This window comes from Electrona antarctica (genome assembly GCF_951216825.1).
Source record: "Electrona antarctica genome assembly, chromosome: 1".
NCBI lineage: Eukaryota > Metazoa > Chordata > Actinopteri > Myctophiformes > Myctophidae > Electrona > Electrona antarctica.
In genome coordinates this window covers 46322565-46393042 of record NC_136806.1, presented here as the reverse complement: position 1 = coordinate 46393042, position 70478 = coordinate 46322565, and the positions used below count along the sequence as shown (strand labels likewise).

General features: G+C 42.1%; 3 protein-coding genes across 3 annotated transcripts in view; 1 reads left to right on the top strand and 2 right to left on the bottom strand.

The window, feature by feature from the left end:
* Positions 1-19665: 19665 nt before the first annotated feature.
* Positions 19666-23441, bottom strand: atox1 (antioxidant 1 copper chaperone). Its single transcript, XM_079511656.1, has 4 exons — positions 23301-23441; positions 23012-23090; positions 20155-20299; positions 19666-19960 (listed from the first exon to the last, which is right to left on the bottom strand). The coding sequence occupies exons 1-3, from the start codon at positions 23304-23306 to the stop codon at positions 20175-20177; spliced, it is 210 nt and encodes a 69-aa protein (XP_079367782.1). The 5' UTR covers positions 23307-23441; the 3' UTR covers positions 19666-19960; positions 20155-20174.
* A 286-nt stretch (positions 23442-23727) lies between these two features.
* Positions 23728-61309, top strand: slc36a1 (solute carrier family 36 member 1). Its single transcript, XM_079502459.1, has 12 exons — positions 23728-24158; positions 27047-27177; positions 29793-29919; positions 30355-30445; positions 30835-30923; positions 33147-33236; positions 34420-34504; positions 35142-35369; positions 37816-37914; positions 38435-38601; positions 40105-40274; positions 57870-61309. Exons 2-12 carry the CDS (start codon positions 27135-27137, stop codon positions 58139-58141), a joined length of 1461 nt encoding a protein of 486 aa, XP_079358585.1. The 5' UTR covers positions 23728-24158; positions 27047-27134; the 3' UTR covers positions 58142-61309.
* An 8995-nt stretch (positions 61310-70304) lies between these two features.
* The window catches only part of mtnr1al (melatonin receptor type 1A like), a 16496-nt gene continuing 16322 nt past the window's right edge, over positions 70305-70478 (bottom strand). The window contains exon 2 of the mRNA XM_079504885.1: positions 70305-70478. This exon is cut by the window's right edge and continues 2185 nt beyond it. The gene's annotated coding sequence lies outside the window, so the exon portion shown is untranslated.

The window sequence follows — 70478 nt, the reverse complement described above, 5'->3', positions numbered from 1 at the left end:
GTCCACTGTCCAATACTGTATATTTCTCTGTGTGTCTAATGTATATTAAACTACAGAATCATCACTCACCAACCCTTGTGTCAACCAAAATCATAACAATGTAGATGAGACAAGCAGTGGAAGATGGTTCCAGACGTCCTAAAGGTACCAAGGATCATGGGAAAACATTTTTTGTTTTTGGAGAATTCTCACAGGCTCAATCAAATACATTAATAATACAATTATCTCGACTGGCTGACAATTTTGTAACTTTGTTACAAATGTACAATTTTGCAAAACCAATATTGTTAGAATCTGTTATTGTTATATAACAAACTGGACTACCATGGTTTAGGATAAAATGTACTCAATATAAGACAGCTCCTTTATTATGCAATATGCACATGTATGCAGGTGTAATTTGCTGTCTGTGAGCTCAGGACGGCTACAGCTCGTTGACTAGTAGTCTGACCTTGCCGTTGCTACAAACACAATGTGCATCTGTGTCACTGTCCGCTGCTCTGATACAGAGCTATATTACCTGTCATAGGCATGCAGGACCTACCAAGACAAGGTAGATGTAACTCAGAGGGTAGGATAGATCATCTCTGAGTTATCTTGGTTTGAATTCTGGATAAAAGTGAAAAGAAAAGACAAGCTGGATGCAGAGTCAGATAATACACAAAAAGGAAAAAAGGTTTTAGGAGTCTTTAGGGCGCTAGCCCCTCCAACATCTGGCTTTCGGAAATTAAGTCATATGGCAGTCTATGGACTTTTAATAACGTTTTTTTTAAAACGGGATCAACTTGTAATTCCGACGGCGCGACAATGTGGCATTGCGTGCGGTCAGGGTTATTGTTAGGGACAGGGTTAATAATGGGGTGAGTCGATGACAAAAACAGAACCCCATGTGACGTCATGTGTCAGCCAAGTCTATGGACTTTTAATGTTTGTTAAGAGCACTAAACAAATAAGAGTACAATGTTTGTTTAAAGAATTGAGGCACCCCTCACTTCACACAAGTGTGATTTTTAATAATGTTTATGGTCCGCAGCAGCATCAAACAGGCCTTCGTCAGTGTTAGTGATTTTGGTAGGCCCCACGAAACAGGGTGTTCAAATTGTGATTATATTGGATTCAAGGAATTATAAGTAAATAAGTACAAATTATAAAGGTCTTGGTGAAATGTCACTTCCACTTAAAGTGTGAAGATTAAATGAAAACCACAATTCTGATAATTAACAATAATCTAGTGCTGATTGAAGTTATAATTTCAATTTGCTTCCACATGGTTTACATTACAGGATTCTAGTGCTAGAGGAGAACAGTTTGTTCCATGCAGGGAGGTACAGTTGCGGAACCTACAGAAAAATGGCAGGGAGGAAAGGAACATCTACCTCGTCACTAATGTCATTTTTTTGTGACACACACATGCTGTACACACGCACAACCAACAGCACAAAAACAGACACACCTGCAACACCGACACGCAGTAGCAATCAAACTCAGATTGAGGGCTGCAAATCAGCCCGTGATTGGATGCCAGTCATCACAATCATTGTTTTCGGTGGTCGATTGCTCCTGTCTGTTCCCACAGTGCAGAACAGTGCTGACGAGAAGAACATCTGGATGAGACAAGGGAGGGGAGGAAAAATAAATGCAATGCAACGTGGCGTTTTCCATTCTGTCCAGGCTGGAAGGGTGCTGCTAATAGTCACAGACTGAAACCATGCAGCATGCAGGAAGTGATGGAGAGGAGAGGGAGGTGTAATTAGACTGGGAGACTCTTTCTGCCTGCCTGGCTGCCTGCCTCTCCCTCCCTTCCCCTCTTCTTCTGTTAGTCTCTCTCCCTCTCTTACTTCCCTCACCCTGTGTCTCATCTCTCACTGTTGCTTTCAGTTGCTCTCTTTCTCTGACTTCCCACTTTATCTCTCATCTCTCTCGCTTGACTCTGATTCATCATTCATTCATGCTTTCCTCTCTCTACTGCTCTCTCTGACTCCCTCTCTCCCCCCCTCATCTCTCGCCTTAATTCTGTCTCAGCTGGCTTTGTAGACGTGGCAGCTAGGGCCCAACAAGTCCGCACAAAGACACAGACAGGGGCAGCTGGGACAAACTGTATAAGGGCAATTATGGATGCTGCCAGCTCCTGCTAAATTGCCCGTCTGTTGGGTACAGCTTACTGAACGAAAGTGGCAGGGCGTGTTGCCGTGTTCAGTATCATCATAACATCAACCCCCAGCCTCTTCACATCTAATGTGTAACATTTAGAATGGCAGAAAATGCTAAATATGGCTATAAATAGCTGAAATATGGAACTTACTTTAGCCGCCAGGCTATTGCACACGTCACAGGGGGAAAAGAAAATCAAAGTTATATAACTCAAACTATTTTTAAGTGCTTTTTTTCTATTCCAACTCTTTCCCCCTCCTCCACAGCCTTCTAGGCACACCTGCGTGTGAAAAGTACACTTCATCCTTCACTGTGGGTTTAAAAGTCTGAAAAAGGGAGAAGGGAGAGGAAAGCAAACGACTGCTGGAGTTAAATCCGTCAGTAAACATCAAAGATTTTTTTCTTCTTCGCTCATTTCCTCCATAAAGTCACACTGCCTCTTAAAGTGAATAGTGTACATGGAGGGACAGGGAGCCTTTTCAGACTGATAGATGGTTTGCTCTGAGGTAAACTCCCCCCCCCCCCCCCCCCCCCACACCCCCCTCCATTAAACATAATCAACAACGGTCCCATTCCCAAACTTGTTTTTCTTGGGGTTTTGTTTGTTCGAAAATATCCCAGGTGTAAATGACATGTTTGCGCTGTTTTTTATTGGAGGTCTATTATAGCCAAAAGGAGTCGAATGTCCCTAACAAAAAAATAAAACTGGACTGCGTAAAAGCTATCATTGCCATGCCTGTCCAACTGATGTGAAGCATCGTACATTGCAATACTTTAAATCACATTAGGAAGTGCTCTTTTCTCTTCAGGACAACACATCTATGAGGTCTTTCGGGAGAGAGACTATCATTTAGCCGTTCCTCAAATGTTAGTCTGTGTTACCGGCCACACACAGACACACCGGTGGCTGTCCTGGTTGCTAGTCGAAGCCTATAATTAGCTATACACAATAGACAGATGCCCTCTCACCAACATGAGATGTTACAATATGAATAAGCTTCGGCCAATGTTCGCCATTTGCAAAAGGGACATACATATAGGCCTACTGCAGCCAGCTATATGCAAGCAAGATCACCGGCCGGAAACTTCTGTATGCAATTATTGGGCAAGGAGAGACTACTGACAAATCCTGTGGTCAGGCTAAATCTGTTGAGGTGACAGAAGCAGCCTGTCATTGTTGGTGGCTCCTCTTGTGTACACTTAGTAAAGCCAGCCAAGACAAGGCGGATAACAAGCATGTTGAGATGTTGAAGTTGTTTAGTGTGTGTAAAGCATATTGAGTCTCAAGTATACATCAAGTACATAATCCACTATTCCATTATATTGCCATTTTCTAAACATAGGCTAATATACTGGAATAAGACTATTGTACTGCACAGTAAAAATCCAGATTAACCACACTATTTTCAAAGTGTTTTGACAATTTTGAACACATAATAAACTAGATAAAGTGCCCCTCGGGGCACAGGTCTCCACCAGGGCAGATCTTGTGGCCTCCTGGTGGCGCTATAATAGGCCAATGTGAAAAGGGTGTCATTTCTTCTTATGCCTTGGATGGCTATTAGCCCTTCACTAAATCCCACCCCAAAAAGCGATTGTCCAATGCCAATCCAAATAGATTAGCAATGGTTGCTATTCAGGTCAAGCTTTCTTCACTGCTAACGTGCCTATTGGACAAGGATGGGTTGGGGAGGGACTTAGTGAAGGGCTAATTGGATGATTTGAGGCATTTTGTTCCAATTTTATCCACCTGTTGGTGGCACTATAACAGGCCAATGTGAAACGGGTGGGATATAATCCTCAGCCAAGTAGGAAAGTCTGTGAAAGATTTCACGTAAATTGCACGCTGCGTTCATGATTTGAGGCTTTTTGTTCAAAACGGGCCAATCCTTCAAACTTTGAAAGCCAATGTTAGCCAATTAGGATGAAATATGAAATATCGGACCGATCCGTCTTGAACACATGACTATTAGAGATAGTGTGTAACGATGTGTGGGATTTTTGGACAGAATCTGGAGGAGTAAGATCCAAAATTGTGTTTTTCAAAAGTCGGCCTCCTGGTAGAGCTGGCATCGTTGGCATCCAGGGAGTGTGCGTGCAAAATGTGGCACCGACGAACAGACGCACACACTCATTCACGGACTCACGGACGGAGTGCAAAACATACTCTCTACCCATGCCTTCGGCCTGGTGGAGACAAAAATAGCCGATATACAAGATCACAATGTGGCGCGATGCAAATACCTAAAACATAATTTGAAGTTATGTAGCCAAAGTTTCAAAGCCATCTTTCTAATAGAGGGTATGCGCATGCTTAAAGTGAATGGCACATCGAGTGGCAAAGCGAGTGGCAAAGCAACATGCAAAGTGAGTTTAACATTGTTTAACGTTGTTTAATGCAATCAGATAGGACTTTTCTGTTTGGATATATGGGCTATCAAGGCCAGAAAGTAGTTTTTTGCCACTCGGTAGGCATTCCTGCATAACTTCCGGGTTTGATGATGATGTCACGTGCATACTCTCTATAGCCTGGATAGAGGCTGTTAGGATTTATGTTTGACTCATTGGTGAAACACTCATCCATGTAAGATATTGATATCCATGATATGATGACCATCCACTACTGTATCAGAGAGACTGACTGTATGTGCTCAATGATATGAGATGCATGCTCTGTTAGATGGAGACTCATTGAGGGACCACTCAGGGGTGGTCAACTAAAATCACAACAGAGGATATGCCAGGATATATACACTTTCAAATACAACCACCGCAGTTGTGTTAGTAATATTAACATACTCTACCACACCGATTGGTCAAAATAAAAATGTAATAAAAAAAAACTAAAGTTATATAGTGCCGCTTTAAGGCCAATATTATAAAATGGTACTATTGGGTTTGTAGTAGCCTCAGGCTCAGACATAGGCTGTACCTCAGTGTTCTGGTGACGTGCAGTGGTGGAAAATGTACTCACATTTTTACTTACTTTAAGTAAAAGTATCAATACTACAATGTATAAATACTCTCTTACAAGTAAAAGTCCGGAGTAAAGGTACTAAAAGTACAATTTGTATAAATATTTACCAAAAGTTGAAAGTCATTGTGTAGTTTTCAAAATGTATTATAAGAATTTATATATGGCTAAAGTGGTTAATGTATATATTTTTTGTTATAATAATCAAAATATACAAAATAAGTAGTAAGTAAAGGTTTCAAATAATTGTAGTGGAGTAAAAGACTAAAGGTATAATGCGTAGTGGAGTGGAGTAGAAGTAACGGTACAGAAATTGGAAATACTTCAGTAAAGCAAAGTAAGTACTTGAGTAAATGTACTTTGTTACTTCACACCACTGGTGACGTGTAAGTCTGAGCATGCGGGCTCAGACTTGTACAGACTGTACTCTGGCAGATCAGCCCAAAGCCAACACACATTCTCTCCGTTTTCTGCTCCTGTTCACTGCCTTTGGCAGTCATTGTGGGACTTTAGGCAGTGCACAAACACGCACACACACACACATGCCCAAGCAATAAAGCATGCGTGCACAAACTCAACCATGCAATGCTAAGCACGCACATACAGTAGGCCCTATGCATGCAATGGGGCGCCTAACCCAAGTGAACACACGCGCACACACACACACACAACCAGTAAGACGCCCTGAGGATGAGAAGAAGGGTGAGGTCACGTGCACGCATCTGCCTGGGTGACATACACATGCCGGTACTGGCCTACCGGCATGTGCACTTAAGCCCCTCCAACTGATCCAAAATGCCGCAGCTCGCTTTGTCTTCAACCAGCCAAAATTCTTACACGTCTCCCCCCTTCTCCGCTCCCTCCATTGGCTCCCGGTCGCTGCCCGCACAGAATACAAAACTCTGATGCTGGCATTCAAAGCAACCAAAGGCATGGCTCCCCCATATCTCACAAGTATGATCGTACCATACAAACCCTCCCGCGCACTCAGATCAGCCAACGCAGGGAAGCTGGAGGTACCTTCACTAAAACGCCGGGACAACGCTCCACACGTCCTAAACCTTTCTCCCTTCTGGCTCCAAAACTATGGAATGCACTTCCCATCACAGAACTGCAGCCTCACTCCCAATCTTCCGCCGTAGTCTGAAAACCCACCTCTTCAGACTCCACCATGGCCCGTAGCACTTGCCCTAGCCTAGCTCCTTAGATAGCACTTTATGTAGACTTAGGTAGTATTTTAAACAGACTTATAACTTGTTACGTAGACAGCACTAGAATTGCCTTTTTATGTAGTCATAGCACTTTATAGTACACATGTATAATATATAATATAGTATAGTACAGTATGTATAGTTTACATAGATACTCCACTGTTACGTTCTTAGTTTACGCTTGAGTCATGATAACTACTTTTTATATATGTGATGTATGCCATGCTTTTGTTATTTGTTTTTGTTATTTGTTTGTAAATTGTGACGGCAGACTGCTGGGCGGGGGGGTGTCAGATCAACATATGGAATGTCAGAACAGGTCAGCTCCATATATGGAGATCTAAGGGTTTGAGGTCAGATGTAGAGTTGCTGGCCGGCTCCATATATGCAGATCTAGGTGATGATCCAGTCTTCTCCATGTATGGTTGATGGACTGACAACCATATATATGGAGTTCTAAGTCATGATGTCACGAGATGTCACAAGGTCAGATCCAAATATGGAGATCTAAGTGTCTCCATGATGTCACGAGGCGCGATACCATATAGGGAGACGTGGATGACTAACTAGATGCAGGTTTTCATAGTAAAGTAAGTGCACACATCAAAAGGGTGAAATTCCATGCAGAGCAGTGAAACATTTAAAGAGATTTCAGCACATAAAACAGTTTTCTAAATTCAAACCCGCCACCGGTGAATTATTCTGCATTTCTGTGCAGCTTTATGTCATTATTGTGTGTGTGTGCATGTCTGTGTGTGTCTGTGTGTGTCTGTGTGTGCGTGCGTGCGTGCGTGCGTGCGTGCGTGCGTGCGTGCGTGCGTGCGTGCGTGCGTGCGTGCGTGCGTGCGAAACACAAACATAATGTTTGCTTTTAACATGAATTCCAAGAGAAATTCCAAGAGAAATCTAAGTTATCAAAGATTTGTTATACAGATTAGAAATTATAGGTCATGCATTCATCAATCATAGGTAACATTCTTAGGAATGCCTCTACTGAGCCTTATCTCATTTTGTAGAATGTTGTCACAACATCAGCAGATATGAAATCTCCTGCAAGCACATGCATGACTCTGCATGTTCAGCGAACTTGAGTTTTCAATGCTTTTAATCCCTTTCAGTAGAGGGGTGAAGACTAAAGGTGGCCTTACACTAGCCGATAATCGGGCATTTTTTGACGCTCGGGGGGTGCCCGACGCAATCGATCTGCTCGGGGCGCGATCGGGATCGACCCGATCAACATCAAGCATGTTTGATATTTGCTCTGCCCCGCTCCGATTATCCTGTAGTGTGTGGTGCTATCAGATTTCAGATTGAAAAGAATCGGCTAGTGTAAGGCCACTTTTAATACAGGTAAATACATGAATCTGTCAGGACGAAGATTACTACAGCTAAATGTCAGACGGCTGCTAAATGTCAATTTCTGGGTTTGGCATATTTGGAACAAAATTTGCATTAAATGAACGCAATAACAAAAGGTAACCATATTTCACAGTAGACTGTGAACTGTGAAATATGGCCTGAGTCGCCTGGCCAGGAGCAGGGTAACACATCATACCCCACCGGCCTGAGTCGCCTGGCCAGGAGCAGGGTAACACATCATACCCCACTATGGCCTGAGTGGCCTGGCCAGGAGCAGGGTAACACATCATACCCCACCGGCCTGAGTGGCCTGGCCAGGAGCAGGGTAACACATCATACCCCACCTGAGTCGCCTGGCCAGGAGCAGGGTAACACATCATACCCCACCGGCCTGAGTGGCCTGGCCAGGAGCAGGGTACCACATCATACCCCACCTGGCCAGGAGCAGGGTAACACATCATACCCCACCGGCCTGAGTGGCCTGGCCAGGAGCAGGGTAACACATCATACCCCACCTGGCCAGGAGCAGGGTAACACATCATACCCCACCGGCATTAATGCCCAGACAGGGCATATCAAAATCAGAGGCATGGATTTTCCCCTTCATCACTCCCAGCAAATCGAACCCTGACCCTGTTATTAATGTCATCATTAATTCTGAATGAGAACCTTTGAGTCATGCAGAAGGAAACTGGAATGGCAATCACTCATTGTTAGGCCTGGTGGAATGCATTCTGTATTGTTGCAAGGAAATCACACAACTACACCCTGCACCTTCAACTAACATCCAAATCATGCGCGCACGCATGCTTCCAAAAGTCTATCGCCACTGTTGTGCAGAAACCCTACGTCTAAAACCGTTACTTTACAGAAAATAGAAAAATAACTTGTGTTCCATGGATCCAATGTGGTTATAGTCACAAATATTTTTAAAAGCCACACAGACTTTCAACTTTCAATCTGGCGTCCGCCTGGGTAATGTCATTAAAAGGTGGACATTCTCAAAATCTTTCAAATATAGCTTATAGTAGCTTGTAGTCTATTTTCACTACTTTTACGTGACACTGTCATACTACATTCATTTATGAAAAAAGAAACATAAAAAGATGAAATATGGACAATTGGACATACAAGGTTTCTGCCCGACAGCAACTATAAGAGTCATATCACCATTTCAGAATAGAAGACGTCACGCTAACAGTGCATTCATCATGTAGATTCACAAAAATTTGCACCTTGGGATACAACTGAAGTATATCATGCCAAATCCTTGTGCTTGTCTTTAAAGAGCATGGACATCAAACCACCCATGGATGTTTTTTTCCTTTGTGATTCATAAAAACATAGTTAGATATTTTTTTCCAGGAATGTGTTTGTCTCTCTCAAGCAACTTTGCTGATGGGTTGAAACACTTGCTCAACGTATGTAGATCCACTAACTCTCCCCACATTGATAACCGATGTCATACTGGCAACCACGTACTATGATAACAGGTACTGCACTAGTTTAGCTACTTAAACCTTATAAACATTACAGGTATCCCCCAGGGGTCCATAGCTCATACTTAGTCCCTTTCCCGCTCTACACCAACTCTTTGCCAAACGTTTGTGGGGCCAGTTTGAGGGGAGATCTCCTTTCTAATGTCTCAGAACATGTGAGCAACATTCTTGGGGGAAAGATGTATATAAACGTGTTGCTCACATGTTTATGGCCCCTCATCATTTTGTGCCTGAACCAGACACGCTGAGAGTTTTGTGTTCTGGCCTGAAGCTAGGCTTATTTTCACATGGTTGCCTGATAGGGGCCATGTGTTTCTTAGCCCCCCGACTGTGTGAGCATATGCTCAAACTGTGTCTGTTTACGTGTATATGTGTGTGTGATTGTGTGTGTTGATTGTTGAATGCATCTGCTGTGAGTGAGCCTACAACACTGATTGCACACATGTCAGCTTTAAGTGTTTGTGTGTCCACTATTTACCTTTGTTTGATCTTTCCCATCTCTGTGTCTCAGTGTATGTGCGACGTGAGTATGTGGGTGTGCATGGAAGTGGAAGCAAGGCTGGAAGTCAAAACAAGCCATGTACTATAGTCTTTCTATACTGGGATGTTTTACAAGCACTGGCAATCTGATCTTCGCCAGTCTCCTTGTTCCTCCTTATCTGAACTGAATCAGCTCTCATATCAAGGTATTCATTCCACACTGGAATGCAAGGAAAATCAGGACCACGGAAGGTAAGGATGCCAAAACAAGACGGGAAAAATGAGACACAGCATATGGCTTTTATTTAATTCATTCCACCAGTGTGAAACCAAAGCCAAATTTGCACACCTGTTTTTTTCAACCCTATTCTATTGAGGATGCACATCCATGCACGTTCATAAGAAAATATTGCATTTAGCAAACAAAGAAGTTTATTAATATTTGTTCATAATCATTACCATACCGTATTATTTTCATAATAGCATTCGGTCAGCAGAGCAGACGGCCAACTCAATTCACCCAAATAAGATAATGATGTTGAACCGAGGGGAGAAGCTGTGGTGTCCATTTTTGCTTTCATCACTCAATCTGCGCATTGACTGGCTAGCTGACCCCCCCTGCTGAGCTGTGTTTTATTTGGCACACTGTACAGGATCTAACAGCAGCACCCCCCACACACACACACACACACACACACACACACACACACACACACACACACACACACACACACACACACACACACACACACACACACACACACACACACACACACACACACACACACACACAAATTGCTGTTGGTCAGCCCAGAACTAACTGATCCCCGCTCTGTGTGTTCGCTCTGAGAGACATAGTAGAAATAGACAGGTAGAGGCATAGGCATGAAGAGAGTACTGTCGAAGCAGACAACCCACAACACTCAAGGTTAGAGAAGCAATGCTTCTAGTAGGCAAGGCTTCTAGTAGGCAAGGCTCGATGATACATGATCAAATGAAGCAATGCTTCTAGTAGGCAAGGCTCGATGATACATGATCAAATGAAGCAATGCTTCTAGTAGGCAAGGCTCGATGATACATGATCAAACTAGAAAAAGTGCCCTTCTGGGCACAGGTCTCCACCAGGAGGATAGGACTGTGTGAGATGTTTGGCAAAATGTTTAGGAGTAATATAAACATGTTTGCCTTTGATGGCAATTGGATGATTTGAGGCATTTTGTTCCAAAAATGTGTTTTGCAAAAATCAACCTGTTGGTGGCGCTATAACAGGCCAATGTGAAAAGGGTGGGATATATTCCTCAGCCCAGTAAGAAAATGTGTGAAAGATTTCACGTAAATTGCATGCTGCGTTCATGATTTGAGGCTTTTGTTCAAAACGGGGCAATCTTGCAAACTGTGAAAGCCAATTATAGCCAATTAGGATGGAATATGAAATATCGGACAGATCCGACTTGAGCACATGACCATAGAGATACTGTGTAACGATTTGTGAGATTTTTGGACAGAATCTGGAGGAGTAATATCAAAAAATGTGTTTGACAAAAGTCGGCCTCCTGGTGGCGCTATAAAAGGCAGATGCGGAAAATGCAGGTCAAAGGTTTGTCCTTGGCCTCTAGGGAGTGTGCATGCAACGTTTCACGCAGATCGGTGCAGTTTTAGGTAAAACATGTGAAAAGCTGCCTCATGGTGGCGCTATAACAGGCCGTTCTGGAAAATGCGGGGTTCATCGTTGGCATCCAGGGAGTGTGTGTGCAAAGTTTGGCATCGACCGGGTTAACGGTGCCGGAGATTAGCTGGTAACAGACGGACGGAAGGAAGGACGCACACACGCACACACACACGGACGGAGTGCAAAACATACTCTCTCCCCATGCCTTCGGCCTGGTGGAGACAATGAAGCAATGCTTCTAGTAGGCAAGGCTCGATGATACATGATCAAATGAAGCAATGCTTCTAGTAGGCAAGGCTCGATGATACATGATCAAATGAAGCAATGCTTCTAGTAGGCAAGGCTCGATGATACATGATCAAATAAAGAAATGCCTGCACTCAATATACTGTATGTCCTTTTCACATGATTGATTTACCTCTGACGAGCAGACGACGACAGAGAGGTAGAGAAACAGACAGAAACAGTAAGAACACCACTCCATCACACACCACACAGATGAGCACTTTGTTTGGATTAGGGATGCAACGATATACAGTACAGTATACATCAGATGTAATGCATTAAAAATCATTATAACTAACAGGTAACACTTTATTCAGAGGTCTGGTCTATGTTGCATTATAATCACATTTATAAAGCATTATAATGCACTTATAATGCCTCATAACACTTGTTATAAATGTTTATAATAATGCATAATCACTTTACTCCACTGAGCTTAGCCTTATAATAATGCATGACCAGCACTTAACATTGTTAGAAGTTGACTTGTCATACATTATACAGTATACATGTATAACGAGTGTTATAATGCATTATAAATCCGATTATAATGCATTACAAACCTGCTGTTTGATTGCAACATACAGTAGATAGAATACAATTACAACCAGAACGTTTGTTGGTGAAATTACAGTCTCAGGTCATTATCACAAGAAACCATTTTTCAGCCCTCCGAGTCACCATTCTGTCTCATTTACAAACCATCTCAGATGAACGTAACCCATCATTAATCTGTGTACTGCTATTCTGAGAAGTGAGCCATCGGATGTACACGATCTAATCCCCCAAACATCAACCTGTTAAGTGTATTCATATAGTGCCTTTTTCCAAACTTCTTTACAGTGTATATGACATTTATATTATGATTATTATGACTTAGTGCTTGCTCAAGGGCACTTTGGCATGATGCCACGAGAATTGGAGATAGAACGTGCCAGATACTTTACTGCAGCACCAGTGACAACCAGGAACAGACTGGGTGACGTGACGACCACGAAGAGTGTGGTGGCATCTGGAGAGACAGAGGACGGCCGGAGAGACGGCAATCTGGGGCTAGGGTAGTTTGGTTGAATAGTTTATTAGACATAAATGTAAAAACTGCAACAGAGTACAGTCAATGTTGAGGGTTGGTACTTGGCAGCCCAAAGTTACCACTTCCTCCTTGAGAAGGAACCAAAATCTACAGTCTGCAGTAAAACCTGCAAGGAGGGTTTAAAAGCAGCCTCGTATGGTGCCGAGGCTGAGATGTGTGCTGTTCAGCGGCAACGACAACGCAGCGCACAGAAGGCTTCTGCACTTCAGATGGAGGAAGAGCCAGGCCCGGACGCCCACAGCACCTGGAGCCTCTTAGCGTCACCAACATCTCCTCAGCTATCTTCCCTATTGACTCTCTCGCAAGAGACAGGGCTGTATACTGTAGCATGCCACTTGGACACAGGCCGGGGTCTGATCAGCCTTGATCGGGTCTCCTGGAGGAGGGTGTATGTTGTAAGACCCAGAAACACCCAACGATTCCAGGTTTACAACACTGATGATGTGTCCAAGTTTGTGCACCGGTAGATTTAATTTACTGCCAATAAAGTATTCTATTCTATTGAACAAGGAACTTTCTTACTCCCAGACAACTATTGTACCTCCTGAGCCATTGCTGCCCAGAGAGCAAATAGGCATTTAGGGTGGTACTAGCCAAACCAGTGGGCTAGTGGCCGGTAATTCATTGGTTTGGTTTGGTTTGGTTTGGTTTGGGGGGGGGGGGGGGGGGGGGGCAAAGTAAGTGAGAAACAACTACTATCAGCAAAGGTTACATAAAATAACCTAATGCTTCACAGAAGTCAACAAAAGAGCACTAACATAATATGCCGACCTGCTCACAACTGTAAATGTGATACAAGGTGTTCCAAACCCCTCAGTTAACATTTCTTTGGTAAATCAAGAAGTCAACACATGCTGATTGGGTGCTCAGGTCTATTTTGTCTCAGTGTGTTTTCATTGGAGACCATTGTGTATTTGTATGGAGGATATTGGTGAAGCGTTAAATTGAAGCCCCATGATAACAGCAGCAGACTGGTCACCTAGCACGGCTTTAATATAGAAACAGCTTATCAATGTTTGCTCCAATGAATGCGTTTGTTCTGGCAAACAAGCTTGTTCCATGTGACATGGAACACACCAATATCTATATTAAAAATCTTCATAATACATCCTATCAAGCGTATTCAGCAGTAGTCAAGGAGAGGACGAGTTCAAATGTTTTTTTATGCAGGGGAGTAGGCTCTGCAAGGATGCTCTGTTTCAGTAATGTCCTGCAAGTTCATGCGCATACACACCTGGGAGCTCCCCACTACAACCAGCCGTCAACAAACAGCTGCACTGCAGCAGAGCATTTCACCCGCCTACACAGCGCTCAGTGGTGGACGTTAAGGGCCAGGGATAAGAATTATACATTCAGATCTTTCACTGAGATGTTTCTGGAAAGTAAAAGGGATTTGATCCAGCTACCCACCTGAGTAAAGCCCAGAGAAGAAACTACTTCCTCTTCTACATGCATTTACCAAACAAACAGTTAGAGGGCGCTCAGGATTAGATAGGCCTACCACAAAACAAAACAGGGTAACAAGGATAAAAGCCAGTGAAGTGTGTTGAAGGGTATGAGGAATCCTGTCACAGTGCTGGTGACCCTGGTGTCTGTGGAGTTTGGGCTCTACACCTTGTCTCTCTGTGCCCCAGAGTGGCTGGTACAGACAGAAGGGCTTAGAGAGGGTCTCTTTACCGTCTGCAATGTCTACGAGGGCTTCTCCAGCTGCACATTTCAAGCCTGGGTGGGTAAGCAACCCCTATGTGTCGTTTTTTTTTTTTTTAGAGAAGTGTATAATATGAAATGCTCATTGGTCAATCAACAGTGATGTAGCAATGTGTAGGTAGAGGTAATATCTGAGTGCCAGAGTCCAATGTAACAGGAATAGGCCATGTAAATGGTGAAAAGTTGGTCCACGCCTTTGTCTCCTCCAGGTTGGACTACTGCAACGCACTTCTCATCAGGATCCCTAGCAAGAGCCTTCAAAGGCTCCAATACATTCAGAACAGCGCTGCTAGGATCCTGATGAGAGTGCGTAAATACGAGCACATCACACCCATCCTCCGCTCACTCCACTGGCTCCCCATCTCATTCCGGACTGAATATAAGATTTCCCTGCTAACCCACCAGTGCATCCACGGCAATGCCCCCCCCCTACCTCAAGGAACTTGTCACAGTTCAATCCTCTACCCGCTCCCTCCGCTCCTCAAACACCAACCTCCTCAAACCCTCAAAAACAAACCTTCGCACCATGGGTGACCGGGCCTTCTGCTCGGTCGCCCCCGAACTGTGGAACGCTCTCCCCGCCCACCTGAGAGCCCCACAGTCGGTTGACATTTTTAAGAGAGGACTAAAAACTTTCCTTTTTACCAAAGCATTTTTATAGCCCTGCCCTTTTGTTTTAAATGTTCCTTATGTTTTAAATGTTCCTGTTTTATTAGATGTTTTTAATGGTGTGTTGTTTCTTCTGTTTTTATTTTCTGTAGCACTTTGAGATTCCTTGGAATGTAAAGTGCGTTATAAATAAAATCCATTATTATTATTATTATTATTACCTACTGTACCAAGTAAATCAATTCTGTTGATTCTGTGATTATGATTAAAGCTGTGCACACAATATTACTTTTACTTATTACTTTTTTGTTTTACTTTTAATCCTATAGGTACATACAGTTTATCATGGATGTTCCTGGCTGCGTCTTGTGCTCTATCCTTAGCTGCTCTCTTCAGCATCAAGCCTGCTATATGTAGAGGAAGGAGAGCCATGGCTGCCCTACTCCTTAACATCTGCTCAGGTATAGAACTATACATATTTATTATTGTTTATATGTAGAGGAAGGAGAGCCATGGCTGCCCTACTCCTTAACATCTGCTCAGGTATATAACTATAGATATGTATTATTGTTTTCAGGATATTTCTCGTTTGTCAGACAGAGCAGTGAAGGGACTAGGCAGAGTGGGGAGGTGTCTGATGACTTGAAACTATATTATGAAAACGTTCATTTCCCGTCAGTTGGTTGGTCACGTGACATCATGTGACATCATCAGGGATGGAGATCCCTGATGTCATAAAAATTAAGCCCATATATGGGAATACCCGTATATGGAGATCCCTGATGTCATCAATATTGACCAGCAACTCTACATTCTTTATACAGGATCACACTTCAAGTTCTTGCCATGCTAGTAACACACTTTACACAGGAGAGCAGATGGTTCTCTTCTGTCTGGACATGGAGATGACTGATTTATTATGTTGTGCATACATTTTTATCAATGCACAAGTTCAACAAGTCTAGTTATAGTTTGATTGAGGCCATGTCTTTGTTATGTCAGTTTTGTTTAGTGTCCAATGTCCAGGGACTACGGATGGAAATGAGCATCTCTGCTAAATCCGGTGTATTTGCGCTATTTACGCTTACGGTGTCAAAAGTAAAGGTGTGACTGCTTAAATCAATCATCCTCCAGCCTACAGTTCCATACATTCACATCTGATCTGGGAGCTTCCTATAGTGCAGCCACTGTCTTCTAGTTGGACATTGAGTGGCTCTACTAGGTTTAAGGTTGAAAGTTCAACATACTAGAGAAGAGATGTTACTTTGAGGTCAAGCACACAAATAGCTGCTGAGGGTGAAATTCAATGTTAATAATACACTTTCCCCCTCCTACTTTAAATTCAATGTTAATAATACACTTTCCCCCTCCTACTTTAAATTCCAGTAACAAGCTGATGCGTCATATTGCTCTTTAACGGTGTGGCATTTCAATTTCAAAAGACTAAGACACATTGTTTACCTTATGGCCTGTCATTTTGCTCTGCCTTACAACAGAATAGATGGTTAAGGCACTTCTACTGATTTCATTCACTGAACTCATTGCTTCACATGTTCACATGTGATTTTTCATTTTGTATAAAGTAATTGCATGCAGTATCACATATAAGCATTACTATTAATAATATACTAAACTATACATATTTGATATACAGGTATTTGCTACAGGAACTAGAATGATCATATGATTAATGACCTGCTGTGATTACAGTAGGCCCTATGTTGTGATTTTTCCATGCAATTATACCAGGGGTTGGGAAAAGGCACAAGAAAATATTTTTCAAGTCCAAGTATTGTCAAAACAAGGTTAGTGGCTAAAAAAAAGACCACTTTGAGGGAGTTACTTCGTTACTGTGAAACTGATGCCACATTTTCTATATGAATTCACCCTACCAACCAGTCCCCTCTCTCTCCCAATATACAATGATGCTCTCCAAACTGACAAGCATAATTATTTTCTTTATGAGAAAGCTTTCTCAAAGATTGGGGTAAAAGAGGTTCAAAACGAACTTAAATGGACTATAACTGGTTGTGAAACAATATACACAGTAAAACAGTGCTAATTTAACGATGAACTCAGAAAGTGTTAAATTAACACAGGATTTTACATTGTAACCGTAAATGTAGGCTAGAAATGGCCCTTTTTTCTATTAATTTTCATTCTTCTCTAGTTGCTTTCTGTATCAGTGGGTTGATTGCCTTCCTGATGTCCATGGAGAAGATGTCAGAGTTGCTGAATTACCTGGGTTGGACCTTCTACATCTGCTGTGGCAACCTCTTCTATGGCTTGTTAGTGTCCGTGGCACTGGGCGTGGTGCAGGGTGACAACTCACGGGTTGAACCAAGCACAGCTGGACTGGAGGTGGATCTGCCAGTGGTAGCAGCCTGAGGGTGGGCAAAGGTTTATTCACAAATTACCTTCTGGAAGACTGTGCACATTGAGTTTCCGTTATAAATATTTGAGCTGTCTCCTCTGGCTAACACAGACCTCAACAACATAAGCCCCAAATAGAAGTTTATAGTATGACGAATGGCAAAATAGCGTATCTACAACTCACATCACGATCTACCCATATAGAACATTTGGACAATTTTCGCATATGACATGCCCAAATAGGGATGGCAAGTTCAAAGTGGTTAAGCCTTTATTTTTGAGCCCTACACATTTTCATTCAAGCGATCATTTCAATTACAATCAGACATTTCATAAATGGCCATAATCATTGTATAACACCTGTTAGATCTGTGTGTAAATGATTTATTTCTTTGTTATAAAAGCACTGGAGAAAACAAATAGATCTTTATCAAACAGCACCACCCAGTGGCAGAATACTCAAGTCTCTCCAGTATTTCTTCCAGACCATCTTCTTGAGTGTTTCTCCTTGCCATGTATAATTGATCAAGAATAATAGTAAATCGTTTCTTATTGTTCACAATTAGGTAATCACAAAACCAAATAATTTTGGTTGCACCTTGCCGTCTCCTCACAAAATGTGAGTATAGCCATAACATTTCACAACCCATCTCCCCATCCATAAGGATAACAGAACAATAAAAGATATGCCATTGCATACCATTAGCACAGCAATAAAGGCATAACAACTTGTTTTCTTCCATACAGCATTATAATCAACAATAACTGATTTATAATCAAGATTGCATTAAGCCAAATAGGGATAATGATTTTTGCGTCCTTAATTTATCATGCAGGCCTAGTTGTACTTGTAGTTGGATGTGATATTTGGATGTACTCATTTATCAGATTTGGATTAATAGCCAAAGTCACTGTACTAACACATAATATGAAATCCATATTTTTATCCTGTCAGATTTGACCTCAAGCTGAATTTATCTGCAATTTCATTGACTGAGGAACATTTAGGACTGCCTGGATTAATGGTCCTCCAGTTCTGCCCACGTCAGTACTTGTAGGATCACTTGAGGAAATTGTATTAAAGTGAATCAATAAAAATGTGATAACATTTAGGCAGATTCTAAAGTTGATTTTAGTTAAAAACCTACAGAAACAGAAGCTTAAAATAAACGGGTTCTTTGCATTGTCCTTACAAATTCCTAGCAGAGTGAATTACATTAAGTGCTTCAAGTTATTGATTGATTGATTGAAGAATTTATTAACAGTTTGCAGAATTACAGTACATTTCAAGCACAAACTCAATACAAAGGCTGTTAACTGTGAGTGGACGACCCAATTAAGCATTACACTTGTTTCCAATAGGGTCCACCATGTTCAAATCATCAAAACATTTAGAGACGTACAAATAGACACTTCTATAGACAGAACAGGAATTCATCATAAAGGAGGTAAAAAGGGAAAATTAAGACAAAGCAAAGTCTTATCATGGACGGTTTTACAAAACTTGACCACTTCAGTGCTCCAAGAATACACAGGCAGACTGAGTGAAGTTTCCATAATACATACAACACACAGCTAACAATGCTTTATGGGAATTAGCAGCATGATTGGCTCAAGGTTAACAATGCTATGGCAAGTCAAACATTTAGATAAAGATGTCCATTGTACAAGCCTTTAGCCAATTTAGACAACCACCTTTTGCTCCTTTTTTACATTTGGTCATTCCCCCAGGAACTGTAGATGAAAATATCTGTTTTAAATTTTCATGATAGTGGGTGTTGTATTTAAGAGCATAACTCATTAAATATGGTAGCAGTATATTTGCCACCACTCTGTTTGTGATGGAAAATAAAAATGTGATTCTAAATGAGTTTCTTTTGTACTCTCTTAATGCCGTCTTGATGTCTGAATGCTTAAGTTTTTATGTAAAGCACTATTAATTGCCTTGTATAAATATAAATCAAATAAACCTGCGTTTCCTGTGGAGGTGTGAGATAACCTGACTCCGCCAGATGGGGCAGCAGAGAGTACACCAGGTTCCCCCCTACTCTCTGCTGCCCCATCTGGCGGAGTCCGGTTAGGTGTGAGAAGCTTTGGAATAAAGTGAAAGAATTTCCTCTCAATTATTTCTCATGCAATCATAATTTTGAATGAAACTGAATGGAAGCCCGTTACAGAATGTTTAACATTGGTTACAAGGGATATATCACAACATTGATTTCTATATGAATATCTCTTTGCAGTATCAAATGATACTGTAAACTGGGTTGACTTTAATAGAATGTCAAGCAGAAGAACAGATCTTCGTTTTCACAGTGAGTAAAATGCAATACCATGAACATCTTTAGTAGTCAGTCCTTCATTAGGGTAGTGTGACCCTAGTAATCATTGGTAGCCACTCTGAAAGGCCTCTATTGGAATGTTGACATGAGTCCATTATTATGGATCCTTGAATTCTAATCCAAGTTGAATCTGAATGCAGGGGAACATCACACACACTCTACAGAGAAGGACTATACAATCCAGTTCACCTCAGCAGCAATCACCCCCCTGCAAAACATAAACAAACACCATAATTACCCCCCTGCAAAACATAAACAAACACCATTTAGGAGTGTGATCTGCAGTCTTCCGCGATATCGAAATAAATAAAAAGAACACAGCCATGAGTGTTATGAGGACAGAGTAGAATAGACAAAATTGAAGAAAAGAAACCCATAACTTTACACTTAAAGTTTACCTACATGATCTGCAGCAGGTGCCTTCATTTGGTACCATTGTACTTGACTTCCTTTCCACATTTCTTCAGAGTCTCTGTGAGAAAATCCACATCCTTTTCAGACTCAATCCACACCAACTTCTTGGGCAAGTCGATCTCGAACTTAACATCTGAAAGAGCAAACAGCAAAGCTTATCACTACTGTTTTGTTGAGGTCAAGGGTTGTGAAAGAGAGGAGCGTTCAGTAAAATTGATTGAAAAGTGTATTAGACAGAATGTATAAACAGCAGCAGAGTACAGCCAAACACTCAGTCCAAAAGGCATACTGTAGCACCAAAAAAAGTCCTTGCGGTCTTGTTTCCATTTAGGCCCTAGGCAATCAATTCATAGACATGACATGACAAATTCTGTCATCCTGTGATCCAGGGTCAAAAAACCTACATAGTTCTGACAGATGTGTTTTTAAATGCTTAGATCAGTCACAAAACATGTGTAACATATGGGAAATAAAGCTCTGCATTGAAAAAAATATGCTGGTGCTGCATGTGTTTTATGCTGGAAAACAAGTTAGTTTTCTTGTTGACTGCAATAGAAGAAGAAATAACGGTATTCTGAGGCATTCTGGTGACTCAGCTAAACGCTGAGCCATTACAGACCCAGTCTGTGCTGGAAATGACATAATCACACAGAAATACTTGTGAGTTTGTAGAACTGCTATTTTCACGCAACAAACACTGTAGTACAACAAAGTATAAAACGGGCCTTGAGTGGTTCATTAAAACCTGATGTAATTGTAAAAGTAAGTAACTTAAACGTTATCTTGAATGTAGTCTTGTCTGTGCAAACAAAAGATCTGAAAATGATTTGTTCTACTTGCCCAAAGGTCATGCCAACTTGGCCGAAAAGTAAGTCGTCCATTATAAAATGATAGGTAACATTTGAATTACCATTTAATTTAACACTTTTTACTTTCTGGGGCTGTGCGATAAGTACAAAAAAAATCACATCTCAATTTTTATATCAAAGTACCTACATAGCTATGAATATGGGTTCACACTATTTTTAAGTGTAGCAACAGTGAAAACAGCACATTATAGGTAAACAGTCTTATTTTACATTCCACCGATTAGAAGACAGAGCGCTCTGGCCACATTTAGGTGTTTAGACAGATTCATGTTGTGTTTATAGACCGTTCCCTCTCAAACTAGCACTTGCCCGGTCAGGCAACCAGAGTGTAGAGTAGGAGAGTAGCGACACGCTTTGATCTCGCCGCAAAGCGGGTGCCTATGGGCTATAGATAATAACATGCCACCGTGACAGACCCGGACCTACAATGACACAGACGTGACAGGGTTCTGCACCACTCGAGGGCTCCTGATCCAGAGAGATGACCGTCACCAAAAGACACCCCTCACGTGATAGAGGACGCTGCGCTGTGGACGCTTTAACATCGTCTAAACCTTGTGATGAATCAATGTAATAGTCCTTGGTCTTGTCCGGTGATGGCTTATGTCACGTTTTCAACACCTTTTGAACATCTAGGCAACTGCCTCATTATTACTGTATTGAGAACCAGTTAAGATTCGAGCCTAGGACTTTAGACACCAGTAGGCTATCGAGACATTGGAACAATGTTCATGCATCCTGCATGGATTTTAATATGGTGTTGTAAAATGTATTTATATTCATGTTTTTCATAATGAGTTTGAGTATATAGAGGAAGACATGGAGTTACTGCCTCCCATTTCATATTTATTGAGACCAGGCCCCGAACGTATTCATTGTTCAGGCTACTATTCGTACCTTTGTCTTTTATGTGTAGATGCAATGACAACCTTTTTAGAGAGGGGTGGACTTCAATTGAATTCTCATTGAGAAGAGAGGCCCTAAGACATGCTTTTTCTTAGTTAACAAGTGTTTTGCTAGTTTTGGTTTGTTGCTCAACCGGTCTTCTCATTAAGGAAAGAACATTACATTCTCTACTACTTGCAATATAAACCCTGAACCCAACCCAACACCCCCCCCTCCTTTAAGGACTTGGCTACCTGCTGCCCTTTTTGCACATTTAATCTTTTTATTTATACTCTTACATTGTCTAAAAAGGACTCAGAGATTACCATTTAATGCATTATTGATTTTCAGAGTGATGTGTATATATAATATTGTGCATTTGTCTACTATGACTGCACTTTTGGGTTCTTGTTGGCTATGTTATTTGCATCAACTACGGACACTATAAAATGTGACACTTGTTGTTGACATAGTATAACGCTGACGAAGGCCATACGCCGAAACACGTACGTTGTGCTGTCTGCTCTGCAGCATACTGTGCGAATTATAAAAAGTGCCTTAAACCAAATGACATGTCCGTGAGACCGTGAGTGCTGGTATTCTCTTCCTTAGAGAATTTCTTGTAAAAATAATAACATGCCACACCCTGCCAGGAAGTCATGAGTTGTTGATGACAGAAAGGCTTTATTTAAGCCACACACATACAACTAACAAATCATGTTGTTAGCTTTCCTATAAGCATGCTTATAGGAAAGCTTTGCTATAAGCTAAAATAGAATTGCGCGCACACACACACACACACACACACAGTCACACACACACACTAAATATAGTGGGGGGGGGGGGGGGGCAGTTGGGGTTAAGGTCTAAAGTCAGAGCTAGGTCCAAAGAAGATGCAAGATTTCACCATGGTGTTTGATGCTCTCCCACACTGAAAGAACAGCATGTTCAAATGCTGTTGGTAGAATAGTTAAGCAAGAAACGTACACACTAATAACCACCACAGGTCACATTTCTCCCAGGTCAAGACAGAAATGGGGAACATATGTGTCCTACAAAGACTAAATGATGATCCGAGGTCCTTAACTCACCATCACCAAGCTTATTGAGGATCCTGGTGACGGCTCCAGAGCAGCCCTCACACGTCATGGCCACCTCAAATTCGTGCTTCTGTAGGGAAATGAAAATGCATTTAAGATTATAAATTAATGAACTTATATTTATACTCCGTCGCACGATGCTGTCGCTTTATTAGCTTAGATGTTCGCCACAACTGGCCACAGTGGAGTCCAGAAAGCGAATGCGAATGCTCTAGTAGTTTTCCAACGTGCAGTGTTTCATTTCATTTCTAATGAAAGATGAATCGTGGACAGAACTCACCGTCATGTTTCAGGTGTTGTTTTGGCACAGCGGATTGTCACCGGCGTCGAGAGAGACTCCAAGACCAAATGCTTTGCGCACCAATGTATGCTGCTACTATGCTTGTCCTGAATGAGAAGGATGAGAACACACAGACCAGGGGGGTTCAGCATAGAGTATATATATAATAGAGACTGAACTGGCGCGAAGCTCCGCCCCCCCAGGGTTCAGTCGGTTTAAATAAATACCGGCATTTCTTGCTAGGCGGGCGGAGCTTACTTTCTACTTGGTTCATAGACTTGCGGTTAGGTTAGGAGACCAGACACCAGACCAGAGACAGACTGAGACAAATCAAGCGCATCCCACGCCGTTTCACACCGGAACAGAGCAGCGTTTGTTTTCAAAATAAAATACATTTCCTTGTCATTATCGCACGGAAGAGAAAACACACCGCGCGGAGCTTCATCACGGCCCGGGCGAAATTATTATAATCCCTATGAAGTCAGATTCATGATCGGGACCGTGCTTATTACACCACTCGAGCAAGTGTGTGCCGGTTCAAACACGTTTTTTATAGTGTAGCCCTAAACCGTACACAAATCTAAGCAGCCGCTGCTGGTAGTTTTGGTTTGTTATGTCAGCAGCCAGTCAGCTGACAGACGGGTCCGCGTCGTCATGTGACCGTGCCTGGCTGGCAGTGGATGAACCGGAATCATCTTTACTTTGCATAAATCCACAATCACACAGCTATTAACAACTATAATGTCGCGCTGGCCTCGGGCAGGATTGTGATTGATATGACAGTAATATCTCCGTCGTGAGGATAATCTGGCAAAGATTCCACTTGAAGAGAGAGAGAGAACACGCGATTTTGCCCAGGTATGTTCTGTCATTGATGTGTCATTCCTTCCACCGAAGGTTTCACAGACGCATAGAAGTGGCAAGCCGCAATATTATAGACAGAAGTCAAAAAGGCTATACTGCATGTAATTTAGAAAGCCACGGATAAATCAGGTTTGACTGATTGAAATTTGAATGCATTCTATACCTTTGCTTTGCCTTTGGCAATATGCTTCTGCAAAGCGGTTCTTGCGCAGGCTGCGCTGATCACACTTTTCTTGGTTCGTTGTCTTTGACACCTTCAAACTCGTCTCGGTGACAGCAGTCCAATTCCAAATGAACTCCTTTTAGATAAGATAAGTTACAGGCTAAACTAAATTGACCATCGGCGAAGGGACGTCCTGGAAACTAATCAACAGCATTGAGAATCAAACACAGGATGCAATAGTAAATCCTTTTAAAGATTATTCTAACCCATTTGAATGGCAGAGTCCACACCACCAACAAAAACAACAGTGCAATTGCTCACATAATTATCCTAGTTCGTTGTATACTTATTGTGTTTGATGGTATGGTAAAATAAATACTGAGCTGCTGGTCTGCTTTGGATCTCTGCATTTATATGTATAGTCTATCTATAAATATACAATAAATGTATAATATGAATTAATATACATTCATCACTGTAGATCTATCACCTGTAAATATATGAATTAGTATATGGGAGGATATATTGCATTTCCTAGTAACAGTCTATCAACACTGAGTACAGTGTAGCTCTGGTCCATAGCCCTAATGGCCTTTAGCAAAGGGCATTTATAGGGATATGGACCAGAGCTAAGTACAGTGTATGGTGACTAGACATTATCCTGATTAATTTATTTTTTATAAAAAACAATGCGGTTAATGTCATTGCTTCAGCACATTAGTAGTGCATCTGTAATGGGAAATATGAAATCGTGCATTCAAACATAATTGTGTGAATCTGCACTCACTATTAATTCTTAAAACTGCATATCTTGATTGTCTAGTCTAGCTGGATGTGGTCTACACTGTAAGTAATAGGCCTCTCTTGACTTAATCAACCATTTACGCACATCAATAGGCTTTTGTTATGACGTGTGAAGTGTTGGTGTGAGATGGCTCCAGTCTCCAGCTGTTTTAGCAACACCAGCCTAGACGATGTCTTTGTAAGGTCATGTTTACCCATCGCAGTTTCTCCAAACCCACCCACACTTGGACCACTTGTCATTCTAATTAGATTTATCCCATTGTCTGATGTAGAGCTACCTGTCTGGTCATGTGACCAACAGTTACTCCTCCTCCTCTGAGTAAGACTGTATACAATTCACACACATGTATTGTTCTGGAGTTCAGTCATCCGACATGCTGGACGATGGTTGTGCTCTAGAGATCTCTATTAAATTGAACTGAATGCCTCATCGCATCTTGTCCTCACCTTATATTTTAGTCTAAGTGTTATTGTGTTAGTATAATTTCCACAACACATCAGTACTGTTTCAGTGTCAATGTGCTGACATGACACCGACACGTCACACAGTATGTCATGGATATATAATGGATGTATATGCACTATTCTATTAACACATCAGCAGTGAGCATATGAATGTTCAACTGAATATGAGAATGAAGAGCTGTTCTGGAGTCAGATTACACTGACTCAGAAAGATGTTTCTTTACACTGCACTCCTAGTAAGGACTGGAGTTAGATCAGAGTGTTTGTTATGCTCTTCCCATTGAGCTACAGCTACACAGGTAGCAGAACCCCTAGTCATAGCAGTTTAAAAATAATATAAAGTCAGCCATCCCACCCATGACCCAAAATTGCATTATAAAACAAAATGCCAGACGCCAAGAGGATTAAGTCTTATAATATACTTTGTTAAATCTGCATTGTGTGAGTGACATAGTTGTGCTGTGCAACAAGGTATAAATTATCCATTAGTGCAATGATACCCACCACTGAATTTAACTAAATGCTAGTCCCTTCAGGGCGGACCCTTGTTTACCTTTTCTGTATTTGGGGAGACGTCTCCCCAAATACAGAAAAGGTAAACAAGGGTCCTGAAAGGGGCTAACTGTCTAAATCTCACTATTTCCATTCTCCAAACATAGTGTTTGTGGGTGTGTTTCATTTAGGTGTTGCTGTGTGCCACTGCCAGCAGGTCCTTACTACTTATTACTTCATGCATGTTGGCACCTAAATGAAACGCACTCACACAATGAACATAGTTTACCTTCAGCTGTGTATACACATCAAATGCCTGCTGTTAAAAGGGTCCGTATGGTAGACAAACATCCTGGACAAACAAACGTCTGGGCATTCAACCACGTCTAGCATGGCAAATGTGAGAAAGCAATGCAAGAGGCATGTCTTCTTTAAAATAATAAATAGTGCCAGAACAGCCGATCCAACAGACAGATGGGTACAATGGGTACTCTGAGAGTGGTGCTGTAGAACTGAGTGGGGCATGCGCCCAACTGTTGCACCAGTCTAGTTAATTTAATTGATACTCGGCTGTAGTGGCAGTGTTAACTCTTAGTCTTAATTCTACTGAAAATATACCTGTTGTTCCCAACTTAATCTCTTCTTAGTGCTTGGAGATTGTAGAAAGCATGATAAAAATGAAGTCAGTTGGGGATAGGACACTACAGTAAGCCAGCTTGCCTCTAGAAACCTCTGGCTACCGGATATTTGAACATTGGCTTTGCTTGCTTCTCAAATAGTATGTGTTGTCAGGCAAACACAGAGGAGGAGAGTGCACACCTGTGTAGAGGTACTGATCAAAACAGGTGTTGAAAGGGTTTCAACAATATAGTCTTCCGCTACTGTAGTGTTACTGAATAATGTTATAATTATTTTTTTTACAATGTAATGAATGCTTGCATAATTGTCTCCCTAATAGTGGCACTCTGCTGTTAATGTGGAATACAACGATATACCAACGGTTGGTTTAGAGACGGAACCTGAGGACAACCATTCATCCACCTGCCATGGCCACCGGCACCACTAATAATGGAGACCCCCACAGCGAAGGTATTGAAATCAGATTCACACCCTACGTTCCTGCCTCTGATCTGCTCTGTCTGAGCTAGCCAGTCTCGGTTTGATATGCATTATTAGGCCTTGGACCCCCATTTTTTTTTTTTTTATCCCTGTGAACCCAATCTACACTGTAAAACCCTCATGTAAATTGAACTATTGAGAGATTAAAAGTTTAACCAAAAAGACCAGTAAGGGTTTATTTAGTTCCATTTGAAAAACTCCTCTTGCTGTCGGTCAACTATATTCCATATGGTGTGTTTTGTGTTACCTGTGTGTTGCTGAACAACACGTCAACTTAGCCCCTCTCGGAACCCTCGTAAAAGGTTTCTGACATTTGGATGTTTACCTTTTACGGAGGGTCCCTTCTCAGTTGTCACCCGCAACATGGAGATTCTGGGATACACACAGACTTGGCCTCGCATATGTTCTTGCGGCGCTATTTGAGTGGTGGTTATATGTCTCTAAAGAAGCATATAAGAGCTATAGGAGACAACGGAGACAACCGAACCCCCCGCGAACGGCACAGAAGCCGTTAAGTATTTTTAATCTTTGTCAGACCGTTTTGGCAGCTCTGAAATTCTCTCTTCCTCACTTCCCATGTCCCGCCTCCCGAGCGGTGGCTGGCTAGCTGTTACTGCCTCTGATTGGCCGACCGCATACATGCAGGATGTTTTTCAGAGCTGCCAAAACGGTCTGACAAAGATTAAAAATACTTAACGGCTTCTGTGCCGTTCGCGGGGGGTTCGGTTGTCTCCGTTGTCTCCTATAGCTCTTATATGCTTCTTTAGAGACATATAACCACCACTCAAATAGCGCAGCAAGAACATATGCGAGGCCAAGTCCGTGTGTATCCCAGAATCGCCATGTTGCGGGCGACAACTGAGAAGGGACCCTCCGTAAAAGGTAAACATCCAAATGTCAGAAACCTTTTACGAGGGTTCCGAGAGGGGCTAACGTCAACTCCAAACAACACAGGAAAATCCTGAAGAACTTGATCTTCTCCAAACAATTCTCAGTTCCAATTCTACCAATTCTACACCCCTTAAGAGTATCTGCAGGCCTGCTTACAGTTAGTGAACTGTATGTTTGTTTTTGTTCACTTTCTCCAACTTGAGCCACTTAAAATAAAATAAACTGGGTGGGCAACTGGGTAGTGCTGCTACCAGCATACCAACTGATTCTCACACTCTGAGTCACACACCTGTGGCAACTTCAGTCTTGAGCAGGGAGATTGAAAGGTGTCAATAGTCTAATTGGTGATGGCTTGTTAATTAGAGTCAGCTGTGACTCTGGCCATCACACATCTATGGGTCCATTTGGCTCCTAACTATCAATCATTTAGCTGGGTACCCCACATGGCACCGCTTTAGTGTGGAAATGTGATGGTAAAAAGCATGAAGGGGGTGAAGGGAAACTCTTTCCCCTTCAGATGAGGGTTATGCTGTGGATGTCACCCTAGTGGAGCTCTGGTGCCTCATGTCCAAAAAATATCTATGACTTTATATAGAATTGTGATATTCAAGTACAACAATCCTGCTTTGTATTTGAGTTTGATTGTATTCTGTGGTTATGTTGTGTACGTACTAAATGCTATATATTGAATTGATACAGATTAGTAGAACTGAATAGGTAAAATAGAATTAGGTTAAATGCACAGGGGGTTTGTTAACCACTTTAACCCCAGCATCTCCATTCTGGGGGGACTTTTGGCAAAAGTAGCAGATCTGCAAGCTGCTATATAAGTATAGAGGGTATGCGCGTGACGTCATCGTACCTGGAAGTTATGCGGGAACGCCCACTGAGTGGCAAAAAACTACTTTCTGGCATTGTCCTGTCTGATTGCATTAAACAATGTTAAACTCACCAACATTGCAGCTGTACGAAAAGCTTGAATTATCCTCTATCTGCAAAGTTTGTTTCATAAAAATCCACCATAGAAACGTTATGAGCTACTTTCTGTCAAGAAATGCCCTGCATTTGATTATTTGTCAAGTGTCAGAGTTTGGAAGTGCTTGTTTTCAATAACACAACATTTTGCTGTCTCCTGCATTATGTGACATTTAGAAACAGGACGGTTGAGTGATTTCCAATGAGCGCTTCCAAACTCCAACACTCCATGCTGCTCAATGTTTTGCTGAGTCTAGATGAGGGGGGCATGTCCTGATGGGAAAAGCATGCATGTGCATACTCTCTATCTGTTTCACTTTTAATGCAGAGAAATGCAGAAGAAAAAGTTCTTCATAGTCATAAAATAGTAAGTAGTCAAATTAAGTAGCATAGCAAGGATATCTTCAAATGTGAGTCATGACGGTAATCATCAACATCTAATTAAATAACCTAAATCAACAATTGGCTCGCAATTGTTGAGACATGTGATTCAACATTGTGAATTGAATAATATGTCACCAGTTGAAACACATGAAAGTTATAAGGCACAAGACTTTGTTTTGCACTCAGCCTGAAGCACTTTCAGTTTCACTGGAGTCAGTTTGTTTGTTTCATTGCTCATGTGATCAATATCCATTTTAATTGAATCAATCATTTATCTAGTACCCCCTTCACCTCCTTCCTTCCCTCACTGCTCCCTTCTACTCCCTCTTCTCCAGGTCGTTCTGTCCCCATCATGTCCCCCAGTCCATCCGAAGGGGACATATTGTGTCCCTCACCTGTTCCTCCTGGCCCTTCCAGGAGCCAGAATCAGTATGAGAGGATTGGTGGAGAAAGTGGAACCACGTAAGCATGTTCCCAACTTCCCATTATCTCCCCAATTAGATCACACAAATATTGAGTGCAACAGTGACGGCAAGAAACAAATGGAACTCAGTCAACACTGTACCTGCTATATTTCTGCTAAGCTTATTGTGCAAATATATATCTAGTTTAATTGAGTTATTCCTAGTGCAGAAGATCGTGGAGTGTCTGTGAGCAGTTAACATTAATTATTGTATTTTTTACACAGGGTTCTTGCACCATTTTAATAGTAAAGTATAATGCTTTTCAACCCCTTCCTCAAACTAAAATGTAACCAGTAGAGACAATATTTGTGTAACTGACCAACTTAATATTTGAATTGGACTAATAAGGTGCGGCCTATTGGCAATCACAAGATAAAACTGATCTTCTGCTTAAAAGCCATCAAAAAAACATAAGTTTCCTCCCACTCTATAGGTTCTTCCAGACTCTAATCCACCTGTTGAAGGGAAACATTGGTACAGGGCTACTGGGGCTGCCCTTGGCTGTAAAAAATGCAGGTCTCGTGGTAAGAACCTACATTAATATTCATGGCACTTTTCCTCTCAGTATAGCTTAAATTAAATCTTCCAGGGCTGGCGAATGAGCCAGGAACAACTCAAATCAAATAGTTGGGGGCGAACTCTTAAGAAATCACCACAATTTGGCTCTTGTTGACTAGTTTTTGAATTTTGGTGTGGTGTTATGGGTATAAGGTTTTCAAAAATATGTGCAAACGCGTTGGGTGCGCCCCCTAGTGGGCTGTTTGCACAGACTCAAATATTAGATACGTATAGCTATGGTTGTAAACCAAAATAATTGATAAGAGATTTTTCAATGGCTTCTGTTACTATTGGGTGTGCTAAATAACATACTAACATACTTTCTCTCTGTCCCTCGCTGTCTCCCTCCATCCAGCTGGGTCCGATCAGTCTATTGTGTATGGGAGTTGTCGCCATTCACTGTATGAGATTACTGGTAGACTGTTCTCACCACCTCAGTGTACAGTAAGTACTGCAAAGCATACACTATATCGTCGCTGTTGAATGGAAACCTTGTATGTCCAAAACCTTTACTTTTTAGAACATGGAACCTTTGTTCCAATGGATCCAATAGTTATTTAGTCACAAGCCCTTCTTTCTATTTTTTGTATGTTTTTTTTGCGGCTTCCGCCTTTATTTTATATTTTTTATAGAGGCTGACAGGAAATGGGCAGAGAGATGGGGGAGTGACATGCAGTAAAGGCCGTCAGGATCGGGAGTCAAACCCGCGGCACACTGCCAGACTGGATTGCCAGCTAAATTGCCTGGACCGCTGAGCCACGGCCCAGGCCTCACAAGCCCCTCTTAATACTTTTCATTGTTCAATATTTATAAAACCCACAGACAGACATCTTTCACTTCCACTTTAAAAGATTTTCAAAACATTGCAGATTGCGTTGTATATGTTTATTTGGACTGGACAGCACATATTAATGAACACTGCAAATGCAATGTAAATATGTCAGATTTAGCAAGGATGCTAAATAATCCCTAACAAAAAAAAAACAGGCAACAAAAAGGCACATATAAACAAGTAATGACCCATAATGCAAGACACTCAAGAAAACAAATTAAACCTATATTTTAGCCTATTCAAAACGGCCCTCCCTCTCTGTGGTTGACAATGGCCTAGATTTTTTATTTCATTTTTAACTCCTCAATGATGTGTCCCTCAGCAATATCATCTGCCATGTTGAACATGAGTGATTGAACCCTGCAAATGCCCTGTAAAACTACATTCTCATAGATTTTGATTGGCTGTCATAGCTCTTGATTGATTGATTGAAACCTTTATTTCAGGGGAATCCAATTGAGACCAGGGTCTCTTTTTCAATGGCGCCCTGTATACAAACAAGAACATTTACAGCAATAATTTTACATACATGACATGGACACACAGTACAACAAATATAATACACAAGCACATACACACAGAAACAACCTTGTAACCAAATGTTACAGAAAGCAGGTGCATATGCCTTCCTCTAGTGTGAGGTCAGTTAAGAGTCTTTTAAAAGTAGTAAATGAAACAAAAACATTCAACTTCAGTTTGTTTTGACAATTATTCCATAAATGTGGAGCATACACCCTGAAGGCAGTATCTCCCAATTTAGTAGTAGTTTTTGGAACCTTCAAAAAGATCTAGTACCATAAGCTGATGTATTGAGATCTAGCAGTTTTGTTAAATACAGAGGTAGTTTACCAATTAAAGCTTTATACGTGAACAGGGTAGCATGTTGCTTCCTTCTAAGAGCCAGAGAAGACCATTCAACTGAGGTATATAATGCACAGTGATGTGTTCTGAAACCTGCTCCTGTAATAAAGCGGAGTGCACTGTGATAAATTGCGTCCAAGGGTTTTAGAATGCTGTCAGTGGCATGCATATACAGGATATCTCCATAATCAAAAATTGGCATAATTGTTGCTTGGATTATCCTCTTTCTATTCTCTTTAGAGAAGCATAATCTATTTCGATAGAGGAAGCCAATTTTAGGTTTGATTTTCTTTGTTAGATGTGTTAGAGAAATCCTCATCTAGCCAGATCCCCAAGTACTTATATGATTAGACCCGCTCAATGTGTGCCCCTCTCAGAGACAGTATGGGGTCACCTGTTTCCACTTTGGTTTTATTTGAAAACATGTACTTCGTCTTGCCTACATTTAGGGCAAGTTTAAGATCCGCTAGTGCATGCTGGATAATGTTAAAAGCAGGTTGTAAGTTAAATATAGCTTGACTACTTGATGGGGCAGTGGTGTATAGAATTGTCATCAGCATAAAAATGAATATTGCAGTTCTCAATATTCTTTGAGATTTCATTAATATAAATAGTAAATATGAAAGCTCTGAAAGTGATCCCAATGATATCATTCACTACTGTACTTCCATTGTTATACTGTAGTTGTGCCGTGGACTCAAGCATCCACTTGAGTTGGAACAATTTATAAAATGATGTAATGTATTTATAGTTATTCTTGATGTGGACGGCTCTCAAGTCAGGTGGTCTTTTCTTGTGTGCAATTTGAGCCCAGTTGACGGCATTATTGCTCAGAGCAAAGCCCCCTGTGGTCAGGTGACCACCATCAACTCCCTCCGGATGCAAATGCACCAGATGACATTCTTAAAAACACAATAGTCAGTGGCATAGATAGCAGATACATCCGAACAATATGTTTGCCTGTTTTCCTTTAGATTGAATAAGCCCTTTCTGAACTACGGTGATGCAGTGCAGTATGGGATGGAGAACGTCTCATGGCTCAGGAGACACTCAAGATGGGGAAGGTAAGACAAACATTCATCTCCCAGCAGCCAAACAGCGTCTGAGATACAGAATGTAATCATATTACAGTACAGAAGTCCTGCCACTCGCTCATCCCCTGGGTCACGGAAGTAATTTCTCTATGGAAAACAACATTGGGTCATCTTATAATCTCATATAAGAAAATAGTCCCGGCGATAATGTTGGTGGCTCTGAATAGTTTACAAATCACGAAAGTAATTTACTCATATTTCATGCAGTCTGTTTCTGGAGAAAATGTAATTAATTCGGCAGAGTTTTCTCACGTCGGTTGATGCGTCATATCCATATACGTCAAACCGCCAGGCTCATTTGTTTATTTTTGGAACAGTTCTTATTTGACGAGATATGAAAAAATGCAAACCGGTTCAGATGTGAAATTACGTCAGACTTTGGCGATCTATATGCCATGATATTAAACACGTCTCTGGGAATTCAGAATGGGGGGAAAAAAAGGTGACCCAGGTTGGATGCCTAAAGACTTCGGTACTCTATTGCTATACTCTATGCAGAATTTAACCAACAGTGCTGTATGAAGAAATATAAACATAAAAAGGACTCCCCTGTTGGCAAACAAGATATGTGGTTTCAAAATTAAAAAGCAAAAACTAAACATGAATATAAAATCCAACACAATTAAACACAAGGAGAGGACCTACAATTTTGCAAAGTGGACCAATACCTTTTTAATATTGCTTTTATTTAGACTTTTAATTTCTTTTATATGTATTTCGTTTTTTTTTTGCTGTTTATGAGCTTGTCCTATATTAGCACATTGTTCTCCCCTAGCTCTGGTCCATAGCGTTAGAGGGAGTTCTCCTTAACGCTATGGGACTTTCCATCCCTTGCACACAAACCACAGAGTGGTCTCGTCTTTAATAAAAATACACTTTTGCTACTTACCAAAACAAAGACTGTTTTATGGAGTTGAAAGCCCCTTAGTGGGAACACTCTTTGTTTTGGTTTGTAGCAAAAGTGTATTTTTTAGTTTTACTAAAGATGAGATCACAAGTACCATAGCGTTAAGGAGAACTCCTTCAAACGCTATGGATCAGAGCTAGTTCTCCCCCACTTTCTAACATTGTTCTACCTTGAAATCTTGCAGTAATAACAATAAAGATAATTAAAGGATGAAATAACATTTTGTATATTCCCCGTCTTTCTCAGACGGATAGTGAACCTGTTCCTTATCATCACCCAGCTGGGCTTCTGCTGTGTCTACTTTGTGTTCCTCAGTGACAATATCAAACAGGTCAGAAACACATTGACACACAGTGGTAATTTTGCCCTTACTTCGTACGGGGGTGTTGTTTCCACCCATGGTCTGTTCCGTTTTCACTTTAGGTCTTATGTCTCACTGCTGAGGTAAATGGAATCAGTGGCACTGGGTTGTGTAATTCCACATTTTACCACTAGATGGTATTATTCACTCAAGCTTGAGGGTTACTGTTATATGAACTCAACTCAAGCTTTATTGCAAATCACTCAGCTAAACAAGCACTAATAACCGATAACAACAATGCTGTTGCTTTTGGTGTATAATGCTGCTGCTGTTTTCATATGCACACAAAAAAATGTTTTATCTTATTATGTACTGTATTTCCCCCATGGTTGGTGTTATTGTTATGCTGCAAAACTAATTGCCTCACTGAGGACTTTTTTAGTCAGTAGTCTCATGAGTCATGACTAGTTTTTAATAGTTTATTATCTATCTTGTGTTTTTCACTAAACAAAACTAAGATGCCAAAGTTTAGCTGAAAATGAAGTTTGAAAATAACTGATATCAAATACACAAATGGTAGATTAATACATTTTATTTTTTTACACAAAGTCTGCCACGTAACGCTTTATTTGTCCTTGGTCAAATCCTGGGTTTTCCTTTTCCCCAGGTAGTGGAGGCGGCCAACACGACCACAGTGAGTTGCCAGGTTAACAACACCAACCAGACACAGTTGGTGGTGCCCAGCTTCGACTCACGGCTCTACATGCTCTGCTTCCTGCCTGCGTTCATCCTGCTGGTCTTTACACCTAACCTCAAGTACCTGGCACCCCTCTCCCTCGTGGCCAACATCGCCATGAGCGCCAGCCTGGTTCTCATCTACTACTACTCACTCACGGTAGTCACATAATCATATCTATGAATACATGTGCCCTGTGTATCTGGGGGTGTGCACTGTGCAGTGCCGAGTGGCAATTTTATTGGACAAAAAAATATGTCCTAGTCTTTTTTTGTTTTTTTACTGAATGGGTTCCTAGATTGAGGATTTCCTAAGTAAATCTGATGACTGAGGCTGACGGAAAAGCTTTAAAGATGAATCATCTCCTCTCTATTTCAATTAATTAAAATTCTAGAAGGAAGTAAAGTTCTTGCCCACCGCCATGGAGACTGGTGTTTACTTTGAATCCTCTAAAGTAAAGTGCCCAAATTAACACAATTGACTCTTCTCAAGTGGCCCTTGCCACATGGTTGCTGTTGCTAGGATGGCTAAATATCCTCTCTCCTCCCTGCCGTCAAACCGTTACAACACACACAGCGGCTGTTATAGATGAGAGCATAAGTGTTGGTGACAGTTTTTTCTTGCTTCAAAACATAACATATGATCGCACAACGTCTGCCCATACATATTTTGTATTCCCTGAGGTATCGTATAGTGCCAAAAAAGCAATTTCCAGCAGCAAACAAAAGCTATTATATATTCAGTAGTTGAGAGCAGAGAATGTGAGCAGAGTTGAACAGGGAGAATCCCACTCCACACATACAAGGCTCGGGCTGTTCTTACGCTCTTCTACTCTCCCGCTTTGTATATAGATTTCCCCCTGCTCCACTCACAATAAAATAAAAATAAGCGGCATTGTGTTTTCCTGCAAACTTGCATTGGCAGCCTTTGCCTTTTGGACTCCCATTTCAGAATGGCACGAACACGTACCCTGAAATCACAGACCGACTACCACCACTATGTGCCTTTCAGCACCATGGACTGTTTATCCCTAACTAGACCTTACCTGAAAGATTGTCTTTAGGAATAGTTCAGGTTGTGAGTGACAATGGTTGACCATTATAAAGGAGAGGCAGAGGATTCTCTTTTCAGTTTGACTGGTAATTGGTGTGTGCTGTACATGAACACATAATATAGAACTGTGTCAAACAAATAATAATGATAATCCTCTACAATAAACAAATCATAAATAGCAGTCTGTTCAATCTAATAATAACTTCAATAATAATAAATCATTCATATCATGAAATAATTAATATCTAAATTAGTAAATCAGCGCACGCACACACACACACACACACACAATCTCCTATATTTGAGCAGGCCAAACACTTCTATGTCTAATCATTTCACAGGGCATTCTCAAACAAAAGGGAAATATCCCATAGTACACAAATAAACTGGAGCAAACATTCAACACAAAGCACATGGGCAGTGCAGTGAGTCCATAATGGGTGATGATGAACAAACAGTTGATGTTCCATAGCGGCTTTCTGACTCACGTTTGTTCTGGACGCATACAGTTCGAGGGTGGCGAGAGAGATGGTGTTCTGGAAGTTGATAGACAAGAAGCTGGTGTGTGATCTAGCATGCTTGAAGGAATGAGTGCAGCTAGTCCTACTTGTAGCCTCCCACACCTGTGTGTGTGTGTGTGTGTGTGTGTGTGTGTGCAGTGAGCAAGCTGCCAGCCACTCAGCCTTGATTGAACTGATTGGCAGTGAGTCTCTATGGGCCTTTTGACATTACCCGTTCTGAATATATGAACACCAAATGATGTACAGTGTGGGTAATGTGATGTAATAGATCAGATCACATTACTCTTTGTTAAAGTGAAAAAAGGGCTTCGTTAAGACCTCCGTAATATTATGGTCAATGCCTGTGTGAAAAGTCGGAGCGATTGGTGCAGCCAGTGAGGAGCTACGACAGTGTTTCAGACAGACAGACAGACAGACAGACAGACATTGAGTGAATTATAGTATGATGATGATGATATTATAGTATGATATGATGATGAAGGCTATACAATCAGTCATTACAGATTACATGGAAATGACACAGAAATCTGTTCAGAATTACGGGTGGGATCTTATGAGACTGGGGACATGCATCATGCGCACATGTTCCAATGTATTTTGTTGTTGTAATGTTCTATGTATTGGCCACAGTGACTGTTACATAGGTCTACAGTGCTATAACATTCTGCCTATGGGGCCCAATATCTCTTGGGTCTCGATAGAGAATGAAACTTCTAGCACAGAATGCATTGTGTATGCAATGCTTCTAATCTAATGCATGCAATTGGCAGACGCTCACTTTGAAAATAAAATGCAAAAACCTTCACACTATAGTCCGCTCACAATTTGTCCATGTTTTGCTTGATCTGCAGAATTGCTTTATTTCACTCTGTTTGTGAGACTCAAGAGGAAACTAAACTAAAACATTTGTGTCCTGGAAAGCAACGGAACAGAAGTCATTGTGGGTGTAGGCCTGGAGAGCCGCATTTTAATGACTGCAGCTTTAACACATATTGGTTGTTGACATTTTTCTTTCCACATGTGCTTTCCAGAACATCCCATACCCTATTGAGCTGCCAAAGGTTGGGAGAGCCAGGGACTACCCACTCTTCTTTGGAATGGCCATTTTTGCCTTTGAGGGGATTGGAGTGGTAGGTGACTTTAGCAAGACATTTAGTAAGAGTTAATTTATATACAGAAAATAACAGAACCCAACATTTTGAATTAAATGGTAATATCAAAAAGACTTATTCACTTTGTTCACACATGTAAACATGCAAATTAATAAACGGTAAAGGTCCTCTATCAATTCATAAGTACCCACTATGCTTGATGTTATGAATTGATAATTATAACCCACCTTTTAAAAAAAATAAAAAGATATAGCAGTAAAATGTTACATTTTCTTTGTAGTTGTAGTACTTCTGTGTACCCCTATGGACACACGTCCCACCGTTTAGGAGCTCTAGCTGACACTCATGTTATCCACATTTTGTGGCAGTGTTTTCATGTGTTGGTGCATTTAAAAATAACTATATATCCTCCCCTGACATTTTGCATCCTTCCTTGTTATAGCCAGAAATTGACACAATCTTTCATGCACATACCGCTGGGAAAAAGTCCAAGCAGCATTTTGAATATCATTATTGTGCATTTCCTTCTGCCTGTCAGGTCCTTCCGCTGGAGAACAAGATGGGGAAGCCACAGAGGTTCACTCTGGTCTTGTACCTTGGTATGGGACTCGTTACCTTCCTCTACATCAGCCTGGGCACGGTCGGCTACATATGCTTCGGAGAGCAGATAAAGGGCAGCATCACACTCAATCTCCCCAATTGCTGGTGAGCTATTACATTTAGATCAGCAGGAGAATCACTCCATAAACATTCGCTCAACTAGAGGACAACTAGAGGACAATCGCACTCCCTATAGTGTCCAAGAGTTCAACATTTTAATCCCTATCCAAGTGGTTGAGATTTGGATTTTGGTACCAAAAAACTGCGTTGGGATCACTTTGATATCTGACCTGTGATCATAGAACTTTCTCAGGCCTAGTTCACACCTACACAACAAATGTTTGGTCCGTGTGTGATGCCTGATTGCTTTTTGATTGCTGCTCCAATTCATTTTCAATGGGAGTCACATGGTTTGACCAAACATTTTTGTTTGATGAGGGGGGAGAAATCAGCAATCAGCGATCAAACACAAATGTTTGATCAAACCATGTGACTCCCATTGGAAAAGCATTGTGGTGGCCCAAAAAAACAAAAAAATGACAAAACATTGCTTGATTGGTGTTTGGTACGTGTGAATGAGGCCTCAGAAAACATTATGTCAATTATTAATCAAATATCTTTGAAAAGGTTTGGAACTCTTGAGCTCTGATTGGTAGGTGGAGATCTCCGATTGTCTGGCAACGCAAGAGTAAATCAGAAGTGGTCAATCTGTGTTGACCACTTCTTCTCATTTGTATCGTCTTCTGTTGTACCACTCTGTTCTGTTCAGTTATTTGTACATTTGGTGGATTTGTGCTTTACAATGACTTGTTTTTGTAGTATGGCATTTTAGTATGGCATTAATGACAAACTATGTTTTGTACACTAATGTACGTAACATACTGCTAGGTCAACCAGACACTCCATTTTTACAATTTAACGTATTCTTGGAAATAGGGGCTGCTAAACTTCTACAAAGCGTATTATGAACTTAATCGCCCCTGGGAGTCAGACTAATTAAAAGCAAGTTTATTGTCTCTAATCCATTAGAGGTAACAAACAAACGGGTTAGTTTGTTCACTGAAGCAGCACTGTTGCAAAGAGATTGATGAGAGTAATGAGCACACATCCTCTTTTGAGAGTTCTGCAGAGAGTGATAATAATAAAATATGTGGACATTGTTTCACTGAAACAAATGTTTTCCTTAACTTTATTTGCAGAGACAATACTATCTTCGGCTTGCAGTCACTCTGAAAAGCTAGGTAGTGAAAAGCAAAACTTTATATTAGATTTAATTTTCCTGTTATTGCGACTGCAGGTCGCAGTTACTATGATTGATTTGACAATTGATTTTCTTACATCTTTGTTTTGTGTTTTTCTTTTCTTTTTTTATAACCATAAAAGATGCCAGTCTGTGTAGACATCTGTGTCTTGTCTGTCTGACAGATGGGCTGGGACTGTCTGTGGCTGCATTTGATTATGCATATCTATTTGTTTAGTCTGGCTTGTTGACTTTTTCTCAAATTAATATCTCTTTATCTTTCTGTCTCTCTTTGTTTCTCTCTTTCTTTCATTTCTCGCTTCCTTACTTTGTCCGCCTGTCTCCCTCTTCTTGTGTCTCTCTCACAGGATGTACCAGGTAGTGAAGTTACTGTACTGTTTTGGTATTTTCATCACCTTTGCCCTCCAGTTCTACGTGCCCGCGGAGATCCTCGTCCCACTGGCTTTGTCTCGTGTGTCCGAGCGCTGGGAGACAGCCGTAGACCTGCTCATCCGTACGGCTCTGGTCATATTTACCTGTAAGTACAGACTCAATGGAACGAGGTAGACTTGACTTGATTTGAATGTCTTTGTCAGCATTTATGTGTTCATTTTGAACCAAGAACCTAAGATGGCAATTTACTGCAGATTAAAATGAGAGCCCTTAACCGGTCGATGCCAAATTTTGCACACACACTCCCTGGATGCCAACGATGAACGATGAAACATTTCCAGAACGGCCTGTTATAGCGCCACCAGGAGGCCGACTTTTGTAAAACACATTTTATGATATTACTCCTCCAGATTCTGTCCACAAATCCCGCAAATCGTTACACAGTATCTCTATAGTCATGTGATCAAGACGGATCTGTCCGATATTTCATATTCCATCCTAATTGGCAAGCATTGGCTTTTAAAGTTTGCAGTATTTTGACAAAAAGTCTCAAATCATGAACGCAGCGTGCAAGTTACGTGAAATCTTTCACGGACTTTCCTACTAGGCTGAGGAATATACCCCACCCTTTTCACATTGGCCTGTTATAGTGCCACCAACAGGCGGATTTTTGCAAAACACATTTTTGGAACAAAATGCCTCAAATAATTCGTTTTTATCGTAATGTTTTATTTAGGGTTGGGGAAAGTTGTATGCTCCAGTGCCTGTCTGTGCTGCTGCACTGGAGCATACAACTTTCCCCTTGAGAAAAAAAACCTAAATAAAACATTACGATAAAAACGAATGGTAAATTAATGAACCATTCGAATAAAAGTTTTTTTTAAAGTTTTAAAGTGACGTGAAAATACTATAATTGTCCGTAGAAAATGACTGACTTACATGGACTCCCGATGGACCGGAAGAAAACACTTGGGTGATATCCCAACAGGAAGTCCCCCTTAGTCCCGCCTCATACATTGTGCAAGTGAAGAATTGGCCATATTCCCATAGACAGCCCATTCATCCAAACAGAAAAGTCCTATCTAATTATATTAAACAACGTCAAACTCACAAACATTGCAGCTGTAGGGAAAGCTTGAATTATCCTCTTTCAATCTGTAAAATCTTTGTTTCATAAAAATCCACCGTAGACATGTTATGAGCTACTTCCTGTCAAGAAATTCCTTGCAGATGATTATTTTCTAAGTGTCAGAGTATGGATTGGAAGCACTCGTTATCAGTGAAGCAACCTCCTGCTGCCTCCTGCATTATGTGCACATTCAAAACAGGTGGTACGCATGGGCCGTTGAGTGATAGTCAACGAGCACTTCCAAACTCCAGCACTTAGGGAAAAAATCACATGCACTTTTCTGTGGATGAATAGGCTGTCTATGGGAAGTATCACCTAGTAGCACCTTGCTGGCAAGATGGCTGCGGTCTGAATATGGCCCATTGCCATCCAAGGTGTAAGAAGAAATGGCACCCTTTTTGCATTGGCATATTATAGCACCACCAGGAGGCCACAACCTGACCTGGCCTGGTGGAGACCTGTGCCCCGAGGGGCACTTTATCTAGTTAATAATAATATTATTAATATATATGGGATATATATATGGGATCTTATATTATAAGATCGGTGGCGGGCACTGCACTCCCTCGAGTCCCATATATATGCATGCGGTGGGCATATCGAGTTTGTTTATGGTTATATCTGAGTCATAGTGACATGCCCGATCAGGTTTGTGTATGGTCTGAGTTAGAGTGACATGGCCTTGGTCCATCGGCCACGGCTTGGCTTTCGGCCATGCCGTTAATGTTGTAACAGTCCCCATAGGAAATCTACCAATAGGATTTGACCAGTCACAGGAAGGTGTCCTTGTTTTAAACGTGTCATAGTATAACGAGCAGCAAAATGTGAGAGTCGGACTGGGTTGGGTGGCCTTCCTTCCATTTTAATGACTATGTCTGTGCTTTTACTCTTCTTTCCTCCTGTTCCCCTGGAACAATAAAGTCCAAATCGAAACATTTGACAAAAGCCTTTATAGGACATTAGAGGGGAAGTATTTCTCAACTCATTTGCCATTCCTGGCTGCATACACATGCAGTACGTGCACTGCATTAGCCATGCTAACACAATGACAAATAGAACTGGCTGTTTTCACTGGTGTATTAAATACATTTCAGTACTAAACTCAAGTATAATTGGCCAGGGACCATATTTTACTCAATATAGTTGGTTGAAATGGGTTGAAAAGTTTTTCTTTTCATCTTAGCTTTTTTTTTTTTTTTTTTTTACTTGACCGCACCACAGTCACATGAAGTTTGTAACTCTATTCAACTAAACTTCTTCACTCCTCTCAACTAAGCTGCATTTCCAATCAGGCCTTACTGGGTCTCAGAGAACAGGCCGTTTTGGTTTCATTTTACGCTCTCAAGAGAGCAGAGCACATTATCAGACAACAATATTATATTGATTCCAACTAGCCTGTGGTGTAGTCTACCATTATACGCTAGATACATGGTATGCCATGTCAAAGTTGGGAAAGTTTTGGGGAAAAAGTGTATACCGCCTGCTAATAATTTCATCCATTGACCAAGCGTATAGCTTATACATGCGCATGTTGCGCAGGGAATAATTATGGTATACCGTGTGAAAAAACCTAGGCTACAGCACTGCAACCAGCAACCCCTAAGCACAAAACCACGTTTCTGACAACCTCTCATCATTATTGCATTGACATTACATTAAGTCTTTAATGGCCTGGTAGCACAAATAATATCTTTGATTTAAGGTTCTGTTGTAAATCATATCATCATACTATAATTAAGCCAATGTCTGTCTGTCTGAATGAATGTGTGTCTGTGTGTCACTGTAACTGCCGTAGCTCCTCACTGCCTGCACCAATCGCTCCCACGCTTTCACACAGGCATTGACCATAATAATATGGAGGTCTTAACGAAGCCCTTTTTCCAATTTAACAAATTATAAATTAATAATGAATTTATTAGTGAATTAAAAATGCGAAAACGCACCCAGGGCGCAGTACCCCCAGCGGCCACAAGGGGTGGGGTGGGGGGGGGTTTGCAATATCTCACAACGGGTAAGGGCTAGTGTTAATTAATTCTCAAACAACAGTATCAGTATCTTATCTTAGGGGATTTGTGAGAGTTCGACAACGATTATTATTTATTAGAATGCAATAATGTAATTTATATCAAGCATGGTACATCGGGGTGAATGAGACTTGCCAGTAGCAACTATGACAAAGCATGTCAACATCACATCTATCTAATCTAACTACGCTGTAAATGCACCATGTCTCTGTGTGTGTACGTCTTTAATCCACGTAACCCGAGAACCGTTCGCCCCACAGACTTCAAATTCGACACACGCGTTCCACTCCACCACAGACGGTGCAGTGCCCGGTGTCGAGTCGGTCGGACCCACGGTTGTCCAGAACCGCCACAAAAGCCCTCTGCCCGGGCTCTGTACAGAGTGTCCATATATGGAGCTGTTGGCTGCTGGCCTGTTCTGACATCATTCTGATGTTTGCATAGACTCCATATTTGGGCATGCCTGACAAAGAACTCCATATATGGGCATAAAAGGGACACAGACATGATATGCATTTCCGGTTGTCCAGAACCAGCACAAAAGCCTCTGTCCGGGATCTGGACCTGATCACCCCTATATCTCCATATATGGATCTGGCCTGTTCTGACATCACAACACGGGCACCGCTCTAGTTAGATTAATGTTGAAAGTTCATATTGAAATAATACGCTACCAATAGTGGCGCCCACAGCTGAATGCCTGGGAAGCGGAAGGTCCCAAGTACGATTCCTGGCCACGTCAACGTGTCGATGTGCCCCTGAGCAAAACGGTTAACCCCTCCCCCCCGTGCTCACTCGAGAAGTACTCAGCTGGATGTAGTTGAAAAGTGAATTCCCCCCGTGGGGAAGAAATTGGTATATATGTTTTTTACATTATTAATATACCGGTAATTTAATTCACATGATCCCATGTCTGTTTGTTAAATGCAGGTCAGGTTAGTTCCAGTGTATGTGCTGGTAGACCTCAAACCAAACCATACAGCCTGGTGTGAGATGAGACAATCCTTTTCTAAGTTGGGAAGGAAAGAAAGCAGTAGATTAGTCTGTCCTTGATCTGGGAGAGAGCGGTGTGAAACCCAGGTCCAGACATACAGTACAACTGGCAGGAAAGAGCTCTTGGAGAAATTAAATCCCTACCCTCAATCTGGGGCATTCACAAGGGAATCGTGTGTGCGTGCGTTTGTGCACGCGCGTGTGTGTGGGCCTTAGAGTATATATTAATAGAGACGTCACCGGATTTCTCCTCCCATCCACTTGCATTATGTTGCTTTTTTATTTTATTTGAAAGTATAAAATTATTAAATATGTCACATTCTTTAAGTTATTTGTCATATGTGCCCTGTGCAAGTTCTGTTTACAAAAAAAGGCCAAACAGAAATGCAGTTTTTGTATGTTCCAGTGTTCAATGCCAAAAGCGCAATAAATCATTGACATTAATCGGCAAGTGAAATTTCATCATGGTGACAGGCAGCCTTAAGTATGTGTGTGTGTCCGTAGCTGTATGCATCTGTGACCGGTGTGTCTATCTGTGACCGGTGTGTCTGTATGTGACAGGTGTGTCTGTCTGTGCACGGGTCTGTGACCGCTGTGTCTGTCTGTGACCGGTGTGTCTGTATGTGACAGGTGTGTCTGTCTGTGCACGGGTCTGTGACCGCTGTGTCTGTCTGTGACCGGTGTGTCTGTATGTGACAGGTGTGTCTGTCTGTGCACGGGTCTGTGACCGGTGTGTCTGTCTGTGACCAGTGTGTCTGTCTGTGACCAGTGTGTCTGTCTGTGACCAGTGTGTCTGTCTGTGACCAGTGTGTCTGTCTGTGACCAGTGTGTCTGTCTGTGACCAGTGTGTCTGTCTGTGACCGGTGTGTCTGTCTGTGACCAGTGTGTCTGTCTGTGACCAGTGTGTCTGTCTGTGACCAGTGTGTCTGTCTGTGACCAGTGTGTCTGTCTGTGACTGGTGTGTCTGTCTGTGACCAGTGTGTCTGTCTGTGACTGGTGTGTCTGTCTGTGACCGGTGTGTCTGTCTGTGCACGTGTCTGTCTGTGACCGGTGTGTCTGTCTGTGCACGTGTCTGTCTGTGACCGGTGTGTCTGTCTGTGACCGGTGTGTCTGTCTGTGACCGGTGTGTCTGTCTGTGACCAGTGTGTCTGTCTGTGACCAGTGTGTCTGTCTGTGACCAGTGTGTCTGTCTGTGACCGGTGTGTCTGTCTGTGACCGGTGTGTCTGTCTGTGACCGGTGTGTCTGTCTATGCACGTGTCTGTGACCGGTGTGTCTGTCTATGCACGTGTCCAGATACAGTGTAGTGCATCCACATGTGAATATATGTATGTGTTCATCATCCAAAGGTGTGTATGGGGGTGTAGTTTAACATAATGGTGCTTGGCTGAGTTCAGTGTGTGTGTGTGTGTGTGTGTGTGTGTGTGTGTGTGTGTGTGTGTGTGTGTGTGTGTGTGTGTGTGTGTGTGTGTGTGTGTGTGTGTGTGTGTGTGTGTGTGTGTGTGTGTGTGTGTGTGTGTGTGTGTGTGTGTGTGTGTGTGCGTGTGCGTGTGCGTGTGCGAGAGAGGTGTGAGGTGTGCAGCAGTTATCACATGGCACCTGTTCCACTCTACCTCTCGAAGCAATCACTGTTCATGAAAACCCACTCCCGTTTGGAACGGGCTTGATTAACCTGCCACACTCTCGCCTTCACCACCTCCCACCCCTTTCCTTTCTCCCTCCCCTCAATATTAGATGGCAGCAGCAGACAATTCTTTTATAGCCCAACCAGGCTATTTATAGCAACAATATTCTTCCTATTGATTTGTGTTCTGCAAGGACTGCTGACATTGTTCCTTTCAAATTGCCTGTGGTTTTGGCTTGGTTATGGTGGTCCGGGTCACTGTAATGCTGTACACGTGGCACGTGCACACACCAGTGCACTGCCACACATACCGTTAAAGGTGTGCACAAGTCCATCAGAATGTTTTGATTGATTCATTGATTCAGGCCCCCTGAACGATTTAGTTGAATAGCCCTGTAGTAGTGGTTTCTCTTTATAACTATGAAATGGGTCTGAATGACTTTGATTGAAAAGTTTGTAATAGAAATAGTTCCAATGGCATCTAATGTAAGGTTGTAAGTATGCGTATCTGTGTTGCGGGAAAAAGTTCTCCCCTCCAAGGGGTACTGTACCTGGGCCAAATAAGTTTGACAACCCCTGCTCTAGGGCAGTGCTTCCCAACCCCTGCTCTAGGGCAGGGGTTCTCAACCCGTGGGTCGCGACCCCTCGGGGGGTCGCCAAATTATTTTGGGGGGTCCCCAAATTTTTTTCTATTTTTTTTGGTTTACATAGTACGTGGTGCATGCATAAACTTTCCTTAATGATTATATCTGGTTTCGGTATTCATTTATGATATATTTTCTGGTTATTTTTTAAGTCAGTTGTATTGGTGGTGGGGAGGGGGGTGGGGCGGGGGTCGCGAGACATGGCCAAAGCATTTCCGGGGGTCCCCAGCCAAAAACGTTGAGAACCCCTGCTCTAGGGCAGTGCTTCCCAACCTCTTTTATGACCTGTGTAGTCTCCCAAAACCACACTTTCCACGTCAAATAAACAAGAATGGGAAATTACTAAGTTACTGTACTGTATGTTTAATGAAACACAAAGACACTGCAAAATAGATAGATAGAATACTTTATTGGCAGTTTAAGAAAAATTACAGAAAATGACATCATTTTAAAAAACGCCAAATGGATTTAGTCACAAAAAAGCCTTCGCTTGTTTCCATTGTGGTCCACTTTGTAACATGAAACTATACACAAACATACTGTACAAACAAAACAACCATGGAACATATAATAAATAATCCTTATATATAAGGCTGGGAGCTATATACATAGGACAAGAGGTACCCTGAGAGAATAGTCCAGAGCATGGGAGATGGGCTATCCAGGGTCGGAAGCTAACTATGACCAGTTAGTGTGTAGATGGAGCCATGATTTCAGGTTTTTCCTAAATCTTGCAATAGAATTTAGTGATTTCAGGGCTGGAGGGAGTGCATTCCACAGAGTAGTGGCTGCGTAGTAAAAAGCATTTTTTCCCTTGAGTGTCCTGAAACTGGGGGGAACTAGATCATATGGACTTCCTCTGGTTGAGTACCTGTGAGCATCCCTCACTCTGGGCAGGTAGCCCAGCAGGTACTTAGGAACAGAGGCATATAGGATCTTGAAGACCAGACACAATGAGAGCTGAGATACTCTCTCCTCCACTCTTAGCCATCCCAGGCTACTAAAGTGGGCAGAGGTAAGATGAGACCTGGGGTTCAATTTTAGTAGTAACCTCACAAGCTTGTTTTGGGAGGTCTGAAGCTTTGTTTTCAATAGCTTGGAGATACCTCTGTACCATGAAGTACAAGCATAGTCAAAGTGGCACTGGATGAGGGCACCGGCCAAGGTCCTCATAGCACTGCTGTTGACATAAGGGGATATCCTGCCCAAGAAACGAGTTCTCTGGTTGACCTTTGAGATCACTTTCATTGCCATTTTTTCACCCGTGAGTTTGTTATCTAGTATAAAACCCAAGTAAGTGACCTCTTCCCTATTTGTGACCACACTGTCACCCACTCTAACTGTGAAGCCCGGGGACTTGTTGAGGTTATGACTTGAACCAAACAGAATAGACTCAGTTTTCCCAAGGTGCAGTGACAATTTGTTGTCGGAGAGCCAAAGACAGATGCTACCGAGCTCTGTGCTGAGTACTCTCTCGACCTGCGACTTATCTTTGTCCGAGACCAGGAGAGCTGAGTCGTCTGCTGAATACTCAGCATGTCTACATTTAACAAGTTGTGTCTCTGTCTGTACTCTAACTCCTTGGTGTGTTCCTGTCAGCATGTTGCATGTTTCATGACAGCAGCCAGAAATACGTTAATTTAAATGTGTCAATTTGAACACTCATACTAATCAACTCATTTCAAATTCATGCACCATCCTACGACTGTCCTGTGATTATGTACAAGTGTGCAGTGAGTTGAGAGTTTTGCTTTTCCGTCATATGACTAATATAAATCAGGTTTGACATTCAAGGTTTTGCTGTGTAGGCAACGGCACTAAAGCTAAAGCCAGAAACATACCACTGCAAGTACGCAAATGCGGACGCTTCAAGCTACGGAAGAACGATTTCACGCGTTGTTGCATTCTGGAATGTGTCACCTGAACACCATGAAGGAATGCAAGCATGACGTGCATTGCAGCAAGGCTTTCTGTTGCAGGCAACAACATAATGATATGTGTTCTCTTGTCCTCCATCTTTCATAATATAGCAGGCTATAGTTTCCAAAAGTGTAACTTTACGTGGATTTATTACATGCACCGGTGCATACGAACGCACATTGAGTATGTTCACTACACTAGGGATATATTATGTTAAGTGCCGCCTGGTCCAGGGGTGTCATTTGCCTTCACCAACTTGCGTGGAGTACGTTTCAGGCTTAACACCTCCTCGGTTTAAGGAGTTCTTTGATGAAGTTTGATTTAATCTGTCTATACGTAATAGTGTGACATGGCAATTGTTGACCATCTTCTCTGTGTCTTTTATCTTCTTTTATCTTGTACAGTTGGGTGCCACCGATATTGTCCCTTATCATTTGCCCCATTTAGGCCTGACCTCAAAATTAAAAAAAAATCCTTCTAAATCCTCCAGTTTTCTGAAATAAATATTTTCACGATTTTTCAAAAATAGCAGACCTACAAGCTCGTAGCGCGCCACTCGGTGGCGCGCTATGAGCTTGTAGATCTGCTATTTTTCAATAGCTAAATTATAACATAATGTTTAAAACACCAAAAGGGGTTTTGCGCAGATCACGCAAACCTCAGCAAAAAGAAAAGGACAATATCGATGGCCTCCAACTGTACCTGCATCACGCACAATGCATGCACCACCTGGTTTGTGTAAGCACTGTCAGAAAGGCTCTGGGAGCTTGGGCTGGTCCCGAAGCCATATATTAGGGTTCGAACGTTGGTGAAAAGTTCGAACGAACCTTTGAACCGCCGTTGTATTTATTTGTTTGGTGACGTTGTGCCATTATGAGGGCAGCGTACTGTCTGTGAACGGACCCAATGCGTTTACTTTCGCAGAGCATCCCTTACATGGTTAGGAGGGCAGGTATGTGATGGACAAGTCCATGTGTTCCTTGATTATGGAAATGGTTGACTGTACAGAGATATTTCCATCATCATAGTCATCATTTGATAATGTTTACTGCTTGTTGTCTTCCAGTGTAGCCCTGTCAACACTTCTATCAATGCTAAGCTAAGTAGTGTAACTTGCAGTCTGTGCTAAATCCCCCTCTTGTTAAATTAATCCCCATTCAGTTATTCCACCTCTGTATTCCTTCGATTGAATCTGCCAATTCAATCAAAAAATTGTAATTAGGTTAGGAAGCCATGAAAAATATATTTGATTTGTGTTTAGTTTAATGGTTTTACACTTTACTTTCCTTTACTTTTTCTTTCGTTATGTCGGCATAATTCCCCCCCATCAGTCTTTATTACTTGTTATTGTAGCCTATAGAAAATTATGCAAATGATATTCCCTCCACTTTACAGGTTACTGAATGTGCATACTGATAAGTTAATAAAAGCAGGAATGCATACAGCATCGTGCCGCTCTGTGTCTCCAGGTCATTTGTGAGGAAGCCTCTGTAGTTGGTCTTCGAGCAGTGTGTGTGTGTGTGTGTGTGTGTGTGTGTGTGTGTGTGTGTGTGTGTGTGTGTGTGTGTGTGTGTGTGTGTGTGTGTGTGTGTGTGTGTGTGTGTGTGTGTGTGTGTGTGTGTGTGTGTGTGTGTGTGTGTGTGTGTGTGTGTGTGTGTGTGTGTGTGTGTGTGCGCGCGCAATAGAAAGACAAGATGAGGAGTCACTGATGTATGAATGAAGGAAGGAAGCAACGGAATTGGATCTGTGTGGACATGAAGGTTGCCTCAAGGTTTCTGAATGGGAATACATGATGAGATTGTTGCAGAGACAACCCTTTTGAGAAAGAGTACAGGGAAAGTCTGCTATGTTTGAATCCCAAGCGGATCGGATCTCAGCTTCTCCTGAGAGAAAAGGCTGTTGCGGTCGCTGCCGTATCTTGTGTGTACGACTGTGTTAAACTGTCTTGTCTCTACAAGCACAACAGTGTGCGTTCTTGGGGGGAAAAGAACACTACCTTGGGTGACATCCCCTTGAGAACACTACCTTGGGTGACATCCCCTTGAGTAATGCAACATCACTCTCATCCCTTCTTCATCATGCTTGGGTGTTTCAGGTGACAATGAGAGACGTTATCTAAATTCAGAGCAGTGTCTGCACCACCTGCACAATGAGAGACGTTATCTAAATTCAGAGCAGTGTCTGCACCACCTGCACAATGGACACAAACAAAGACAAGCTTTTGTTTGTGGCACTTTAACTGAGTCTTCTTCTCCAAAACCTTAAAAAGCATCAGCTTGCATTCATCTTTCGCTTGCTTTTGGAAAGAAAAAAGGAAAGAGGATTAATAGTTTGGCCACAACTAACCACTTTTACGTTCCCCCCTCCTTTTTTCTGAAAACCGAAATGCTTCCAGTTGCTTTGTCTCCTCATCCGCCTTTGTTTATCATTTTCAAATGACTTTCCTTTGATGGCCCTCCAATGGTAGCATGAAATGTGACAGTGAGCGTAACATTGACTGATGTTCCCAAATTCCCACTGTTCTCTATTCTGTTCTCTGTCTTAAGATGCATGGGAGGAGGACTTTGAAACTTAGGATATCAAAATGGAATTAGTAATCCTTATCTTTCCCTTTCGTTTGTCCCAGTTTTGAACTTTTGAGTGGCCAGATAAGAGTAAAAATGGAATGTTGTCTTATGAGGAGACGTTTTCAACCTCATTTGTCTCCCTAACTCTTAATACTGCTAGATTTATTTCGCCCCCTGTTGCTATGTCTTTTCAGAGCAAGCTCTTTTTTAAAGACAAAAAACTTGCGGGTCGTGAACTGGAAGTAAAACGGCTATGTAAAGTTAGCCGTGATCTTCACCCGAAATCTACATTTTGTAAGTCGTGTGAATATGTTATGTTAATCTACAACTAGAATCAATGATAGCTTCAATATCCGCTTCGGACGTCCTTAACACAGTTCTGCTTTGCTTATAGCCTTTCAAGCAAATTACCAAATATAACATGTTATCATGAATTTCTAATGGTCTACACTGCACAGCCATGTGATGTATGAATGATGTATGAATAACAACTGATCTAGGTTTTATATCATTTGTTTTTAATTTTGTTATTTACTAAAAATGTGGAACCACGTCAGACCTATTTCATACATACAGTAGCCTACAGAAAATGTTAAATGCTCACAATGCCTTGAAGAATGTGTGAAAACATACACGTGTTGTACACCTAAAATATATTTGTGTAGCTTCTGTATTCGGAAATTAGCTCAAAGTACATATATATATAATATATAGATATAGATATAGTACATAAAAACATTTTGTAAAAAAGCACGTAGGATTTATGCCAAGCCGATCCTTTAACATTGGGTGGCCAGAGTTACAAACTATTCATGGTTGCTCACTCCATCAGTATTCCCCACACGCAACGTGTTCTATAAAATTACCCTTAAGCTGCACTGGACCCCCAACTGTTTCAGTTATGGAACTGCTTGGTGGAATTCTGTTTGTGCTGAAAGCTCCCAATTGTGTCTGCCTGTGTTTGTGGATACGAATAAAACGTTTTTTATGTGGATGAATCGTTAGTGCGCCGACCATATAATTACGACGTATCCCTTACGATTCCAGCTGAAAAAGTTTCCAGAAAATAATTGGATCCTTTTTTTTATCTGTTTTGTGTAGTGTTTGCTGTTTGTTTGTTTGTTTTCTCCACACTTTTAGACATAGTCCCTATCACCACCAACCACTACTGTTGGTCTGGGGGGGGGGGGGGGGGGGGGGGGTATAGACAGACATTAGACAACCATGTCTCCTAATACACATGGAGGTTTCAGCTGCTTCTTTTCACGTGACATTGAGGAGTTTTACCTGGTGGGTGTAACGTGTGCGGCTAACACACAATCCCTCCCAGTTCTGCTCCCCACTGAACTGAACGTGGAGGAATTGAACCCCAGTCTCTGTGGCAGGGGGCAGTAACTTTACCCCTGCACCACCCAGTCTCTGTGGCAGGGGGCAGTAACTTTACCACTGCACCACCCAGTCTCTGTGGCAGGGGGCAGTAACTTTACCCCTGCACCACCCAGTCTCTGTGGCAGGGGGCAGTAACTTTACCACTGCACCACCCAGTCTCTGTGGCAGGGGGCAGTAACTTTACCACTGCACCACCCAGTCTCTGTGGCAGGGGGCAGTAACTTTACCCCTGCACCACCCAGTCTCTGTGGCAGGGGGCAGTAACTTTACCCCTGCACCACCCAGTCTCTGGCAGGGGGCAGTAACTTTACCCCTGCACCACCCAGTCTCTGTGGCAGGGGGCAGTAACTTTACCCCTGCACCACCCAGTCTCTGTGGCAGGGGGCAGTAACTTTACCCCTGCACCACCCAGTCTCTGTGGCAGGGGGCAGTAACTTTACCCCTGCACCACCCAGATACCAAGAAAAAAGACAAATAATAAGTTGTAATAAACAACTTAAACGTAAACTGTAATCTACAATTTCAATTTTAACCACTTAAGTTGCCATACAGTTAATGTGCTGTAGTTGGATGTACCCCGGCGTAGTTAGATTACTTGCCCTCCAGCTGACTCATCCGATTAAACTAGAATGTGTGGTTGGTGATCTCACAGTGGCCGGCTGGTGAAAACAGCATTCCTCTCACTTTGTGCTGGTTTTCAATATCAAATTACCCGCGAGCCATGGCAAATCGAATCTTCACTTCACGGCGAGCACCGCCCCCACCGTATGACTGGAGACTCTGGAATTGATTGCTCTTGTATGGTATCTCTGGGGCCGAGGCAATTGATTTAATATTCTTACAAAGAGTAGCTGTTGATTGAGGTCCTACAAGGAATATTTCCACAAGTCCATACCCCCCCCCCCCCCCCCCCCCCCCCCGCCACACACAACATTTACTCACTCACTCACTCACTCACTCACTCACTCACTCTCTTACCCCCTTTCTTTGCGTAAAGTGTAAATTCTGTCTTCTATCAATAGAGATTAGGAAAAGTCAAGTGTATAGATTATATTTGTCTGCAAAAGCACAATAACTACCAAAGAAGTGGGTACTACTGCCAGTCTAAGATGTTCCAAAGACCTTATTGTGTGGGTGAATGGGGGTGGATTTTCACCATAACTTAACCACTTTAACCCTGGCATCTCAATTTTAGTTATGTCAATATCGGTGATCTTTTTTTGAAAATTGCAGATCTACAAGTTCACAACGTATCACACCGCAACACCTGTAGAGCTGCTATTTTCTAAATAATTTAGACAATGTTTGTGGTCCAGTGATACAGTCCTTGTTTTATTGCAGTTACATTTCAGAATATGGTGGCGTAAAATGGATCAGTTTGTCTTTTGGTGCATCAGTGCTACAGTACCACCACTCCACAAGACTCTCTGATCATTAGACATAATGGCCCCTACACACTGCAGGAGTTTTAAAGTTGTCGGCGAGTCATCAGATCGTTATGTATTTCACACTGCAGGAGTCTTTTTTGTTTTAAATCGGCTGTCATTATATCTTTGTGGCTTTCACACTAAACGATTGATCGCCGACCAGGGATCACACACTGCAAGAGTTCACCAAGATGCGATCCAGACCCGATAGATATAGGCAGCGGCTACATCATTTGTTTTTTTATTCCAATTCATTTTGACATGCACGTGCAGGATGCCGTGATACAAGCGCGAGACCCACACAGGGCGCATCTCTCTCTATCTCTCTCTCTCTCTCTCTCTCTCTCTCTCTCTATGCGTGACACACACAGGAATAGCTGCCAGGCTACACAGGGCGACATGTTTGTGATAGCGTTATAGCGAGACAGGACGTTATAATCTTGAGTTTCATTAAATAACTGTCTCTCTCCGCGCGCGCACACACACTCTCACACACACACACACACACACACACACACACACACAAACACACACAGCGGACGAGGACCAAAGGTTTGCTCTGCACTGTTGATTCCGATGCGGTTGTATTAACATTATTCAAGTGAAATGCGTAACGGCAATATTGGGCTAATATAGGCTACCAATATGTACGACACAGGGATTTACAGACGGAATGAAGGTTATATATAGGTATATATATCTGATCATACAGTCGACAGACAGATAGACAGCAGTGCTGTGAGCAGTGTGCTCTCATTGGCTGTAATACAGGCCTTATCGGGGCGCAGTCGCAACCCAGTTCATACTGTATGATATCCAGTCGGCGACAGGGTCAAATATCAAACGTGCTAGATGTTCAGAAATGGTCGGGGAGGCGTCGGCGAGCGCTTTTATCGGCGCTGGATCTTCTCGCAGCTCCTTTCACACACAGCGAGCAAAACCTCGCCGATCAAAGCCCGATTTTACGTCAGATTGGGGGTTTTGTCGGCGAGCGCCAAAAATGCTCCCCGACAGCATAATCGGAGCAAATATCGGGCAGTGTTTACGAGCCATAAAGCTGTCACTCAGGTCTAGGTATCAGAAATGAAAGCCTGGCGGTATTGAAGACTACGGATGCATTCATAAATTCACTCTGAGGGCATGGAAGTGCGTCCTTGAGTGCTTTCTTCAGAACATTCAGTGCATTCTCATTCGGACATCACCAAATGTTCTAATGCCTTTACGTCGTACTATGATACAAAACCATCACATTTGACACAGTACACACTGTCTTAGAAAAATATATTAATGTCAGTACAAAGTTAAAAGTTGTTAAAGCTGCTATCCGGAACTTATTCTAAGACTCACCCCGAATGTTAGGGACGGGGTTAGTATGGGGCCAGTCGGACCAACGGGACTAATAATGGGTTGTCGGAACAGTGACATGGCAACCTCCTTACGCAGGATACCTGATTTCAACCCAGGTTACAGGTAGGGCATGAAACTTAGCGATTGCAACTTTTGCATACCCCTAATCACTGTATAGAACATCCTTGTTGATAGAAACATTATTTTCCACCGTCATAATGATGTTTATGTTTTCCATCTTGAAACTCTGGCTAACCAATTCTCAGAACTCTTCTGCCGCACTCAGAGTGGATTTCTGAACGCACCATATATCATCTTAAGTGTTCCCTCCTAAAGGAGACGTAAGGCTTGTCCATATTGGTGGGGGTGACGAGAGACAAGCTGCAGTGATGTAGTGTGATGGGCGCTAACAGGAAGAGATGGACAGTGAGCAGGAAGAGAGAGGAACTGAATAAACACAAGAGGTAGAGGAGGTGTGTCTAATGCCACGCTAATGATGATGAAGACCACCACTGTTAAGTGAAATGACATGCTCCGTTACCACCAGATTATGTCCAAAATGCTGTCAGGGAAATTGCAAATAAGCATGCTTGAGAGTATTGTTGCATTAAAGATTAGATTTATAGATTTGTCATTGACGGGTTAGCCCGGCGGTTTGAGAGATTTGAGAGATTTGCGGGCTTGACAGTCTCTGGCTTGGCTCCAGTGATGCCCAGCCATGGGCACTTCTCTGTGTCCTTGAGGAAAACCCTGAAGCTAAATTTATATTGGTGGTTTTCCAACTTTTTGTGCACAAGGCACAACTGAAAGCCAAGTCAAAATCTCAAGGCACACCACATACATATCTGTGCAAAATAACCACTTAAAAGAATCTTTCTTCTGACTCACTGTAAATGTTTATTTTTATTTACTAATGGCAAATACTCCTCCCTGCTTCCTTCCATGGTTTTCATCATTTCTATATTTAGTGATCCTTAATTCTGTTTTTCCTCAAATGTTATTCTACATGCATTACATGAATGGTGTTTAGCTGACACAGTTCCTGCTGTGTACTGTATGTTGGGGTTCTGTGTTTTGCCCGAGGCTGCTGTCCTGCCCTGTCCTGATCAGTCACCTCGTACTCAGTGGATGGGATTCGCACACTTTAGAGTGCACGCCTGCCAAGACCAGCGCTTCACGTTCGGTATATCAAAGGCCCTTGACTCTTTAAAATAACCACCACCGTCATCATAATCCAGGCTCCCTCCCATCTTCTGTTATCCTTCTGGTTCCTCTGAACAGGAGTTGTGCCAGTGTATAAAGAGCTCTCTGGAATACAGAGTGCCAGCAGGCTGATTGGAACAAAGCAGCAGGGTGTTCCTCCTCCCTGTTTTGTTTTCCGTAAGGCGGGAGGAGGCCATCCGCCCCAAATTAGTTTGCTGCGAGCGTTCCCACTTCACCGTTTTTGAAGTTGCCCGATGATCCGCGCCTCCTCCTCAAGGGAGCGCCGCCACCCTTTTTGCCCTTTTTAGCTTTGTAGTTTACTCTCCCAAGTGCAACCCGCCTCATCCCCCTGGCTCCCCGGCCCCGCTCCTCGGCTCCGTCTGTCTCGTTTGATTGGGCGGAGAGCCTCAAATGGGGTTTGAAGAACTGTCCCTGCGCAAAGAGTCGATTCTTTTTTTTCTTTTTTTTAAAGACAAGTGGCAGGTTTGTACTCCCTGGGAGCGTACAACAGCAAGGTACTTCCAGCCCGAGTTATCACATGAAAGCATGACCTTGCCGTCACCCCCCGAGGTTAATTTGAGAGACTGAACACGCAGCGCTCAGTGATTGATTATGGTTCAAAGAGGCTTTTTATCAGTCGCTGGTAACGTGTGTCCGACAATAAGGGAGAACAAGAACCGACTTGTCTTGTTCACTCAGTGTAGAGAGGATGACAAGTGACAGATTAAATAGATGCAGGCTTTAGCGTGGGTACCCTTTGATTAGGTGACTTTCTGTAGCCTCCACGTGTATGAAATATTTAGATTTAAAATCAACTACTGAGTGCATTGTGGGATGGAACACATTGGAACAAGGTCTCTGGTGTGTGCTCTCTCCGCCCTGGCACAGCTGCCTGGTGCTGTTCCTCCATCACCACAGCAATAGATGAAGATGCCTGTGGTCGCTGGTGGGCATCACAGTGTTCCGCGGGGGCACATGACACAACCGTTAGGCAAATGAATAGCTGCCTATTATTTTCTTTTGACACACGGGCTCTCGCCTGTGTCCGTTTCACTCCATTTTCCCTTACGTCCCTCTGTCCTTCAAGTCTCATCCGTCTATTTCATTCCTTCTCATTTTCATCTGCTGTTCGTTCACTCTGATCCTGTTCAGATCATTCCTCCTTACCACTGGAATACATTATGTTCTCCGTTTTTCTGAATGATCCTCTCTGTCTCATTAACCTCCGTTGCCCTGTCCCGTTGCCCTGTCCCCTAACATGTGTATTTTCAAGCATCCTTTCAGTATAGGATAGCATAGACATGAGCAGGTGGGTCCCTCCCCAAGGAGGATTTGTGTTGACTTTTTTCTGGTTTTCTCTCAGCCCCATCCCTCTCCTTTCCTCTCAGTCTGTTTCTCTGTCGCTCTCAGTCTGTAAATCACTGCATCTCACCTTTTCTCTCACTTCAACTCGTCTCTTCTTTTTATGTCTCTAGGTGCCTTGGCCGTTCTTATTCCAGAACTGGACCTGGTGATTTCATTGGTGGGCTCTGTCAGCAGCAGTTTCCTGGCACTCATCTTTCCGCCCGTCCTCCAGATTTTGACCTATCACACGGAAGGCCTGTCGCCATGGGTGGTCATCAAGAACTCCATCATCAGCCTGGTGGGTCTGATAGGCTTTGTGACAGGAACCTACATAGCCATTGAGGAAATAATCCTACGCAATGGACACAAACATAGCGATGCCTTCACCTACATGATCCAGTAGCCCTTGATTTATACTTGGTTACGTGCCATACCGCGCACCAAAAATAGCAGATCTACCAGCAAAATGCATTGCAATGCAACTTGTGCTAGGTCTGCTATTTTCAGTTCACGACACCAGCACACGGTTAAGTGTAAATCCTGAAGAGGAGGAGGGAGAGACCGGGGTGTGGTTTGACGGAGTTATTGGAGCTTGGAACTCAAAACTGCACATCCGATCCAATCGGAAACTGTTATTTATCCAAGGCTAGCTCAAGAAGTAGATATCCTCTATAGATGTCCTCTACTATTTACTGCTGTTGGCAACGTCATCCATTTATGACAGTGAATCAATTACAATTTATATCAGTTATGATGCTGTAAGGATTTGTGGTACTTAATGTTATCTTATCATTATTTATGAGGACTATTGAATCATACCGTGCTACTGTATTTGAGCAGAGATACATGCATAATAACAGTTAATTAAGTCATCACTATCTATATCATACTTCACTATCTATAATACTTAAAATACTTACCATGAAATAATTCAGTAAAATAAGTCGTTTTCGTAATGGACAAACAGGGTTTTAACTATTTAGATCACATGGAAATAATACCCATACCTTCCTCTTTTTACAGTGTAAAAATTGTTTTTGTGCTTCAATATTAGGATGTTTTAACTATATTGAACTACCTCACAAAGTCGTTTTGATTAAGTTTTTGACATGGTTCACATACTGTAAGATCCTCTGGTAATTCAATTTAATACAAATGGAACCAAGGGGACTCTTATACGTCCATGTGCACAGCCCATTAGCCTCTGGCTCTGTGGCTGATACTGGGGTTTGTAGAGACCTTATGGACCTTATTTAGCAGAAACCCAGGCTAGTTCTCACGTAGAGCTTTTCAAAACGAAGACTCCCATGCACTCTACCCTCCAAGCCCTTGAAAAATCAGAACATTTTGGTGCACTTTGATTGATGCCAAGTGCATTGAATATGTATATAGAATGCCTAGCACACATCCATTTAAGTAACTAAATTGAGAATCTACTATACAAATCATTTGATGATGAGCTTAAACAAAGCTTAAAACTGAAATGCAAAAAGGGAAATTTAAAGAGCAGTTCTGTACACATGGCTTTGCTCTTGTTTTGAAAACTTTTTCTTTTTTTGATGTTTGTATTTTTATTTATTTTACGTTTTAACGCAGGGGTGTCAAACATTTTATAGGGCATGGGTTGGACTGGGAAACATTGCTTATTCATGTGGGCCAGACCATTTTGTGCATGAACACACGCACTCCTGCCTTATCGTGGCCAAAAAGCAATTGCGTTTCAGCTATAAGCCATCATCAGCATCACACTGACACTGTTTATTGTGGAGAATAGGGCAACGTGCGTTGAGGGCAACCGGCGAACCAAAGAGTGTTTCGAATTCCTTCTCGTGAAGAGTAACGAAACGAAACTCACTTCCCTACTATTTTTGTCCTACAATAATTGGCAGTGAATATCATAATTTTCTTCCCAAACATATTCCCGCAGGCCGGATTGGATCTCTTCGTGGGTTGCCATATTGACACCCTTGTTTTAATGTATTCCTAAGTAGGTGATTCCCTTTTTATATTATCAGAAGTACTTTTTAAATGCTTAAATACCCCCAAATGTATTGCTAATTTTAATACATTGTCATTTTAACCCATTTACGGTAGACATGAGGACGATTCTACAAATGCCTTCTAAATCCTGATAGTTTTCTGAAAAACCCATGTTTCTATGTTAGTGGTTCTCAAACTATGTCATGTCAAGGACCCCCAGAATTATATGTAATTTGCCGTCAACCCCCCATCTGAAATATGTTGTTCCAGGGACCCCCCAGAAGCAAAGATTTGAGTTAAAAACATTCGCTATGAAAGAATATATATTCAAAGATTTGCACACATTTTCACAATTCTTCAAAAATAGCAGATCTACAAGCTTGTAGCGTGGCACTCGGTGCCGCGCTATGAGCTTGTAGATCTTGAGCTTGTAGATCTATAGTGGATCTTACGATACACTATAGCTTACGATCCACTATAGCAGACAACATTTGAACAGACCAATTTACAGCTGATATTAGGTAACATTCCCAAAATGTAGCACAATGTCCCAGTATACAGAGCTGGATGAAGACAACCCAAAATGACACTTAAAACCAGACCTGTTTATCAAAGATAACACATTTTGGACGTCAAATGTTCTTATAGATTGGGTAGTTTCAGATTGACTGACGTTTGCCAACTGTGGTGATAGTTGGGATAGTGCTAGCTGTGCACTATTGGTTGCCAACTCCTGTGGTAACCATGCAGGAAAGCCAGTTGGTGATCATTCTTGTACTTTCCTAATTGTAAGCTTCATTGAACTTTTCTTTTCAGTCAGCACATGTTGTTATTGCTTGTATAAAGCCATAATTCCTTCTTAGGATGCTCATAATGAGAGTAATGGGATTTCTATTGTCATAATGCCAATATAGCACAATCAAGTATTACTTCCGTTACTGTCCCCTCAAATACATCACAACACGTGGTCCAGTGCCTAGCATTCTAAAGCTCAGCTGTGATAGAATGGTCAGTTACTTGGCAACGACCATGGAACATGGTAGGGAAAGCATGTCTGCCAGTGGAAACTGCATTGACCCACTGGATCACTCCCATCACAGGGAGGAAAGTAAACTATATCCTCACTTAATACCTGGAACTGTGCTGTAAACTACAACTGCCCACTTTTATTTATTTTTAATTTCTTTCTGGAATCTGTTAATATTTTTGAAATGATGTAAACGGATATAAACTTTGATTGGATTTTTGTTTTTAATACTGCTGATTTTGCTGCTCTATTACATGGTCACGCACGCTTATGAATGTGCACTTTGGTTTTTGCATTTCATTAAATCCTTGACATTTGTACTTGGGTTACAATAGTAGTGTAAATGTATTTTTTACGATAATTTTGTTGTTTTTATCGTCTACTGTATGTAAATAAGGATATAATGTAAGCACCAAAACATGTCTGTAATCGCAGCTACATACCATAAACAAGATGATCTTCACGTTGTGTGTTGTCCAACACAGTTCAACAGAGTGTGCATTAGTGCATGTGAACCCATTATGATAACGCAAAATAAAACAACACTTGACAACTCAAGGTTGAGTTACGTTTGTGACTGGCTTTACTTTAATGCATATTTCTTGCGTTGCTTTGTCCCTGAAGTGCAAAGGGGCTTGGAGCATTCACCGTGCAAGCAGTTTGCGTAATCACGTCCATCGCCTAATTGATACAAATGAGAAGGCGGATGATTGGAGTGGGATGGAGAAAGAAGAGAATTCCACCCGGGTTAAATTTTCTTAACGAAGCTATCCGATGCACTTGTGGTCAGCCGGAGACGGAATGTCATTAATATAAACTGGGAATTGAGAGAGCCTCCAATGCGCTTCTGTATGCAGAGATAACAACACCCATGCATTTTAGATGAGCTGTGATATTGTAGATTCTGCGCAGGCAGGCACTTAGGGCACATACATTTGTGTAAATGGATTATACAGTGGAGTGCCTATGTTGAATGTGCATTGGTTGTTATCCATTTCACAAGAGGGGTTTTAATTGTCACTCACTCATACAGGTACAAGCAGCAAAATGTTGGTGTGTCATGTTCCGCAAGACTGTGCAAACAATACAACAAAGATAATGATAATTAATCAATTATTATTCAGTTGTTTTTAATTATTGTTCTTGGTTTTAACAACAGCAGTGCATACACCATGTAAAAGACAACATCACAGAACCAACCAAGCCAGCCACAAAGGGATGCGCTTTAAACATCATCACTGTCTTATTCTATTTGATATAGTGTAATACAGAACCAAAGACAGAACAACATTAAATACACAACATTCTTAGACAGATTGTCTGTTGTCGTACAGAAATGGCAGATGATGGCACACCACAGGTACAACAAGACTTTCTTTATTGAACATCTGGCCCATTTAGTGATTCACCAGCCGTGAACTTTAGATTAAAATAATCAAAACATGGCTTCTAAACGTTGTAAAATGTCTAGACAAAACCCCTTGTAGAATATTTAACCATCCAGCATTGATGTGATGGAGGCTGATTTCCAATTGAACAAAATAAGGCGTCGAGCCAATAAAGAGGAGAAGGCTATAGCATCAATTAGTGTCATTTCACCAGGGACCACTCCAAAGATTGCAGCCAAGGGGTTAGGGCTGATCTCCTTATCACATAATTGGCTTAATAAAGAAAATACAATTATGAAAAGAGAACGAGGATTAAAAAATCTATTAAAGTTGGGCAATAGTACAGGTGAAACACTTTAGTAGCAATGGAGAATGTGCAGAATATGCAAGCGGTTTAGTATTTGGATTATAGAATGTGCACTGCAGTATGGTATACACATTCATATCCACATTGGGGCACGTTTTTTATTTGATTCAGTTGCATTAAGTTCATTTTACTTGTACAAATCACACCCATGAGAAGTGGGTAGGGCTGTCCCAGACTAAGGGCCAATTCATACTCTTATTTTAGAGCCGAATAAAAGTCGGTTCGGCGCTGTAGAGTACAATGTGACGTCATTTGAGGTTCGGGGGGGGGGCGGGTACCGTCCTAAAGTCGGCTCTTTGGTGCTACTGAAAATTTCTGACGAGCCGAAATCATTTCGGCACTACAGCGCCGAAACAGCGATAAAATAGGAGTATGAATCGGCCCTAAGGATTTTTATAGTCGACTAGGATTCGACTAGGATTGTCATTAGTCGACTAGGCTTTTTTTTCTTTTTCTTTTTTTTGTTGTTGTTGTGGGGGCTGGTGAAAGTTACAGGTGCGGTGTGTGTGATATTAAATGTGAGCTTAGTTTACCATAATCACAGGGATCCGTAATCATATTATTCCATCATATTCAAGGGCCTTTGGAGAGAAATGAAACTCCATTCACTGCAGAGGTGTGTCTGTGTCCAGCTTGTTGACACTCGCTAATGTGTCAAGGAAGGCAATTATGTTTCTGTCAAATAGGTCTTCTACATGTATTCTAACTAATAAAATAACATTCAGGATGAATGCACTCAGCATGTCACCCTAGACATAATTTGGCTCTTGAGGAAAACTAATTGGGGAACCCTGCAACAGAGAATCATTCCATTTGGGCTGTGGGGGTGCTTAATGTCTGATTTAACATATACTTGCTTGGTTTCTCCCTATAAATCACGGTATAACAATCTCTAAGTCAAATCATGCAAAAAAATTAAAAATACATCAACTAAGAGATTGGTAGTCGACTAAGGTGACATTCACACCAGAAAGCTTTACTGCGATTAAAATGAATCCTGCTGCACATTGTCAGAAACTGCGCTTCGTTTGGCAGGTATGAAGCATCATTCGAATCCTAATGCGCATCAAAGAACCGCATTCTACTTCGACCCAAAAACGGGGGTTTCGCTTCGCTTCCAATCGCACTTGATTTTGATTCGGTGCAGGTGGGAATGCAATCCGCAGCAAATAAAGGAAATGAAGCAAACAATGTGGCGGGTGAGGAGCTGAACACAGTTGGAGACGGAGAAGGCATATTTTACGCAGCGCAAAGATGTCCCGTTACCGTGGATAGACGTGGTCGAATGAGGAGACTGAAGCCCTGATCGAAATGAGGACGAGTACATTAATCAATTGCTTAAGGAAACACGTGCCGTAAACATGGAGTGCTGTCACTGTGTGGGGACTGGGGAGTAGGGACTTTCATCTCGATAAACTTGTAAACATTTTGCGCTGTGCCTCCATGCCCAAAAGAACAGTGCGTGGCTGCGTGTGTATAGGTTGAGAGAGAGAGAGAGGGGGGGGGGGGGGGGGGGTCCATTATTCGACTATTGGACTAATCGAGGAAAGCCCTAGAAGTGAGGGGCGCTCTTATCATCGTACATCATCATACATCATCTCCTTCCGGCCAATCAGAATTTGCGTCCTCACCTTCGTCTTCAATGTTTGTGTTTACGCAATGTTTACTCAAAGCTGGCCATTCATTGTCAATGGCATTCAATTTTTGTTGTTAGTACAATGTTTGTGTTTACACACACCCAGACACCCTCAAAGCTGGACATAGGAGGGGCTAGCGCCCATCAAAAATAAAATGAATGCTCAGATGGACAGTCCACTAGCTCACACCTGACCACGCACCATGTTACTTCTGTTTAAAGCAAGGGCTGATTTCGTTGTTCCAAAAATGTGTTTTGCAAAAATCAACCTGTTGGCGCTATAACATGCCAATGTGAAAAGGGTGGGATATATTCCTCAGCCTAGTAAGAAAATGTGTGAAAGATTTCATGTAAATTGCACGCTGCGTTCATGATTTGAGGCTTTTGTTCAGAACGGGGCAATCTTGCAAACTGTGAAAGCCAATTATAGCCAACAATTAGGATGGAATATGAAATATCGGACAGATCCGACTTGAGCACATGACCATAGAGATACTGTGTAACGATTTGTGAGATGTTTGGACAGAATCTGGAGGAGTAATATAAAAAAATGTGTTTTACAAAAGTCGGCCTCCTGGTGGCGCTATAAAAGGCAGATGCGGAAAATGCAGGTCAAAGGTTTGTCCTTGTCCTCTAGGGAGTGTGCATGCAACGTTTCACGCAGATCGGTGCAGTTTTAGGTAAAACATGTGAAAAGCTGCCTCATGGTGGCGCTATAACAGGCCATTCTGGAGAATGCGGGGCAGAGGTTCATCGTTGGCATCCAGGGAGTGTGTGTGCAAAGTTTGGCATCGACCGGGTTAACAGTGCCGGAGATTAGCTGGTAACGGACGGACGGAAGGACGGACGGACGGACACACACACGGACGGAGTGCAAAACATACTCTCTCCCCATGCCTTCGGCCTGGTGGAGACAATAATATGCCATGTTCACTGATGTGGCCTGCAGTCAGCATTTCTGAGCTGAATATAGACATTAGACAATAACAGACACAAACACAAACACGGACGTATGGACAGGGGCCTAAGCATATAGTCTCTGCACGCCTTTGGCCTTTTGGAGACTTAATCAGTTCCACTCTGCTCTTGTGGTTATTTTCTTTCTTGTTGCTTACGATTACAGGTAAGGCATGTCAAGCAGCTCATGGGAAATAAAAAAAGAGCTTTGTCCCCAAATGTCGCTGTCGTTGCCTCAAGCCCTCACATGTGTTATACCCGTGTCGTGACATGATACACGACATGTATCTACTTGTTGTCTCCACCAGGCCGAAGGCATGGTGAGAGAGTATGTTTTGCACTCCGTCCTTGTCTCCACCAGGCCGAAGGCATGGTGAGAGAGTATGTTTTGCACTCCGTCCGTGTGTGTGTGTGTGTGTCCGTCCGTGTGTGTGTCCGTGTGTCCTTCCGTCCGTCCGTTACCAGCTAATCTCCGGCACCGTTAACCCGGTCGATGCCAAACTTTGCACACACACTCCCTAGATGCCAACGATGAACCTCTGCCCCGCATTTTCCAGAACGGCCTGTTATAGCGCCACCATGAGGCAGCTTTTCACATTTGTTACCTAAAACTGCACCGATCTGCGTGAAACGTTGCATGCACACTCCCTAGAGGCCAAGGACAAACCTTTGACCTGCATTTTCCGCATCTGCCTTTTATAGCGCCACCAGGAGGCCGACTTTTGTAAAACACATTTTTGGATATTACTCCTCCAGATTCTGTCCAAAAATCTCACAAATCGTTACACAGTATCTCTATGGTCATGTGCTCAAGTCGGATCTGTCCGATATTTCATATTCCACCCTAATTGGCTATAATTGCCTTTCACAGTTTGCAAGATTGCCCCGTTTTGAACAAAAGCCTCAAATCATGAACACAGCATGCAATTTACGTGAAATCTTTCACACATTTTCTTACTAGGCTGAGGAATATATCCCACCCTTTTCACATTGGCCTGTTATAGCGCCACCAACAGGTTGATTTTTGCAAAACAGGTTGATTGGAACAAAATGCCTCAAATCATCCAATTGCCATACAAGGCAAACATGTTTATATTACTACTAAACATTTTGCCAAACATCTCACACAGTCCTATCCTCCTGGTGGAGACCTGTGCCCAGAAGGGCACTTTTTCTAGTTTATCTTGTTTCCTTGTGGCTAACTGATGACAATTAAGGCAAGGCATGCATAAAGGCTACCTGGAAGAAAAAATAACCTGTGAAATCAAACCCATGGTTTTCATCTGTCCTTTCTTTGAGCCTGTCACAAAGATACTTTGTTTATCATTCTTCCCTGCGATTTATATCTGGTGAACTTTATGGGACTCATACTGCATCCTGTATGATAGTTTGTTGGCCTTCCTTGGCTGATAGCCGAAATATGCATTGTTTAATTGACGGGACACTATCACTTAAATCTCTGCTAGACTGGAAGCATGGATCATATACTGTAGGTCAGGAGTCAGGACACACTCAAATGATTGGCTCACGCGAGAGTAAAGACTGAACTGGGAAAAACAACCTTTTGTTTTAGTGCCCCAAACACTTTGATTGCAGACCTATACCCAGAATTGTCTGCAACACTGTTTTTAGCTTGTGTTGTACGTTGTAAGGTGGACGTTCTTTGTTTTGTTTAGTTTTATTATTGGTAGGAGCGCACACCAGTAGTGGGGAGGTGCTGACCGCAGGGGAGAAAACTTTGACTGAGAAAGGAAAGAGGCCGCACAGCTCGTAGTCACGATGCCATACTTTTTTATTTTTTATTTTATTCAATTTTTTATGGCATCGTGACTACCAGCTGTGCGGCCTCTTTCCTTTCTCAGTCAAAATTATTGCTGTAAATGAAATTATATCTATTTTATCTTTATCGTTTTTCAGATTTTATGGGCAGCAATCGACAGTGCATCAGCACATCCACTTACACAAAACCTGTTATGTCATAACGTTGACGTTCTTAACAAAATGTTTAAATGAAGACCATGTGAGATTAAATTTAGTTAGTGTCCCAGATTGAGTACATCTAATCTTCTCCAGCAGCAATAATCTAATAATCTAGCTGGTCCAAAGGAGGAAGGGAAATTGTATTTTAACTGTGCTGTATCTTCGACGACATTGCAAATGTCCTTTTGAGAATAAAGGTTTGAATGAAAACTTTTGCTGTATTTGGAAAAATTTTCACAAACAAAAAAATGAACTAATATACAGTAGCTGCAAGCAGCGATAAGACGGGACCAAGTAATAAGCCCTTTTAGACTGTTCAACAGTGCCACTTTAGGTCACCCAGCTGTATTGCAGCTGTTCGTACCCCAAACATACAGACAGACAGAACAGGCATGAGTTATGCCTGTTCAAAGTGCCTGTTATCGCTGCTTGCAGCTACATTATTTGTACAAATTTTCACGTACAAACTTCTCTTCAACTAATTTCAGGTAATGGTCTATAGATTGTGTGTAGAACGTTTCACGCAAATTGCTCAAAATGGCAGCAAATCTGTAGGCGGAGCTTTCTGGTCAAAGTGACAGATGTGTTCCCCATGAGTCAAGGCACATGTGGAAACAAGTGCCATGACTACCATTCATTTTCAAAAGAAGCCAGCGACATGAAGATACAAAGATGCATCTGACGTTTTTAGCTGCTGCAAAAGCTACAAAAAAAATCTATACCCAGATTATGCGTTGGAGCCTCTACAGCGGTGCTCGTTGGTCACTGGCTTACTTGGAACGACGCAAGTTGGAAACGCATGCCCCACCCAGATATGTCTGTGCATGGGAACTGTCCAGACAGAGGCTGCCATTTAGACACCATGGAGAAACTTCACAACATACTGAATGAAGAGTATACCAGGCTCCCTTCTCTCCTCTGCTTACAACATACTGAATGAAGAGTATACCAGGGGCCCTTCTCTCCTCTGCTTACAACATACTGAATGAAGAGTATACCAGGGGCCCTTCTCTCCTCTGCTTACAACATACTGAATGAAGAGTATACCAGGGGCCCTTCTCTCCTCTGCTTACAACATACTGAATGAAGAGTATACCAGGGGCCCTTCTCTCCTCTGCTTACAACATACTGAATGAAGAGTATACCAGGGGCCCTTCTCTCCTCTGCTTACAACATACTGAATGAAGAGTATACCAGGGGCCCTTCTCTCCTCTGCTTACAACATACTGAATGAAGAGTATACCAGGGGCCCTTCTCTCCTCTGCTTGCCTTCTAAACTCTCCATTTGATCTTAACACCGAGCTGTGTACATCTGATGAAGAGGCAGTTCAAAGCCCCAAGTGTTCAGCCACTCTGAGCTCAGTGGAGAACTTGCTTCATACACTTTAACCTTGACTGCCTTTAATACTCTAACACTTTTTTTAAGACAGATATGTTTCGAGACCGAAGCAGACTTAACCCATTAAAACCAGGGAAGCATCCGTATCATTTTAGATTTTAACCACTTTAACTATTATTTTATACTTTTGCTAGTCAAAAATAGCAGATAAGTTCATAGAGCGGCATGAAGTGGCTACTGGTTTTGAAAAATCAGATCCAATTTGTGCAAATCTTTGAATATATTTGTATGGTAGAGTTCTAGTCTGGTGCTGGGGGTCTGGTGCAACGCACAGGTCCTGGACCTGGTGAGAGCAGGAGTGGACCTGGTGAGACCACAGAGTCTACTCTAGTCCTTCCACGCGCCAGATTGATCTACCTCCCAGTCCCGGCAGAGTAGTTCCGGAGCAACAGATTTTGTGGCCCTGGTCTTTTCCTAATGGGACTGATCGAGCGTAGCTACTCATGGGATGTAAGTCGGGACTTGATCACCCCGGCTTGGTCACCTGAGTGAGGGGTATGATGTTGCGAGACCCGAAACTCCAATGATCTTAGGATACATCACTGAGGATACGTCCCAGGTGCATTCATGCAATGTTTTTTTTGTTCTAGGTTTGAGACTGGTTCACAGTACTTTGGTTAGACATAGCATTGGGTAGACATAGCATTGGTCCGGTTGGTGAGGGGTGCGTTAACACGACCGGATTAAGGTTGGTGAGGGGTGCGTTAACACGACCGGATTAAGGTTGGTGAGGGGTGCGTTAACACGACCGGATTAAGGTTGGTGAGGGGTGCGTTAAGGGTTGGGAGAGGGTTAAGGTTAGGTTTAGGTGTGCTGCCCCGTGGGAGGTTAGGGTGAGGGTTTGAGATAGGTTGTCGTTATCACCATAGTTCACCATAGTGCATCAATAATAATGCATGAACAAATTGAGTTAAGTTTAAGCCTTTTATTGTTCCATTGCACACATGAGCAGAGCATTTCACAGAGTTGAGCAAGGAGTTGGTGAGGCTTCACGGTTATGGTTTTTTTACTATAAAAGACAGAGAAACATAATTATCATACAATTCAACAACATCACAACTAACAATAGACACAGGTACCTAAGACAACTTAGGTGAACTAACAAACATGGGACAATAGACCATTGCACCAACATTCAATATTATCCAAGTTAGTGGTTACTGCATTTCCAAGAATACTGAAGTGATTACACACAACAGGTGAGAATCACATTTCACAATGCAACATACAATGACAAACATGAACACACTGAACTCACTTCAGTGACGCATAACCAAGGCCTGGCTCCAGGGCAGAGGGCTGGCGTTGTTGTTACTGCTGCTGCTGCCAACGATAACTGCAGGCATCGCAGTCAGGCTCCTCTAATGAGGAGTGAGTGAGGACAGGTGAGATTGGGGAGTGAGTGACAGCAGATTGCGGTTTCTCATTAGGATGACATTCTACAATATTCTTTTGAAGCGACATTCTTAAGCTTTAATGGGGTCCTTGACATGAAAATGTTTGAGCACCACTGATATAGTGGCATAAGTTTATCAGAAAACTGACATTTGTAGAATTGGCCTCAGGTCTTAATGGGTTAAGATAAAGATAAAGATAGGTAAACAGATACAAATAATAGACAAGATAAAGGAGCTGTGAAGAGAGACTTAGAAACAGCATTGATAAAGACATGGGGGGAAAAGAGAACAAGAGAGTTGTCAAAGACCAAGACAAGTGCAAGCATGCGTGTCTATTTCATCTACCTGGAGTGGAGTCGTACTGGTGACAGGGACAGAGTACTAAACTACAGAAGATACAGAGACCAAGTGGAAAGAGAGAGGTCAGGAGACGGATCACAGTGACTGTTCTTTATTGAGACTTTTGTTTTCCCAGAGACACAACGTCTCTCACAAATACTTTAGACATTCAAAACATGACATTCTTCCCCCGTGACAATGTGCAAAACAGGTGAATGAGGTAAAAGTGGCTACATTTCACAACCACAGTTGGGCCTTTTTGTCAAAATA

Bases quoted from the DNA above. Each gene is read 5' to 3' on its own strand.
- atox1 (XM_079511656.1), bottom strand. The intron at 20,300-23,011 runs GTGAGTTAAGGA...TTGCTCTTTCAG, and splicing joins CCTCAATAAGCTTGGTGATG to ATGTTAAGTTCGAGATCGAC.
- slc36a1 (XM_079502459.1), top strand. From the start codon at position 27,135: ATGGCCACCGGCACCACTAATAATGGAGACCCCCACAGCGAAG. The intron at 30,924-33,146 runs GTAAGTACTGCA...GTTTTCCTTTAG, and splicing joins TCTCACCACCTCAGTGTACA to ATTGAATAAGCCCTTTCTGA. The intron at 40,275-57,869 runs GTAAGTACAGAC...TTATGTCTCTAG, and splicing joins GGCTCTGGTCATATTTACCT to GTGCCTTGGCCGTTCTTATT.